The sequence below is a fragment of the Papaver somniferum genome, chromosome 4 (assembly GCF_003573695.1).
Source record: "Papaver somniferum cultivar HN1 chromosome 4, ASM357369v1, whole genome shotgun sequence".
Classification (NCBI taxonomy): Eukaryota; Viridiplantae; Streptophyta; class Magnoliopsida; order Ranunculales; family Papaveraceae; genus Papaver; species Papaver somniferum.
Genome location: NC_039361.1, coordinates 35,617,634 through 35,689,722, shown reverse-complemented (window position 1 = coordinate 35,689,722; position 72,089 = coordinate 35,617,634). Strand labels below are relative to the sequence as shown.

Here is a 72,089-nt window from a genome sequence, read left to right as displayed (position 1 = left end):
CTCTCTAGATCCGAGGCAACAGCGAAAGAAGCTTTTCCAGCCTGCGAGAAAATATAAAAAATATTAATATAGAAAGAAGTTTTGAGTTATGACAATGAAGAAATAAAAGGATAAAATTATGCCAAACTATTGAGGGAATGCAAGAAGTCGGGAGTCACTGATCTAGAAACTCCACGAAGAGAACTATCACCATCCAGCAAAGGGATATCGTAAATTGTAGCGAGAGCCTTGCAGGTGTTAGAAAATTGGCTATCTCCCATTCCTTGCAGAGAATCAGAAAAGAGGCCAGAGAGCTTAGCCATAGAAGATTCAGGTGGAAAATCTTCACTTGCGGCAAGATCATCATTGTCCTCATCATCCTTGTCACTTTCGAAATTTTCTTGAGGAGGAATATTTGAAGGGGAAGAAGAACGGACTTTCCTTTTCTTTGAAGGAGGAGCAGTTGATTTTTCTCTGCGAAGAGCACCTTTACCTTTATCATCAGTCTTCGCAACATCAGCAGGTTCTTCTGTTTCAGCAATAATCTTTACACACAGATAGAAATAAGAAATGGAAGCAACAGTATACAGTTTAAAATCATAAGAGAAAATTTCTTACCTCATCTGTGTATGAGCAAAAAGCTAACATAGTACTAGCTTTCCCAGTCATGTTATAACTATCTTTCAGTTTTTGGATCTGCAGAATGTCGCAAGAGTTAGCGAACAAAATAATAAAAACAAATAAAGAAATATAAAGTGAGCTAAATGGGAAGAAACATACCTCTTTCTCCTTCTCGGGACAAGAGAAAATTCAAGGTTGATAAGCAGCGAGATTCGCAGGAAAAACATTTGACCCAGCAATGTAAGGTCCTTTTAACATTAAAGGAAAAACACACCATTTATCATCTTTGGATTGGCGAGGAGTTGTGTTTTTACCAGAATGCCAGTCAATATCTTGAATGAGAATTTTAGCTTCATCAATGTTATCTTTCCTTTTTAAGCGAATACCCCAGCGAGTATTCTCTTTCTTCATGGAGATAAGTTCATAGTTCTCAAAGAAACTCGCTACTGTGTATTTCTCAGCAATTATCTCTAGGTCTGCGAATTTAGGATCCCTAAGTTCTTTGGAGTACAAAGATCCTTTACCAGCACCACGGTTAGTGAACTCAAGCATCAGACGGATGCAGTCCCCACTCAGTTGGAAGATAGCTCGCGAAAATCCCGAGTGAGCGAGAATTTCATAGAATCAAGGAAGATCTGGGTCATAAAGAGGAATAGGGAGACCTGCGAGAATCTGACCTAGCGAAATTATGATTGATTGATCATCACAGTACTGATCAGAGAAAAGTTTGACAGAAAGAATTGATTTGGCATTTTCACCAAGTATGGTAGAGAGTGTGAAACCTTTATCAGCAAGATCTTTTTGGACATCTTTTAAATTATTCTCATGTCTATGACCACTTGGAGCCATATTTGAATATAGAGTATGGGAATGAATAAAAAGTAAGAGGATTGAAGGGGAAAAAATTATAGCAGCAGAACTTGCAGAAGAATAACAGAGTTGCAGAGATGAGAGAATAAAAATAGAAGAGAAAGTAAAAAGAAAGTGGAAATAAGAGTATATAAAGGAGATTTTTTTTACTCTAAGAAATAAACACCATTAAGACGAAAAGACGTGAGCGGTTGAAAAGCAGCGGTTACAGAAGACGTGTCAAGAAACAAATGGAAGAAAAAATACGTGTGATAAATGCAGAATATGAAGAGATGAACAGCTGCGGCATTTCTCACATCATTCTCTACTTTGCAGAGAAGATATGAGAAGAGGCAAGATGTAGGATCAGAATCTCGCAACGATAATGTCTCAGCAAAATTATCAACAACACAACAGCGTCGCAGAACAATTTCAGAAATGATACGATAAACGACGTCAGCTACGATCACGAGAAAGATGTGATAGTCCTGCGAAAATTAGAGAGCTTGCGAAATTAACATTTGTAAGGTTGCGAGAATGTCGCAGACCATACCCGAAAATAAAGGACAGATTAGCTGTCATCCACTATGTATTTCCCTATAAATAGTCGTTCAAGTTGTAAAGAATGGGGAGAGATCTTTTTGAGTAAGAAAAAAGTAAATAGGAGGGAGAAAGTCTAGAGCAGAGGTCATTCTTGATTCCTTTATCTTTTCTTGTAAGAACATTCAAAGATTGATCAATAAAATTAAGAGTGTAAATCTAAAAATGAGTTGAATAATAATAAAATCATATGAGGGGTGTAGTGTAGGATTTTCTGCAACTACAGACTGTGTATTCATGTTCATAATCACTATCCTCTTGACTATCTTCCGATAATTCAACGGGTCCACGGTTGCCTTCCGGGTTCTCCAAAAGGGCTTCCGTACGTTTACGTTTCTCTAGCTTATCCAACCATAGCAACATGTTGTCAACTATAACTCTAATCTCTTTAAGTTCTGCTTGATAATTTTGATTACCTTTCCACCACGACTTCTAATTCTTCCTGCCATTATAGACGGCTAGGGTTTGTGGGGTTTGTTTCTAGCACCAAATAATGAAGTTTTTAGGATCGATTTTGGCTCTGATACCAATTGATGCATACCGGCTAGTAACACACAGGCATAAACTAATAATAGACAGAAAATAGAAGAATAGAACGATATAAATCAACAAGACATTGATAAATTGAGTATAGGGCTAGCAGCCAAATTACTCATTGATAATCTAACGATTATTTTCATAAAGTCAATAATAAAGTATACCTTCTAAGAACGACCTAATAACCTATTTATACTAGCAAAGATAAATCTAAATAAAGAAACCCTAAAGTAAATATAGAAAAAACTATCAAAACGTTCTTATCTTGTAGGACTTAAAATGACCATGCAACGTTATCCCCACAATACCTGCCAAAACTCACACAAACATATCAACAATATTTTTATTTTGATAGAACATCTCTCATTCGGCATCACTAAAATCATCATTCGTGCTTGTTCATGGATGTTAATGGGTCCCAATATGCTCAGGGGTTCCGAATTCCATAAAAGAAAAAATATCATTCAGAACTAGATTGGTACCTCAAAGAAAATTAGTACCCCTATTAACAATGTTGAAATTTTTTTTATCTTCATTTTGTTTGTATTACCAGTCATAGGTTCATTAACTGTATTTTTCATTATCATTGATATTTTTAAATTGAACCGGGCAATGTATTCCGGGTTCTCTTTTAGAAGTTTTTTTACACCATCCTGCCCACTTTTCACCTGTTGATCTATATAGACTTCAAATCAAGTGTGATTTCTTATTGTTGTCACAAATATTCTAAAACAACCCAGAGATTTTAGAAGATTAGGATTACTTTGAGTAGTACTTTCATCAAAATCTACTTTTGGAAGCCCAACTACTCTATGACCTTTTTCTACCATGTGATTAGAAGTCCTTATATCTCCGGAAACATGTATAGAAACCTTTTTCTTCCCACACTCATGAGAATTTAAGTTTTTTTGTGCAAGTTCTCTCTCTTAGCTGACATAGTTTGGAAGAAACATTATCATTATCAGCTTGATGCTGGGTAGCAATACCGACATCCTCATTCGGCACCTCATGACCTAATTCATTATTCTCATTCCCTTTTTACCTCTATATGAAATTATTTACTTGTAACTCTATCACGAATAATACCTTCCCGTTTCCTCTTTCACTTTTTTCAAAAGTGAGCTTTAGATGCCAAAAATGAAACAAACAACCAAATACCAACAAATACCCAAACTAAAATCCAATCCAAAGACAGTGAACGTTTGAAAGTACCTTTTTTCAAATTCATCAACATATTCTTGTACATTCTCAACAGGTTCCCATGTATTTGATCTCTCGGGCCGATCACGCCATTTTATCAGGCTTATTAATAGTACCTCATGTTTGTTTAAGTATGTCATATCTTTTCATGTTGCACGTTATCTTTGCATCATGATCAAATGAGAGCATCCCTTTTGTGATTTTTTTTCGAGCTTTTTCCCAAACAACCAAAATGAATATATGGATGGATACAAAGATACATTCAAAATCAAGTTAACTGACTCATCATTAGCGTCCTGGATGTTTCACAAATAAATGATAAGTGTGGTTGTTGTGTTGTTTATAATTCGAAAAACTAGGAAGCATAAAATATTATTTTAAAATTCAGCTAACCTAAAAAATTTTACTCTATGAACTATAATCCCAAGGATAAACCTTTTTACACTCAAGTAATCCAACCGTGGAAAAAAGGATATGCTTGCTTGTTGTAACTGTAGGGGCTTACCTTTACTTTAAGGGAGGATTAGATATATCTTATCTTCTTGTTGTTGGGATCGTTGATGGAATCTGCTGATCAATATTACTTGTTGATTCCATTTGAGTTTTGTTGGTTGTTGTAGGAAGATATTGTTAATCATTTGTCGTGATAGATAATTATGCACTTTCACATGTCTTCGTGATAAAACTATATCTCTTTTGACTGAAAATTATGCACTTTCACATGTGTTCGTGATAATACTATATTTCTTTTTGCGTAGGGATTCAGATGAACCATTTAAAGCAAGATGAAAAAGAACAAAAAGAAACCCTTAACTCTAAAAATAAGATTTAAAATACAAACAATATTTCTTGCTAATGGTACTTAACAAATTGAACTTATGAATTCTATTCTTCTTCAACCTTCTTGCACCATTTATATAATTTAAGGTAAAGAGAAAAAAAATCTAAATAATAAATTCAATATGAATGGAGTATCGTATTTTGTTTTAATTAGGTAATTCCCCTTGATCACGCAATGAATTAATTTTATTTCATTAATGGAAAGATTTTTGAGAGAAATAAAGTAGTAGGTACGATAATAAGTAACAAATCATAGATATCTGCCATTTTTGAAGCCCCAAAAGTCCACTCCAAGTGGGCCCCAAAACCAGCCTCCTGCAAACCAGTCCATTGCAACACTTTTCAAGCAAATAATTTTCACGAGTCGCATCGCTACACAATTGATAAGTTTTGCTTAGTGATTTTTCCAGAAAAATTCATTTTTTCTTCGTTGATGAAAATGTTTATAGAAAAATTCCACCGTACTTCGTTCATAAAGTGCTAAAAGTTACGTTGCAAAGCAAAACATGCGATTAATTAATCGTGCAAGGCGTTTAAATTTGGGTACATAGAGGGGCATTTATGCTTCAAAAATTTAAAATCGTTGATGACTCACTATCTAAGACAAGTTCATGGTTTAACTAAGATGGATAAAATCACGATTGCTAAAGGCAGTACCAGTTTTGCAAGGGTTTTTACCAATCTACGTAAAACAACACAGTCCTGATCACTGAATCCGTGGATTAGTAAGGACTTGTGATTTAGAGCTTGAGTATTGGAGGTCGCAAACATTATTTGACATTTCAAGTACAGTTGATGATCCCATGCATGTTGATAATGTAACTCTTTTTCGTAAGTTTGGTCATTATGCTCGAGTACTTGTTGAAGTTGATCTATCAAAACCTTTGAGGAAAAAACTGTTAGTTGAGCGTAAAGGGTATGCTTTTTTTTTTTTGCTCGAGTGATTATAAGAAAAGTTATCATGCATTTTGCACACATTGCAATGCCATCGGAGAATGTAAGAGAAAGAAGAGTAATGAGGTTATTTCTACTGGAGATGGAGACAAGCATATTGAAAAACTTGTCAAAGTTGGAGAGAAACCGAAGAAATAAGGAGTTCCTATAGCGAGTAAAAGTGGAACTTTATCTGCCTCAGATACCACAAGTGAAAAAGAAGGAGGTTCCGGTGTTCCGGAGGAGATCAAAATTTGCTTGTACCTAGTGAACTGGTTGATAATGTGATTTCTCCAATTCTTTCTCCCAAATCTGTAGATAAAGATGAATTACAGTCAGAATGGGTATACTCAATTTCGCATTTGTCGAACAAATAACGCTTCAAGCAGCTGATCAAGCCATATAAGAATTAGTAACAAAGCTTGCTAACGAAAGATCTCCATTTACTACTAGTCCTGATAGAAATATTGTTTATGTTAAGACTCCTACGTCTTTGAAAGGAACTTGCGGGGCAGATTTATCTGAAGAGGAAGGTGAAATTTAATCACAAAGAGCAAGAAACAAAGAATGGATCTCCACTCGGAAATTAAACGCGGTTGTTAATGTTGATATTAATAGATATAATATGCTAGCCTTGTATACAGATGATAATGAATATGATAACCATCCAATATTTTCGTCGCTGCCGGTATTGGAGAACATGGTGATATAATATGCTCCTTTTCCTCCATCAAATGGTTTCCAACCTATTTTGCGGCAGAAAAAATCAATACAGGGAATTTACTTTGAAAAGAAATTTTGGATGAAACATTTTGCACGAGCTTACTGATGTAATTTTCCACTTTACTGTTTTTCTTTTATCTCTTTTCTGCTTCTTTTTCCGAGAGATTCTTGATTTATGTCCCCCTTTTATTTCTGTTTTTATTATCTTTTATTCTTTTACCTAAAAAACAAAACAAAAAGAAAAACTATCTCAACTGGTTCTATCCCTAGCAAAACTCAGAACACCGTTAATAATCATTGATAAAGTTACTATCAAACATTTTTCACACACCGAAACATTTAGCGGCATAACCTAAGAGCATGTTTGGATACCAGAAACAGAAGTCAGAAACATAGTATTTCTGCTTCACAAAAGGTCAATTTTTTACTTCCAGAAACCATCTTGAAATTAAGTACCCAAACTAACTTCTGCAGTTCATAAAGACATTGAGATAAGATTGAAATCAGAAGCTTTTTTATATAAAATCTATTCCTGTTCTGCCCCTTGCATCTTCACAGAGAAGATCCACCAATTTTCCATGCACATGTAACTTGTTCGCCTTGATCATCCCTGCACCTCTTCCATGTCTAGCTAGATAGCGGGCAGATATATTGCGAAAGTTTCCACCGTACGTGATAAAGAAAGTAGTGAACTGACCACAAATTTCTCTAATCAAGTTCAACATTGTTATTGTGTTAACCCTTTTAACCCCTTTAACCACTTCTTCAGATAAACTCCATTCAACTTTCTCGGAAACTCGTTCTCTTGTGCAGTACATCGTAATGTTGTTGAATTTAAACTGTTGTGCTATCTCCAAACCTTTAAGTACTCCATCAATCTCAAGCGATGACGCTGAAATGTTATCATCATCAGAAGCACTACTGTAGGCCAGAATAGGTATACCGGTGTAGTCTCGAATGATAAAAGCAAACCCTGCACCTGAGACTCTACTTATCCCCTTATAACCACTCACATGAATAAAGAAAGGAAGATTTTTATCATTAGCTTCTTTAATTAGTCTTGTCGGATATGATTTACCATTCCATTTCCGTGACTCGATCCACTTAGCCTTTTTAGTCTTGACGGTCAAAGACGCAGCAACTATGTTTATTACATGCTTAGAAGAAAAAAACCCTAAGAAGCTTTCCATCCTTGAAGACCAAAAGAACCATAACAAATTCGTCTTGCTTTGATTCTTCTTGATGTTATACATATATGTAAGGTTATAAGGCTAGAAAAGGCGAATTATAATTAAAAATTGAATAATGGCTTTAACATATTATTCTTCTTCTTATCCTTTAAATTAAATAATGGTTAAAAATTTAATAACAGGGGTTTTTATGCAATACCTTCTTATTATCCTTTAAATAGGGTATGATGAGATACAACAGATTAATGACTTTAACTAAATCCTTATCTCCCCTATAATAATCATCATTAAGCCAGAGGCCCTGTTTCTGCAAAATAAATTTCACAGATAATGTTAATATAATCAAAAAATTCAGCAAAATAAATTTCACAGATGATGTTAATAAAATAAAAATAAAAATGATTTGGCATATCAAAAAGCCTCCTTACAGCAGGAGAAGGACCCAGAGTAGCGTAATAACTATCTTCAATTTCGGATTCATCTGCAGACTCAGGATCGATGTATTGAATCACCTCAGTTTGTGAATAATTAAATAAATCAGTGGTATCCATAGCTGTATCCATGACATCTGAAGAATCAGGAACCTTGAGTTCTTCAACCTCTTCAATTCATGAATATTTAAACTTAGCTAATTCCATGAGCTTAGCAATGAGAGCTGCAGAAAGTTTTGATTCATCAACCTCCTCAAAATCCATGGTATGCATCGCCTGAAAAAAGAGAAAAACCCTAACAAAAGAGAAAAGGGAGACGGGGAGAATAAATCCCTACCAAAAGAGAGAAAAATCCTAACAAAAGAGAAAAGGGAGACAGGGATAATAAATCCCTAACAAAAGAGAAAATAGGAGAATAAAATGTGGAAAATGTTGTAGGGCCTGCAGCCCATAGATGTGCGGCCCAACTAGCTATATCTAGGGTTTCCATTACATGTATATAAGGATATTATAGATATGTAATGTGGCTGATGAATGAATAATAAACTCTCAATCTCTTTGTGTCTTTCTGTGATTTCCACTACAAAACGTTATCATGCACGATGCCATACCGGAGAGCTAGATTGGATCGGCTGATATTATTTTTATTTTTATTTTTTTCGCTGGAATCAAATCAATCAGCTAAGAAATTTTTGTTGGAATCAAATTAATCAGATAAGTTGAATATACTTTCTCCTATATTTTTTTTTCTCACTCCCCTGTTTTTGATTTCGGCATATCAATATAATTGTGATTATATATGTACATACTAACAATTAAATTAAATTTGTGGCAGAGATTGGTTAGATCGTAGTGTTTATGTACTGATGATTTGTCATATATACAAGTTGTATGTAATTGTATGGATGATCAATTGGGTGATTATATTTAATAATATAATATATTCATTATATTCTATTTGCTGTGATTGCATATGACTGGAGGAGGAAGGGAATTTAGGTGAGTTTAGATTAGAAGAAAATCTGTTCGTCTTCTGTTCTCTGGGACACCTCGTCCGTGGGAAAGATGGGAGGGGGGAAAGCTGCTCCAAACCCGGACCCGTCAGCTGCTCCAAACCCGGACCCATCAGCTGCCCAAACCCGTTTCGGTCCAGCTGTTTTGGCCCAGTCAACTCGGTACAGTTGGGTCCACCGAGTCGAGTCGAGTCGATCCGAGTCGAGCCGATCCAGCAGAGTCGAGTCTGTTCCAGCGTGGTCTTGGTTTTCTGGTTGTGCGCGATCAAGGGTGTTCTGGTTCTGTCTATGTACGATGGGAACCAAAGCTTGAGGATATAACTAATGGAACATCTATTGGGCTTTATTTGTTTTTGGAACATTCTTTTGTCTTAAATAAGTCCATATTATATAAAGGGTCAATTTCAATCCCGAATATGATATTGGTCATAGTTGAATGGTGTTTTTTTTTGTTCAATTGGTTATACCAACTCGATCTTAATGTATTTATTTGGGGTTTAAAAGTACTTGGACCGTTATTGCGTAATTGATATTGTCTCCCGAAATTTGAATGTTTCGTGGAATGTAATCCACGTGCTCGACTATTAAAGAGTTAGTAGTTTCAAAAGAGTTGCAAATAAAACCACATGTGTTCCAATTTTTGTGGAAGAACTCACAAAAGATGATATGAGTCAGAAAAATTTCATTTCTCTACTTCATCAATGATATTAATGAACCAGTATATGCTGAAGTATGACAACAAGAGAACTATTTTTAGTAATCTATTCAACCTAAAGTAATTGGTTGACATGTATAGTGAGATTCTCTTGGCTTGTTGAGAAAAAAAAATCTCAAATTAAGTAATGAGGGTTAGACGTACCGACTCATATAAAACATTTGAAAAGGGACATATGTATCATGAGACAAAGATGTACTTTTGTCTTCGGTAGTAATAACACAAATACACAAGTATCAACCGAGTATGGGATCAACTAAAATGTAATTGTAGCTCCCATCATAAGTAAAAGAGTTGGAAATGCACCTAGTCATAGGTGTTGGTATATAAAATGTAATGTGTGTATCATAGTAGCAACCAATTTTCACATCAACTTTAATGACAAAAAGAACTTTGCCTGGTCAATTGATTATTTAATTGAACTAGATCCAATGTCTACGCTGATGGAATGAAAAGTACATCATTCCCACGAGACATAAATTTTCTAATGCACTTGAGATATATTTGGATGCAAAAATATATCAACCCCCCTGAAACGTAACATATATTCACTCTAAAGTACTTGAGTTGAATCCCAGTATCCCACTTTTGTTACGAATAAGGCCACACCACTTATTAATTATCTCAAGATTCAATGTCTAACTGATAGTGATTTTTCTCCCACTAATTTAAGGAATATACACTATTTATTGAACTATTTCCTTATAATGTGACTATGGGGATTGGATCATCGAGCACAACACTGCTCAAAATTTGTTTTCTAGATAGAACAAAGACGTCAGAAAATATCTACATGTACCGAGAGATAATCACACCTAGTTAAATTCCAAAGAAACACATGCAAATGGATATCATGTGGAACCTGACTGTGATGAGAATGTAATTGATTGCATCTTTTATAGTATCTAATGTATTTGAAAGGAAACATACTTTAGAGAAACTAATATGTCAATTTAGTGAAATGTAAATCACTATAGTACTAATTTGGATTATTGAATCCATATTGACTCCGACGATGAAATGTTGGAAATTGACTCATACAGACTTTGACATAACCATAAATGAACTTTAGTTGTGACATGATATTTCGTTTTGAAAGGACTAGTACGTACATCACTGTGTTTGAGTGGTCGAGACAACGGGAAAAAGATTGACAGAATGCGAAGTAACGACATATCTCTCAATAAGTGTTTTCTAAATTACTAGATGCAGAAGTCCCTCCCCATCCCATTATGCTTTTAAGTAAGAAAGCATATCACTCATTTCACAAAGTCTTCAGTAAAATAGGATTGAGACCATCCTAAGATGCAAATGGTGAACAATCCATATTACAAAGAAAACAAGGTGAAATTTAAAAAAATATTCATGCAGAATGCGGACCATTGAAGTGATTTGTGGATCTGGTGAATGTTTTGATATTTTGGACTAGTTATAGTTCCCAAGAAATTTGCGTTTAAAAACTCCTAGCACATATTACACAATACAAAGTGCAAAGGCTCACCACCCTTATTAATGCTAGAGAATTTACATCAAAAGGACTTGATGAATATTGCATGTTTAATAGGATCAATATAGAGAATCTTATACCCAATGGTTATGCGTACCAACCTATCTTTTATTGCTTTTGAGGTATGCAATATTACACGCATCTTACTTAATTCGTTTTTAGAACCCAATATTAGTCAACCTTTTCTGCGTACCAGTTGGTAACTGGGTTTAAGCCTGACATCCGTGTTCTTACGCATTTTTGGTTGCACTATACATGTGCCATAACGATTCCACATCGTACTATGATGGGTCTTCAAAACTGTTAAGTAGTTATGTTGGAAATGAGTTCCCAACAATTATCCGCTTTTTTAAAACTTTTGGCAGGAGATTTCTTACCGCTAGATTTGCGGGTTGTCATTTTAATGAGACAGTCTTCCCGTCGTTAGGGGGGAGTTAAGAAAACGTATTTTCTAAGGGAACGACAGGAATTGTCTTGGTGTGTTCCCACTGTGTCTCATATTGATTCTTATACTCCACAAATTTAAATGTGAAGTGACAAAGAATAATCGATTTTCAGAATGTACACTGATGTCGCTAAAGTGACAAGATTACACATACCAGCTGCAAATATTCCTGCAAGGTTAGAAATCCTCAGTATGGGGTACACCATAGACTAAGGTGTCGCAACTACACTTGGTGGAAGTGTAGTTGAGGCCGTGGCTCCATAAAGGAAGATGGAGAGACCACCAGGTTCGATCAATGCTTACCTAGAAAGGAAGTAGATGCGCAAGGCACAACCTAATTTGTATCATTAATGAAATCATCTCATTTTATTGTCTCTGACTATGTCCATGAATCAATACTTGAGGACGCTTCGAAGTTTTAAATGATTCTAGAGAACAATGAAATCCTGACGGATTATGAGAATGCACATGAGTCAATGGAAGGATCATGCGTGCACAATGATGATATAATCCATAAATAGTTTCTCAAGAAGTAGCACAATGAGATCGAACCATGATTTATTTTGATTAATTTCAAATAAATAGCATATTTGGCCTATACAATCCAGGAGAACTTGGTTCTTTGACAAATATACAGGTATTTGGTATGATAGTGCTAACCAACCAAGTGTAAAGCCTATTGGACATACATGATTAATTTGTCACAAAGCATAATGAGAAGAAATCCGTATTAAAGTATAAAGAATCGCCTTGTGGCGCGAGGTTTCTCACAAATCCCTGGAATTGTTCTCTTGTAATGAAATTTATAGTGTTCCGCTACTTAGTTAGCTTGGTAATTTCAAAAGGACTTGAAATGCAGCATATGTATGTGGTTGTTACGTATCTCTAAAAGAATCAAGAGATAAAAGATATTTACAAAAGTACTTGATATCCTTTTGTTTCCCAAATCAAGTGACTTAAAACCACAGAGTGCGTTTACAGTTAGATAAAACGCTTACTTTTATATTGAAGCAATCAGGCGGATGCGGTATACCCATCTAAGTGGCTATTTGATTTGGAGGGGATAGACAAGTAAGTTATTTTTCCTTGCGTATTCACAAGAAAGTTGCTGATTTGGAATTGTGGCTATCTATGTCGATGGTAAAGATATAATGGGTACTCTTGATGTAATAAGAAACCTTAAAAGCTATTTGAAATCCAAATTTGAGATGAAATTTCTAGGGAAAGCTTGACCGAATACTGAGCTTGTGGTATATTATTCCACAAGTTTGCATATGTCTAAAGTTTTTAGGCAATTTAATAAAGAATTGCATCCTGATAGCACTCCCACGATTAGTCGAGGTTCAAATGTAAGTAAGTGACCATTTCGTCTAAAGGAAGATGACGAAGATGTATTGGGAGATGAAATTCCCATATCTAAGTGTTTATGGGTGAAAACTGTTTTTGCTGGTTTTGGTAAATTTAGGTGTGTGTGGATGAGAAACGAATCTAAACCCTAAAAAAAATGCACTGCACGGGGGTACTTTAGATTCGAGAGATTAATATGTACAATTCAGGCCTAAACCAAGAAATGGCCGTTCCAGACTTGCTTCGGTCACAAAGTGAAGGAGATGGGGTTGATCTGACGGAGGGAAGCGAAGAAGGTGTTGAGATTGTAAAGGTGTTGGTCGTTTATGACTTGTATCCGAATGTTGAACTGGCTTACACAATGTAAGCTATCAGTTCTGAGTGTTTTCTGGATACTATGAAAATACTTGGTTTTTCTGTGTTGTTTGAAAATAGGTTGAAGAACCTATTTATCCAAGTCATTTGAGAGCAACCTTCATCTCTTAGGCAGTGGAGGAAGTTGAGTGATGGAGTAGTGGGGTCGTGTAGGTGATTGTCACATGATCACGCATTTGCCCACTTCCCTCATCATCATTAACCGTGCATGCCTCCTGACACGTTCTCGTAATGGGAGCGTTTGCACGCCGCATGCTGTAAACCGCCAGACCAATACCCCGGTTAGTATCCCCCAGTTTGTGACATGTTTGATATCTCGAATGAGTGGGTCAGGTCGTGGGACCCGCCGCAGGATATAACATACGGTGCTATTAAGTTAAATAACTGAGTTATTTATGGAATTGATATTTATGAAATATCGTGTATGTTCGATGCATGTAATACATCGTTTTAAAGAAAGCATCTCAAAACAATCGATATGCATAAAGCATCGCTGTTTTAATGCTTGATTGAATAAGTCGCGGATTAAGCTTCTTAAAATGGCAGCACGTCCAACCATTTTCGAGTGATCGCTTGGAAGCCGCATGGGAGGGCCATATCTGGTCGATCACTCTCTGTGACAGAGTGGCGGACAGTGATCATTGAGGCGCTTCATTGATCGCCTAATATTTAATCCAAGTCGTCTGACCAAGCTGGCAAAGTTGGACGGACGCGATGATTTACAGCACATATTTGTTGTCATTAATGGATTTAGAGGTGCGCACTATCCCCTCTTTGACTTGACCGAATCTAAGCATGGGCGCTAATTTTGGTGGGACCGACCAGGCATGCATGGAGACGGTCCGCCGGCGTGCATTCCTATACCTCTCGGTCCCACAAAGATTCGATCTAGGCCACTCAATTTGACTGGCAAAGATGAGTGGTCGTGATCGATTTGGATAGAAATACATTGCCGTAAAGGTTTAAAACCTGTGTGGCATGCCACCTTTTGGGCGTGTGTTTCGAGGTGCCGGGCCCTAATCTGCATAGGCCGACCGGTCACACGCAAAGGTGGGCCTACGGTGATCACGTTGACATCCTTGGGACCTATTGAGTCTATATCTACACCCTCCGTTTAGGCTGGAGAAGATGGATGGTCATGATCGAACTACGACAGATGTGCATTGCAGCAAACCCTAATTAGGGTTTTGAATCAGTCACGCACACATGACTTTGGCCAAACGGTTTGGCAAGCCGTGACCTCCTTTGGGGAGATCGATCACGTGGGGCCTATGTTGGGTCGACGGTGAACTTGCGTGCACCTTGCTGATGGTCCTAAATGCGATCTAAGCCATCCAAATATGTTGGCTAAGTTGGATGGTTGTGATCGATTTAAGACACTAGTGGAATTCCGCGACCCTTAGAAGCATCACACCTGCCATGGTTTGAGCAATCGTTTCATTGCTCCATGGCCTCGCCGTGAGAAAACCGATCGGGTGAAGGAGAAGTGGGCCGCCAACATGTGTGTTAGCGCTTCCCGGATCATTCATGGGATGATCTAATTCGTCCAACCAGGCTGGCGAAGTTGGACGGTTGTGATGGTTTTAAGACTTCCCTGAACAGTCTATGCTCGTCGAGCTTCCCCCAAACCAAGGCGGTCACTCAACTTTGGGTTGGCGTTTGATGGCGCTGGGGGGAGTATGGTGATTGTTCGACCTTCTAGGGCATAAGTGGGCCCGTTAATGGTCATCAAGATAATTGCCTATTTTTTTCAGGGTTTGGCTAGGCTTGTTAAATTGTGCGTCCAACTAGCGTGGCCACGATCTTTTGTGAGACTGATATGGACAGTCCAGATTTTCCTTAAGGGAATTGAATATGTTCGATCGAGCTGTCTTTAATCAAAAGCGCGTCGATTCAAAATTCCCTTTGTCAGAGAGTGATGCAGCCTGTGTGGGTATTTCATGCATGTCTCAATATTGGCACGGAGGTTAATGCTACTCTGTTGAGGGTGAACACTTAGTCGTCATGTCATGTCAATAAAGAGAGTTCGGCTGAGAACATAGTACGGGAAATACTAGGAAAATTATGCATTAATTAATAATGCTAATAAAATTCACAGTGGGATTGCTGTTGCACGCACCATTCTGGGTGAATTTTGTGTATTTATTGAATTGCTTCGAATAAACAAAATGAAGAGGTTTTCTGCACTCATCACTTATCAAACGTATTAACCCTTTGCAGGATGTCAGCGCATTAAATTTGGTTTTACAATTTTAGCCCTGAACTAAAATCCACCATCAACATTAAGTCCCATGCCTAGCACGCAATGGTTGCACTATTATAGGGTAGGCATTAGATGGTGAGAAATAAAGATAAAACCTATGAGACAAAGTTAGATGTTACCAGGAGAGATGGGTCATCCTGTCCTTGGAGCATGTCACGTTCAAGAGGCGTCCAGGTGAGCGTTCCCCTAGAATGATGTCGGTTGTCCCCAGGAAGATTAGGCATATGGTTGGTCGGATTCTCAAACTATTTATGACGAGGTCGTAATTCTCGACTCTGATGAGGACGAGCCCTATCATGAGTAATATCCTTAAAAGGATGATGAAGCAATTTCTGAAAAAGATGTTGAAGCATCTCCCAAAGAGAACGTTGATGTAGCTTCTGGAACGAACGTCGAGGATCCTGGAGAGAGCGTTGAAGAAGCTTCTGGATTGAATGTCGAGGCGGCTCCTGGAGAGAGTGTTGAAGCAGCTTCTGGAGCGAACGTCGAAGCGGGTCCCGGAGAGAGCGTTGAAGCAGCTTCTTATGGCGAGAGAGTTGAAGAGCCTTCTTCTAGAGAGAGTTGAAGCGCCTTCTTCTGGGGACAGAGCTGAAACGCCTTCTTCTGGAGAGAGTGTTGAAGTGCCTTCTTCCTGAGAGACCGTTGAAGGGGCTTCTGCTGGAGGGAGCGTTGAAGCGGCTTCTTCTGGAGAGAGTATTGAAGTGACTTCTTCTTTAGTTTGAATTACCCTTGCGAATTACATGCTTCTTGATTGACCACCTCTCTTGTGTTGAAGAAGTCCTTGACTGACGGCGCAGGAATTTCATGCTAAGCCTCAGTCCCCAAGCGTGATTTATATGGTTCGATGGGTTTACCATAATAAAGATATCGCCATCCCGCCTCCGTGACTCTATTACTTCTCCATGGGAAAATAAAATATGCATAAGTTCAAATTACCTCTGTCCGTAGTGGTTGTTGCTATGGTGAAGCTCGGGATTGGCAGTCTTCATATAGTAGTAGAGCTTGTATCGTTATTAGAGGGAAAAGTTAATGATGGAACCGATAGATTCCTTGATATTTCCTCATGGAATGAAAAAAATAGGGAGACAGTCCCTGTCCACGAGTATTTATTGGTCCTTCGACTTGATAGACGTTGTCACGCTGGGTTCATGAGGCCGTCTTTACGTCTGCATTGCGTTTCATAGACATCCAGGAACATCACTGCTCTTTGACAATACGTCTTCTCTCTTGAGTATATCCTCGTCTTTGGACATCTTGGAATCATAATGATATCGTGCTTTCATCTCTCTAAATTCACCATCTTTGAGATGGGCAGTGCTAAGCAGTCCCCAGTCACACTCATTTGCCATTATCATCTTTGGATCGTGTCTTTGAGGAGTAGGGAAGTTCCTTCATGCGAATGACTTAACTAATAGGTTCTGCAGATATGATGAAGCTCTTTTCATGAAGAATATGTATGTACCTCTTAAGTCCCAGGTGCAATCTCCTTTGGTAACGCAACTACTTCTTCTACGGGAGACGAAATTATGAAAGCGTCTCTCATTGATGTTTCTGCCGTCGATACAGATATGGAATATCTTGGACATTGTTTCATCATTGTGGCATTCGTGCATGTGGTACTGGAGTTGGAGTTGGCGATTTTGGACGCTCGGGATGTAGTATCTCGGTGGTTTTCCTCTTGCTGCTTCAACGAAACTTCTTACAGAAGACTGAAGGTTGTATTGAATGTTGGTGAGATGTATGCTTCAACCAACATCATGAGGCTATTCATTACTGGAAGGCTTGTTCTTTCTAGCAGGGAAGGTGATGTCGCAACTGAGCGTTTAGCAGCTTCACGGAGTTCATAGAATGTCTGAAAGCGCAAGTTCTTAGATAAAGCACGATAGACATGTACCATCCTATTGATGCATAATTAGAACACTTATTGTTCAGTCACATTTGGATCGTGACCCTCTAGTGCCTGAATTCGAGACCTCTTGACATAATCATTTGGATGTTCGTTGTTTCGCTGAAGCATTCCTCTCAAGTCCGACAGAGTGATTCGCCCAAGATGCGGATTCTTTCTCGACATGATGATACGAACATCGCTATCTTCTTGAGTCTTCTCCCTTGAGGTGTCGGCTCCAGTATATTTGAAGATGTCCCGGGATCGCTCTCGTCCGGGCTAACATAATAGAATGACCCTTTATGATGATTTGGAGATGACAATATTCTTTGAATCTTCTGAAACACTTCTTGTTGTAGTGCGGTCCAGACGAAACTTGCTCCTTTCTTCAGCAAGGGGATGAATGAAGAAACAAGCTGGGCTAAACCAGGTATAAACTGTAGTTCACCTTGCCCATGAAGCTTTGGAGTTCCTTCACAGTTCGCGGAGGCAGCATTGTGAGGATAGCTTTGGTATTGGATGGGTCCACTTTGATTCCCTCACCAGTCACCTTTCGAACACTTGTCGTAAGACTCTTATGTGGGCCACCCGAGCTTTTGATTTGACTACTATATCATCCACGTAGTCTTCAACCATGTCGTGGAAGATTGTCGTCATAGCACGTTGAGACGTTGCACCAGCGTTAACCAAATGGCATTATAGTATAATAAAAATTTCCGAGAGGAGTTCGAAAAGTTGTCTTACTCGCGTCATGCTCATACATCCTTATATGGTTGTAGCCGCTATATCCACGAAGGAGAACACGCCGTGTCCGCTGGTGGCATCCACTAACATGTCGATGTTAGGTAGAGGAAAATCATCTTTGGGGCAGCATCTGTTCAAGTCTATGAAATCCACGCAACACCTGATCTGTCCATTTTTCTTTTTTACCAGAACCACATTAGCCAACCATGTTGGATGATGAATGGGTTTGATGAAGCCAGCAGCTAGCAACTTCTGAATCTCAGTCTTGATTTGCTCTTCCACCTCAGAGACTGTTTAACCGTCTTGGATCTAGGTATGACATGTAGATGATGGGTGACCAATTTTTCATCTAAACCGGGCATTTCTTCATACGTCCAAGAGAATATGTTCTGGTACCCTTTGAGAAGTTCCACGAGCTTCGTGCGTTCATTGTACACAAGGTTGAGCTGATGGAGATAGGCCTAGGAGAGTCCTCATTCCTGATGTTAATGATTTCGGGCTCATCAGTTGTGGAGTTGGTGCCATCTTGTAGCTGTCGTGGAGCATCTAGCACTTCTTCTTGTGGCTCGTCGTTGCAGCATTCCATTGGGGGGAGAGACTGGGTAACAGTCTCCCCTGCTAATTGCTAACAGCGGCGTCGGTACACGGTTTTCCCTTTCTGATCATGGCTCTCAACAAAAGTTCGCTCCTTCTTAGTGTGAGCGGGGGTCGTGGCTTCACATGATGAAGAAGAATTGGTACGTCTTGTCAGCAAAGATGCATCGTGGGACCTAGCCTTCAATGATGCAAGTCGGTCCTCTTCCTGGATTGACGCTCACGTGGGGAGTGGGGTGCAATGAACTTTGTCTGATTCTTCCCGCAGAGCTTCTATTGGTTCAAACAATTCCGCTCCACATATTGGTGCGTAAGGAGACAATGATGCAGGAATACGAACGACTTTTTTATTCAGCATAGTCTTCAGGCATTCGTGATACGTCGATGGGACGATCCTATTGTCATGAAGCCATGGTCTCCCAGTATCCTATGGTAGTCCGTCTCCTTTTCTATGACTTCGAATTTCACCTTTGATTGGATGGGCCCTACAGATAAATTCAGATTGACATACCCGTACGTGTTGGTTTGGTTTTATTCAAAATCTGTCATCGTGGTAGGTTGTCACACGATCTTTCTTGGGAGAACCTTCGCCGTCCTGAGTGTCTTGAGAGTAATCACATTCGAAGATGCTCCCGTGTCGATGAGATCCCTTTTGAAATCTGAATCCTTGATGCGTGCAGTAACGTGTAGGGCCCGGTTGTGACCTTCTTCCGCCATCATGTTTTCTTCTGTAAATGTGACATTATTCACAGACATCTCTGGTGTTTTCGAGGCTTCCGGACGCAAAGGAGATAAATGCACATCTAGGGCTATCTGGTTGATCGCAGCAAACGTCTTCGCCCGCTGATTCTTCGAGAGGTGTAAAAGTTCGCATAAACTTTCCACTAGAGAAGCTGCTTCCTGGTTCACCGGCCTCTTGTTCATAGTGAAACTATTGACTTGAGGAGGATCGTTGCGAGGATCAGTCCCCAGTGTAGATATCTATGTGATAGGAGAACCGCTCATATATGATGTCATCTTGATGAGGAGATCGAGTATGCCGTTTATTGTTTCTTTGATCAGGTCCAAGTTCTTCGTGTGAATCTCCTGCACCCGTGCTAACTCGATCAATGTTGGGATTCTTCTGGTTACACCACCAGATATACCGTTGAGAAAAGTGGCATCTTCATTGGAGGAACTTCGACCGGGATCTGAAGTTGTTGGAGCAGTCCTAAGACCAACCATTTTGAAAATCAGCCAAATGGGATTGGGTATTGAATAAATTGACTTCACAACCGAGAGATTAATCTCCCACTGTGGTCGCCAATTTTTTATGGGTGAAAATTGTTTCTGCTGGTTTTGGTAAAGTTGGGTGTGTGTGGATGAGAAACGAATCTAAACCCTAAACAAATGCACTGCACGAGAATACTTTAGATTCGAGAGATCAATCTGTACAATTATGGCCTAAACCAAGAAATGGCCGTTCCAGACTTGCTTTGGTCACAAAGTGAAGGAGATGGGGTTGATCTTAGGGAGGGAAGCGAAGAAGGTGTTGAGATTGTGAAGGTGTTGGTTGTTTATGACTTGTATCCGAATATTGAACTGGCTTGCACAATGTAAGCTATCAGTTCTGGGTGTTTTCTGGATACTGTGACAAAACTTGGTTTCTCTGTTTTGTATGAAAATAGGTTGAAGAACCTATTTATACAAGTCATTTGAGCGCAACCCTCATCTCGTATGAAGTGGAGGAAGTTGAGTGACGGAGTAGTGGGGTCGTATAGGTGATTGTCACATGATCACGCCTTTGCCCACTTCCGTCATCATCGTTAATCGTCCATGCCTCCTTACACGTTCTCGTAATGGGCGCGTTTGCACGCCGCACGCTGTAAACCGCCAGACCAATACCCCAGTAAGTATCCCCAGTTTGTGACATGTTTAATGTCTCGAATGAGTGGTTCAGGTCGTGGGACCCGCCACAGGTACGATGCTATTAAGTTAAATAACTGAGTTATTTATGGAATTGATATTCATGAAATATCGTGTATGTTCGATGCATGTAATGCATCGTTTTAAAGCAAGGAGCTCAAAACAATCGGTATGCATAAAGCATCGATGTTTTAATGCTTGATAGAATAAGTCGCGGATTAAGCGTCTTAAAATGGAAGCACGTCCAACCGTCCAACCATCTTCGAGTGATCGTCTGGAAGTCGCATGGGCGGGCCACATCTGGTCGATCACTCCCTGTGACAGAGTGGTGGACGGTGATCATTGAGGCGCTTCATTGATCCCTTAATTTTTAATCCAAGTCGTCCGACCAAGCTGGCAAAGTTGGACGGAAGAGATGATTTACGGCACATATTTGCTGCCGTTGATGGATTTAGAGGTGCGGAACATCCCCTATTTGGCTTGACCAAATCTAAGCATGGGCGCTAATTTTAGTGGGACCGACCAGGCATGCGTGGAGACGGTCCGCCGGAGTGCATGCCTATACCTCTCGGTCCCACAAAGATTCGATCTAGGCCACTCAATTTGATCGGAAAAGATGAGTGGTCGTGATCGATTTGCGATAGAAATACATTTCCGCAAAGGTTTAAAAGTCGTGTGGCATGCCACCTTTTGGGCGTGCGTTTCGAGGTGTCGGGCCCTAATCTGCATAGGCCGACCGGTCACACGCAAAAGTGGGCCTACGGTGATCACGTTGACATCCTTGTGACCACTTGAGTCTATATCTACACCCTCCGTTTAGGATGGCGAAGATGGATGGTCATGATCGAACTACGACAAATGTGCATTGCCGCAAACCCTAATCAGGGTTTTGAATAGTCACGCACACGTGACTTTGGCCAAACGGTTTGGAAATCCGTGACCTCCTTTAGGGAGATAGATCACGTGGGGACCATGTTGGGTCGACGGTGAACTTGCGTGCACCTTTCTGATGGTCCTAAATGCGATTTAAGCCATCCAAATAGGTTGGCTAAGTTGGATGGTTGTGATCGATTTAAGACACTAGTGGAATTCCGCGATCCTTAGAAGCATCACACCTGCCATGGTTTGAGCAATCATTTCATTGATCCATGGCCTCGCCGTGAGGAAACCGATCGGGTTAAGGAGAAGTGGGCCTGCCAACGTGTGCGTTAGCGCTTCCTTGATCATTCATGGGATGATCTAATCCGTCCAACCAGGCTGGCGAAGTTGGACGGTTGTGATGGTTTTAAGACTACCCTGAACAATCTATGCTCGTCGAGCTTCTCCCAAAACAACGCGGTCACTCAACTTTGAGTTGGCGTTTGATAACGCTGGGGGAGTATGATGATTGTTCGACCGGCTAGGGCATAAGTGGGCCCGTCGGTGGTCATCACAACAATTGCCTATTTTTGCCAGGATTTGGCTAGGCTTTTTAAATTGTGCGACCAACTTGCGTGGTCACGATCGTTTCTGAGACTGATGTGGACAGTCCAGATTTTCCTTAAGGGAATTAAATATGTTAGATCGAGCTGTCTTTAATCAAAAGCGCGTCGATTCAAAATTCCCTTTGTCGGAGAGTGATGCAGCATGTGTGGGTATTTCATGCATGTCTCAATATTGACACGGAGATTCATGCTACTCTGCTGGGAGTGAACACTCAGTCGTCATGTCATGTCAATAAAGAGAGTTCGGTTGAGAACATAGCACGGGAAATACTAGGCAAATTATGCACTAATTAATAATGCTAATAAAATTCACAGAATATTTGGGATTGTTGTTGCATGCACCATTCTCGGTGAGTTTTGTGTATTTATTGAATTGCTTCGAATAAATGAAGTGAAGAGGTTTTCTGGACTCATCACTTATCAAACGGCTTTACCCTTTGCAGGATGTCAGCGCATTAAATTTGGTTTTACAATTTTAGCCCTGAACTAAAATCCACCATCAACACTAAGTAAAATATACGCATTGTTGTACTTAGTATAGTAATATACTCGATTAAATTTTACATCCTCAGGAAACTTTTTATCTAGATATAGCTCAGCGCCAACGCGACGTCATTGGAATGGTACAATGAATGTAATCATGTCCTTAAATGCAACCATTGACATGATTTTGTTTTATCCCTGCAAAGACATAAAAAGGAATGCTAAAGGAACTGCAATCCAAAAGTTGTTGATTATGAAGGAACAATAATATCTTCTCCAACGAAAGTAATCAGGGGGAGATATGGTAGAATATTTTCTAAGTCATTACTGATATTCAGTTTCGAAAAGTACATGCCTAAAGGAACTGTATGGAACAACTCTGAAAGTAATCAGGGGGAGATGCCGACATCAGGGGGAGATGTCGACATCAGGGGGAGATGCCGACATCAGGGGGAGGATCCATGGACATGATGTCGACATATTTTACTTCGAAATTGAAGTTGTGTTGTACTCTTTTTCCCTTCGATCGAGAATAGTTTTTCCCAAAGGGTTTTGTTACTTGACAAGGTTTTTAGCGAGACAACACTAAAAATATCAAGTATGTTGAAAGTTGAGGACATAAAGATCACGTTGATATTACTGAAAATATCTGAATCAAAGAAATGAAACACGATAGTCTGTTAAGCAACGTAACATCCAGAATCAACAACGTGGTCTTATAAACATTCAAGTCACCAAAGTAAAGTGTGATAAACTCTTTTTAACTGCATTAGACTAATGAAAATTGTATGACATTAGGGGGATCATCTAATTGTGTGTTGAACTATTTTGCTTCACCGATGTTGCTCTTTCCCACAGGTTTTGTTACTCGTCAAGGTTTTTAATGAGACAACAACAAACACCGGGAAGTAATTTCCAAACTAAGGCTATTGTCTTACTCACAAGGATTTTCCGCCTTAGGAGTTGTGAAGCAACTAATCAACTTGAACAGAGAAATGTGATCATCTGCAACAGTTCACCTTTACTTGCATCTGTCACATTGTACTCTTTTCCCTTCGTCAAGGTTTTGTCCCACTGGGTTTTCATTGTCAAGTTTTAATGAGGCAACATATTTGAGTCCATCTATGTTATATGTTTTCTTAATATTGTACTCTTTTTATTTAGTTCAAGTTTTGTCCCTCTGGGTTTTCCTGACGAAGTTTTAACGAGGCAATTAACATAGACTCGTCGGTCTTTGAAGATCGTATCGCATATGATGAACTACATGTAAATACGAGATAACATGTGAAGAGTTGTACCAAGGTTTTTTCCCACTGGTTTTTATTTGTCAAAGTTTTAATGAGGTAATTGATTTTGGCACAAGTCATCGAGGAGAGAACGGCATTTGAAATACTATATGTGAAGCACTGCATATGAAGTTCCATTACATGTATATAAGGATATTATAGACATGTAATGTGGATGATGAATGAATAATAAACTCTCTATCTCTTCGTGTATTTCTGTGATTTCCACTACAAAAGAATATTATTTCTAGTGGACAATTATTTATAATATAATTTGATTACAAAAATAGCCTTTTAAATACTTGCATTTTTAGGGGCAACCCCGAAAAAATTAGGGGCGACTTTTTTATTCCTAACCCATAGCCAAGGTTAAGGGATGTCCAAAAGATATAAGAATACGTTAATGCCCTTTCGTAATCGGAAATTATTTTGTGTCCGATTGTTAATATTAAATCAGTAGTTAAGTAACACAAAGACACTACCTATTGATATAAATTTGTGCTAAATGCGCATTTGGGGCTACTATTAATCGGAAGTTAACGATAAATTCATTTACTACCGATTATAGGCTCGATCAAAATTCAAAAAAAAATAATAGGATTTTTGTAAAATCTGATTTTGGGGATACTCTGTATTCGATAGTTATATAAACTATTTTGACTACCGGATATGGTTGAATGTTTGCAAAGAGAGCCATGTACAATCGGAAGTCAGGATTTTACCTCATCTACTATCGATTATAGGCTCAACCAAAATGCAAAATCACATTTTCGGGCAACTATATATTCGGTAGTTATATGAACTACCTTGCCTACCCATTATGGTAGGATATTTGCAAAGAGAGTCACTGTATAATCGAAAGTCAGGATAACTTCATTTACTACCGATTATAGGCTCAACCAAAATTCAAAAAATTGAGGATTTTTGCAAAATCACATTTTGGGTCAACTCTAAATTCGATAGTTATATGAACTATCTTGACTGCCGATTATGGTACGATTTCGGTAAAGAGATCTACTGTATAATCGGAGGTCAAGATAACTTCATTTACTACAGATTATAGGCTCAACCAAAATTCAAAAAATTGAGGATTTTTGCAAAATCACATTTTGGGGCAACTCTATATTCGGTAGTTATATGAACTATCTTGACTGCCGATTATGTTAGGATTTCGGTAAAGAGATCTACTGTATAATCGGAGGTCAGGATAACTTCATTTACTATCGATTATAGGCTCAACCAAAATTCAAAAAATTGAGAATTTTTGCAAAATCTTATTTTGGGGCTGCTCTATATTCGGGAGTTAAATAAACTAAATTCACTACCGATTATGGTAGCATTTTAGCCAAAGGTCTACTTTAATCGGGAGTCAAGATAAATTTTTAAAAGAGAGAAAGCATTAGGACAGAGTGCACAAAACTAATATTTCTTAACATCGTGGAACAACAAAAAAATTTAAATACAACTGAAATGATTAATATATGAACAATTTTTTTTCCCATTTCATCATTATAAGACGAAAGTTAAGCCTATGATGCCAGCTTAAATTCTCCTCGGCCTTGTCTAATTCATAATCACGTTTAGGAATCACATTTGCAACCATTAATAATTATGAAGGGTGTGGAAGGGATCCGTGGTCGTTGTGAAGGTTGGATCAGAAGCTGCACAATATCGAGTAATAAATACTTGTCATAATCCTCTTTAGAAAAAGCAGATGTAAGCATAACCAAGAAAACATAAGATCCACAACCATAATGGTCATTGAGCAACTTAAAGCAGATGCAAATGAATTATAAACTTATTGGGAATTCATTTTCAGAAATAGAAGTGGTCATTGAACAACTTAAAGCTAAATTTCTACCTGATATTTTTCTAAAAAAAAAAAAAGGTAAACCAAAACTGGGATTCGGACAATCTGAGAGTTATGAGAAACATTCCATGTGTCTGTTAAAGAACAACAGAAGTTTGTAGAGGCATTAACATTTTCAAGTGACAGAACAACAGAAGTTACACCATAGAGTATCGGGTGGCATTTCAAAAATTTATAGAGAACAATTTTAGAGGCATCATTTTAGATTCGTGAAGCATCACTCCTACAGCAATCTACTCATATGTTTAACTACACAGTTAAAATTTTTATGAACTATCATCATAACAACACATCAAAATTATTTGTTGCCACAAACAGCAACTTATTAATCATATGAATAAAATAAATGGAAATGGAAAAGAATGAAACGTTAAAGGTGATGTGAACTATTAACTCCCTCTTCATTGCCATTAACTTAACCTTTCAATACACTGCGATGGTATTACTGTATCGGTTCATCTGTGAAGTATCAAGTTTTGCAAATGGGAAGCACTTCTACTTTTTTCTTAAATATAAATAGGATCTAAGCTTAAGTGTTATTATTGCTTAAAGGTATGCAATAATCATAGAGACTAAAGAACGCAATGGGGTTTGAGTCAGGAGACCAATACTTGCAGATTTACGGTTTACCTTCCCCACGTTTCAGAAAATGGAGCGATCCACAACTGACTGGTCATAAAAAATGCCCACGTAAAGTTGTTACTCAGTAAAATGATGACTGCATATAATCCAAACGCCCCCTCCTCCGAAACTTGGATATCAAGATCACCTGCAACGAACCATTGCAATACTGGGTTTGATTAAATTTAGAATAACAAAGAACACGAAACTAATAATTTGATTATACCATATGCGTTTGTCATATACATTACCCATCTATAATTTACTGTGAGACATCACCTTATAACCGGTACTTGGTTAAGACACCATCTTGTGTAAGAAGAGACTACCTTTTAGCTTGAACAACATCTACTATAGGTTTTTCAAGCTTCCAACTGCTCTTGTGCCCGAGTTTGAGTATTCAACTGATCAAGGCGCCACTGCAGATAGTATAATGAAAATAAAGATCTAATCTAAGAAATATCAATTGATATGCACATGCTTGAATTTGACATAAAATGCATTCCGTGGAACATCTAATCTTGATTAGGAAAGAAATAAATCGTTTGAGTGTCATCTGGCTGGTGTGTTATTTGTATCATCAGTGACTTAATGACACTGTTAAGTTTGAGTATTCACTCTTTGGACCATCCACTCGTATGGCTGTCTAGTCGACTGGTGGAGGCGTTCTTAGCTACAATATTTCATTTGCTTCAAAAAATAAAAATAAAGATCTAATCTAAGAATCAAAAGTACAGGTCATTAAATTTGACTCAAGAAATTACCATTGTCTAAGTAATAAGCATATGTTTAGAACTTTGACATGGCCATGCACCAATTACAGTAATAAAAGTAGTTATTGTCCGTATATCAAATAAGTTGAGTGGAGTAAGTCAAATTCAAACTCCTCGCACATTAGAATCAGCAATTATAGTAGTCAAAGTAGTTATCTTGCCCAAGTCAATCACAACCGCTATCAGAGATGGATACTGAGAGGTTATTACATCCATACCTAAGAAACTAAGCTACGAAACCCCAAATTCAATAAACTAAAAATAACCTAAGAGAATAAGAAAGCCTTACTTGTATAACAATGATTAAGAATTGGGCCAGTTTGACGCACAAAAAGATGTAGCTTGTGCAGCTTTGTGTTGCCTCATCAGATCATGAAACCAATTCTAGCGCGGAAATATTGTTGCCTCATCAGATCATAAGACACCTACGCACATAACAAATGAAAGAGTTGAAATTTCTTTAATTTTGTGCAAGTGCTATTTGGTTAATGGTTGGATGTAACTATCAAGTTGTGATCAAATTCCAAAAATATTGCAGGAAATTGTACTAAGACTAAAGTTTAAATATAACTGGGCGAATATTAGAGGACTCTTCTATATAAGAATGCATTAAATTTCAGACATTCATTTTTCGTTTTCTTATTGTGGCTGGTGCATCTAATTTATATACATATTTAGTTGATCCCCACCTTCTTCGTAACCCTAATGCTTCACCAACTCCTCCATCTCTCTAATTATACTTAATACGGCACATGTATAACTGCTAAAGTGTTAAATTTTTTAGTTAGCTTGGTTAAATATGTTTCCAAAATATCACAACGCATGTTGTTATATATTGGTGATATTTATGTCTTCTCATTGAGCTGACTTTAATGTCAAATTCTAAAATTTAGTTGGTTATTAGGGAGCTTTGAGATATCATGCACATTCCTTACCTTGACTGTATGCTCTTAGCATGGTAGATATTAAAATGATGATATCACCAAGAAGCTGAGGAAAGAAAAACAACATTTACCTTTGCACAAACCTGCTCATATCCTTTATTAGGGGATTAAATACTTAGTGTTCAATCCAAGGTTCATTATTTCGTCAATACACACGTTCTTGAGCGAAGATTTTCCTCGTAGCTAAAGTCAAGTGATTGTGGTGAGTTTGCATGAAAGTGAAAAAGCTAAGTTTTGCAAGACTAAGAAAGGTAGATGCAGCTGAAATATGAAGGGTATAGGTGTGGTACTTCCTTCTAAGCTGCCAGCAAATTCTATCCTCATGTAGTAATGCTAAGCTCCATAAATGAAATGAGCTGACGAAAACTCAAAGCTTGCGAAATTACCATTAGTTAATGAATCTTATAGAAGACTAAAATGCTGTAAAGCACAGATAGATAAAGCATAATACAGTTAGTGAGTTTATCAATACCTTTAGGATAATTGGTCCGCGACAATCTGCACCTCCTTTGATTTACTTCAAGCATTTCCATTGTCACGTTCTGCTACCGTTGCTCTTAAAAAATGAAAAATACTGTGTTGGTCGAAGCACCATCTCCTGCAAATATCCATTAATGTATTTAATAACCTTTAATGGAAAAGATAATGACCCGTACAAATAGCTTAATATTGTCGAGCACAAACGATAGTTAAAGAATCACATAGTCTCCAGAAATGCACCATTGCGGTTAATCTATCCTTCAAACAATGTTACTAGAATTTGAAGTTGATTTCCATACATTATTTACATGAGTAAATTCCCCATCTATTTTTTTGTCGTGATAACTTAGGAGCAGAATTCTCCTTTGCTCAATGTTCAAATAAAACAGTCCTCCAGCATAAAACTTAAGAGAACCTAATGTTGGTGAAAATGTATGTTCCACATTAAAAAGAACGCTTTGGCAAAGTATCAAGAGCGCATGGTACAATGCATGAATCTTTAAAGTTCAAGGATGATTTGATTTGATTTTACATCGAAATATGAGTTACAAACTTTCTTCTGATAAGTCTACAGTAGTCGCTCGACTCTTTTGCTATGAAGGGAGAGCTGTAGATCACATATTACGTCTACCCTTCAATCAAGCAAGGAGAGAAGCGAACCCAAACACAGACAGGCAGATTAAATCCATTGACTCCATCGTAACAGGTTACCTACCTATCCAACACTTAACATCAAATATCCCAGACTTGTGTCATGTCTTCATTTTGCTTACTTTATTTTTGTATTATACCTCTGAAACGATTTATGTCGTACAAAAACAAATGGTTTTGTCACCATCTAACGGTTCTGGATGGTTATTTTTAACCGATCTCATATTCCTTCCAAACTACCTCTCAGTGCCAGAGATAAATCTCGGCTCAGAATTAACCCACCTTCAAAGCCCCCATCCGACGTATGTGAGTAGTTCAAAACGGCTCGAGGCGCATATCAGGGTTTTTCAGTGGGAATCAATGAAAAACGCATCATGGGAATCAATGTCTCCCTAATTGTCATTTATAGATCAAAAAGAAAACGGATCAAAGGAACTCAATGTTGTTCCTTCAAAGACGAATCTAAATTATAAAACCACACACATACAATCTCAATCCTAGAACCAGGTATGACTTTCTCTCTTTCTCATTTGGGTATCTGAAATTAGGTCTCTTATGTCCCATTGATTTGATTGCTACGATTTTTATTCTGAATATGGATTTAATTTGAAATTTTTTTATGAATTAATGGATGAATAATCTGGGAATCTGTTGACAACCAATTTGTTGACAATCTGGGAACCCATTTCTAAAAAGTGATGGGGTATGGACTGCCAAAAATTGTAACCAATTTACTTGTCAAAACCAACTCCAATGAATTGAAATTAAAAAAAAAATAGATGGGGATTATCAGAGTTATGGGTACAGATTTCATAATCTAGACATGAAGATGTTAGAAAAAACGGCTTTGTTATACCAAATTTGCATGGACTATGTTTTGATCTCTAGACCTATTGCCCACTACTTGTTTTTTCATTTGAATAGATAAAACAATAGTCCCACATAGACTAAAATCTAAAGAGTTAAATACCATAGAATTGGCTAAAAGGGCATGGCCCTTGGGTCATTAGACTTTTGTGTGAGGGGGGAAGGCCTAGACTAGGGCAAGGTTGCCTTTCCCGTACGCGCGGTGCTTCGCACAGAAGCACGCACGCCGCCGCCGTCCGTCGGGTCGGCTCGGGTTCGGGTTCGGGTGTGGGTGTGGGTTCATTAGATCCTATCTTTTTGCTAAAACTTTTGGTACGTGTTTTACACACATGTAGAAGAATCTTCTTCTTTGTCTGCACATGTTTTGTCCTGGCTTTCTTGTCTGTACATATTTGTTTTGGCTTTCTTGTCTGACAAAGGCAACACTGTTTTCAACCAAACATTACCAGTATTTCTGTCATACGCATGAAGCCAACACACTGCTCTAAGCCTGACAAAGGCAACACTGTTTTCAACCAAACATTACCAGTATTTCTGTCATACGCATGGTTTTGTTGCATGCATTTTTCCTCTCGTTTGTAACGTCTTAAACACTATATAAGGGAGGAGTCTTGATCTCATTGAACATACAACAGAGAAACATCTCTTCTTTTGCTCCCTCTGCTTTCAGAAAATAAGTTTTTATTTCTAGTTTCTCTGTTTTTAGCTTTTGCTAACACTGCCAAGTTATAAGGGTACTCTCTTTGTATGCTACATTGAGGGGTACTATCAGTAGTTGTATCCTGGAGGTGACTCGCCAACTGCTATAGCATCTCAGCGGAGTAGCAGGCGATATTGCCTTTAGGACAGCGTATCGTATACGTGCCTCTACATTTTCTGTGCATCTCCAGCAACATCGGTTTGAGCTAAGTATCTTCTTCTCAGTTACATTTTTAGTTCTATGTCCAACAATCTAAAGGCAATATCCTCTTTACTATATTTTTTGTAACAACATGGGAAAAAGTACTGTAGACAAACCCCCAAAGTTTACTGGCAAAGACTTTAAACGATGGAAGTCCAAAATGTTATTCTTCTTAAAAGACCAAAGGCTAGATGAAGTTGCCTTAGAAAGACCCTCAAGAAGGCTTCATGACCGTGGATATGAAGATAGACTGGATAGGTGGACTAGGAAGAATTACATGTGCAAAAACCACATTCTTAACTGTCTGGATGACTCCTTGTACGACTTTTATAATGCAAAAGAGAATTTTACTGCTTTTGATTTATGGGAAGCCCTAGAAGAAAAATATCTTGCAGAGGCTGCTGGAAGCAAGAAGTTCCTGGTAGCTAGGTTCCTGGAATATAAGATGACTGATGAAAAGCCTGTTGTAGAACAATTCGTCGAACTCCAGCTAGTCATCAACGAAATTCTTGCTGAAGGAATGCATATTGATGAATCTCTACAAGTATCTGCAGTAATTGAAAAGCTACCACCCTCATGGAACGAGTACAAGAGGAGGCTACGACACAAAAATCGTGAAATCACCATGGTGGAGCTGGGAAAAAAGATCCAGGTGGAGGAACTTCTGTGCTGCAAGGACAAAAGCCTGATGCTGAGAAAAGACATGTCCAACAAAGCTCATGTCCTGGACGACAATGCTGCGTCAAAGAAAAGTCACGGAGAATCCAGCAAAAATGGTAAACGTAATAAACAACGTAACTCCAAAGGTAACCATCTTAAGCCAAAGGGTGGTGTCTCCAAAAACACCATCAAAGGCGACTGCTATAACTGTGGGAAAACTGGTCATATGGCCAAAGACTGTAGGGCACCTAAAAAGACCAAAAATGATCCTAAACAGAAAAATAAAGCAAACGTAGTAGATGATTCTGGATATTTTACTGGCATGGTGTCTGAAGTCAACCTTGTCTCTAATGTGACCAATGTGAGAGACTGGTGGCTTGATTCTGGAGCCACCAGGCATGTCTGTAAGTTCAGAAATGCTTTCTACTCCTATAACAAAGTAGGAGACGATGAGAAATTGTTTATGGGAAACTCTTCTACCTCTAAAGTGGTAGGAAAATGCAAGGTTGAATTGAATCTCACTTCAGGAAAAACTCTCGCATTGAATGACGTGTATCACGTCCCGGACATATGCAATAATCTTATCTCAGAAACCATCTTACTTGGGAAAGGTTTTAAATTTGTAGCTGAGTCTAACAAAGTTGTAATCTCTAAGGGTGGTGACTTCGTAGGAAAAGGATATGTCATTGAAAACATGATTAAGCTTAGTGTACTTTCTTTGAACTTGAATGACAATGCATCTTCTTCTGCTTATGTTTGTGACTCCTCACATGTTTGGCATGATAGACTAGGACATGTTAATTTCAAATCCATTGAAAGAGTTGCTAAATTAGGATGCATTCCTAAAATAAACAATGATATAGGTTATAAATGTGAAATTTGTGTTGAATCTAAATATGAAAGAAAACCCTTCAACAAAAGGGTTGAACGTAGTACAACTCCCCTAGAATTAATCCACTCGGATTTGGGAGATTTGAAATCAACGCCAACTAGAGGAGGTAAAAAATGGTACATCACTTTTATAGATGATCACTCAAGATACTGCCAGGTTTATCTTCTTAGAAGTAAAGATGAAGCCTTAGACGCTTTCAAATTATATAAACTTGAAGTAGAAAACCAAAGAGGTGTTACTAATAAAACTCTTAGGTCAGACCGAGGCGGTGAGTATGTGATACCTATAGGAGAATTCTGCAAACTTAATGGCATCATTCATGAAACTACTGCACCTTCTTCACCTGAGTCGAATGGAGTAGCTGAAAGGAAAAACCGAACACTCATAGATATGGTGAACGCTATGTTAGCTAGTTCAGGGCTACCTTCGAACCTGTGGGGGGAAGCAATTCTCTATGCATGATATATCTTGAACCGAGTTCCATTTAAGATATCCGACAAAACTCCATATGAGTTATGGAAAGGAAGACAACCGTCCTATGCATACTTTAAAGTGTGGGGGTGTTTGGCCAAGGTGGTCACTCCTCGTTCCAAGAAAACCAAAATAAGACCTAAAACTATAAATTGTGTTTTCCTAGGATATCCTGAGCACTCTAGTGCTTATAGGTTCATGGTAATTGGTGAGAACACCATAATGGAATCCAGAGATGCAGTGTTTTTCGAACACATTTTCCCTTTAGGGTCTGGACCTCATAAAAGGGTCCGCGATGATCTCTCAGATGTTCCTTCGACTAGTCAACCCCCGTCTCTAGATGCTGAAATCGAACCTAGAAGAAGTAAAAGGGTCAGAACCGAGAAAAGTTATGGTCCAGATTTTGTGATTCTTACAGTAGAGACTGAACCCCAAACTTATAAGGAATCTTTGACCTCTCCGGAAGCTCCCTTCTGGGAAGAAGCTTCAATTAATGAGTGGGATTCCATTCAACAAAATGAAACTTGGGACCTTGTAGACTTACCTCCTGGTAGTAAAACCATAGGTTGCAAGTGGGACTTCAAAAGGAAACTTAGAACAGATGGAACTATAGAAAAACACAAAGCTAGGTTGGTAGCTAAGGGGTACAGACAACAGGAAGGATTAGATTTCTTTGATACCTATTCACCGGTCACTAGAATCACTTCTATCCGGATGCTGATTGCTATTGCTTCTATTTATGATTTGAATATACATCAGATGGATGTTAAAACTGTTTTTTTATATGGTGAATTGAATGAAGAAATTTATATGGACCAACCTGAAGGTTTTTTTGTGAAAGGTTATGAAGACAAAGTATGCAAACTGAAAAAATCTTTGTATGGTTTAAAACAAGCACCTAAACAGTGGCATGAAAAATTTAATCATGTAATGATATCTAATGGCTTCAAGGTTAATAAATCTGATAAATGTGTTTATATTAAATCTGTGGATGATTCTCATGTTATTGTGTGCCTATATGTTGATGATATGCTCATATTAGGTAGTAACCTTCATAGTATTAATACCACTAAAAGCATGCTTAACGAAAACTTTGACATGAAAGACTTAGGCCCTGCTGATGTAATCTTAGGGATGAAAATCAGAAAGATGTCTGATGGATATAGTCTTACTCAATCTCATTATGTTGAAACTGTTCTTAAGAGATTTAATCATGAAAATGCTAAACCTGCAACTACTCCTTATGATCCCAATTGTAAATTGAAAAAGAACAAGGGTGAGGATATTTATCAACTTGAGTATTCTCGTGTTATTGGAAGTCTTATGTATTTAATGAACTGTACAAGACCTGATATTGCCTACACTGTGAGTAGATTAAGAAGGTACACTTGCAACCCTGGGCAGGATCACTGGAATGCTCTCTACAGAGTTCTAAGGTACCTGAGAGGAACTTCAAACTATTGCTTAAGTTTTGGGAAGTATCCTGCTGTGCTAGAAAGGTTCTGTGATGCTAACTGGATATCAGACTCAGATGAGTGCAAATCCACTAGTCGGTACATCTTCACACTTGGTGGTGCGTCTGTGTCATGGAAGTCTTCCAAACATACATGTATTGCTCGATCCACCATGGAGTCTGAGTTTATAGACTTGGAGAAAGCTGGGGAGGAAGCTGAATGGATACGAGGTTTCTTGGGAGGAATTCCAATCTGGCCCAAGCCTGTGTCTTCGATCGCAATCCACTGTGACAGTCAAGCTGCTATTGGATGCGCAAAGAATAGTGTATACAACGCAAAATCTATACATCTTCAAAGAAGACACAAGACAGTGAAACAACTACTCTCTACTGGTATCATCTCTATAGACTTTGTGAGGTCTAAAGAGAATATTGAAGATCCTTTGACGAAAGGGTTATCTAGAGAGGTAGTTAGATCCACATCGAAGGGGATGGGACTCAAGCTCATAGAATAAATCGCCATGAAGGACACTCAACCTTGTGAATGGAGCTCCAAGAATAAGGTTCAATGAGATAACTAATTTTTGGTGATGTCAAGAGAGCACTATCTTTGTCCCTCCCTATGATGTAACCTTATGATAGTGCTGCCTGCATGTTTTAGGATGATCTGTCAAGATCTTAATGAGTTCCATGACTTTGCTTAAAGCGGAGTGTGGCAGGACACTCTTAATGGACTCACCTATGTGGATGTTGGAAGTGGGTCCGCTTCCTATGAGAATTTGAGCTTTTTCTCTAGAGACATTCATTAAGTCCGGGATTTAGCCCACGGCCAAAACGGGCACAACGGCAAGAGCTTGGCAGCTTTCTTTTTCTTTGAGACATCAAAGTGTGGTTGTTATTTCTGAATTGCACTCAATGTTGGCGGTTCAAGACATTGTGTTCACCGTAACAACAAGCAGTTCCGGTAACCTCTCACTAAGTTAAGGTTCAATCTCTGGGACACCTTAGCCTAATATTGATGTATTATGTTTTCTCGGATTTCGTCGATATGTTTTATCATTCATGTGGTGGATTGTTAGAAAAAACGGCTTTGTTATACCAAATTTGCATGGACTATGTTTTGATCTCTAGACCTATTGCCCACTACTTGTTTTTTCATTTGAATAGATAAAACAATAGTCCCACATAGACTAAAATCTAAAGAGTTTTAGATTTAAATACCATAGAATTGTCTAAAAGGGCATGGCTCTTGGGTCATTAGACTTTTGTGTGAGGGGGGAAGGCCTAGACTAGGGCAAGGTTTCCTTTCGCGTACGCGCGGTGCTTCGCACAGAAGCACGCACGCCGCCGCCGTCCGGTCGGTCGGGTCGGCTCGGGCTCGGGTTCGGGTGTGGGTGTGGGTTCATTAGATCCTATCTTTTTGCTAAAACTTTTGGTACGTGTTTTACACACATGTAGAAGAATCTTCTTCTTTGTCTGCACATGTTTTGTCCTGGCTTTCTTGTCTGTACATATTTTTTTTGGCTTTCTTGTCCGTACGTGTTTGGCTTGGCTTCTTAACAACACACTTCTCTAAGCCTGACAAAGGAAACATTGTTTTCAACCAAACATTACCAGTATTTCTGTCATACGCATGAAGCCAACATACTGCTCTAAGCCTGACAAAGCCAACACTGTTTTCAACCAAACATTACCAGTATTTCTGTCATACGCATGGTTTTGTTGCATGCATTTTTCCTCTCGTTTGTAACGTCTTAAACACTATATAAGGGAGGAGTCATACAACATTGAACATACAACAGAGAAACATCTCTTCTTCTGCTCCCTCTGCTTTCAGAAAATAAGTTTTTATTTCTAGTTTCTCTGTTTTTAGCTTTTGCTAACACTGCCAAGTTCTAAGGGTACTCTCTTTGTATGCTACATTGAGGGGTACTATCAGTAGTTGTATCCTGGAGGTGACTCTCCAACTTCTATAGCATCTCAGCGGAGTAGCAGGCGATATTGCCTTTAGGACAGCGTATCGTATACGTGCCTCTACATTTTCTGTGCATCTCCAGCAACATCGGTTTGAGCTAAGTATCTTCTTCTCAGTTACATTTTTAGTTCTATGTGCAACAGAAGATTGATGCCAGAAACCCAAAAATAAATAATTGAATGAACAAAGTCCAGAAAGATTTTCTCCTCATGAACAATCAATTGAATATAACAATCAAAAGCGTCCATTGGGTCTCTTCATGAACAATCAAAAAAAAAAAATCAATCGAAACTAAAAGTTCATAAACCATTGAATTACCTAAGATCTTTGGAACTCCGATGATTTACATGAGTACACAAAATTAGAAAAATGGTAAATGCCTATTTGAATAGGTAACTAAATTACATCCTTATCTCTTACTTATTTGATCATCATATTAAAATCAACACTGTCTTTTGATGAAATGTTTAATTCTTAAACCTTCTGATTGATCTACAAATCAATCCCTAACTTAAAACATACCAAAACAAATCAAATCAAGTGAAATTCTATTAACATGTACCACCGGAGATGGATGCTGGCTCTTTTCTCAATATCTACCAACAAAATATGCTAACAATTTCAGAGAAATTATATCTGCAAAAATTATAGAATCGAGTTGAACAACTAAATCAAAGAAACATTTCAGAAAAATTAACAAAAAAAAAACGTAAAAAATCAAACTCACATGTAATATTGGCAGAGTATGGTTTAGAAACAAACTGAGAACCTTGGGAAGATGACATCGTGTGAGGTTTACATAGTGGAACATCTCAGGGATTAATTATAAGAAATTAGTGAGTTGTTACCGAGCTGTTACTGGGGATCTTTTTTTTCTTTCATAAGGTATGAATCGTTTATGGAGAATAGGTTTAATAAGAACCCTATTTTTGGCAGCTGGAATCAATAGGATTTGAATAGCGGATACTATAGTGAGTAATGAGGATCTTTGTTGTTAATTAGTAACGTACGAAACTGGAGGAGGAAGTAGAAGAAAACCCATAAATATGTGTAACTAGAATTAGGGTCGTTGGATTAGGGCGTAAAATAGGGAAAAAATTTCAGTCGCGATTTATGTCCTCAATTTTCCTGTGTTTTTAGAGCAGTGAGAGCCGTTGATGGCTTACAAAGGCTTATTTACAGCCGTCAGATAGTTCCAAAACCATTTGTTTTTGTAAAATAGATATTTAGAAGTTATATAAACTAAATTGACTCCCGATTATGGATTAACTTCCCGATTGTGAAGTTATCAACCGATTGTAAATGGTAGTTTGGCCATTAAAAAAACGAAAAATAAGGAATGACTGCGTTTTACGTTTGGGTGACATTTTTTATCTTTTTGTGTCAGCTCTTAATTCTTTTTGGGTCACCCTAAAAATGACACGTTTTAATTAAAGGAAATAAATATATTTATTTTCAAAGAAGACAAAATTCTTGTGAACGACCAAAAAATCTACAAGATCTTACCATTTAAAGTAACTTTTGGAAGGGTTTAAGACGGGAACAGCTGTAAACTTCTTCTACGGTATAAACTGATATTATATTCTACTTTACTCTTTCAAATAGTTTTGTTCTGTAGCAGAAGTTAATGGCTTTTTGGGGTTAGTTTTCTGATCTCCGAATGTTTTACTCTCTTATTTCAGAATTCTCGTTTCCTTAATTTTCTAGTAAAATTTTGTAAACTCTTGAAATAAATTTTTGGATTATTATTTTTTCTTTAATAATCTTTTGTTTGTTCTTTTATCAGGAATTGAATTAGTGCCAGAAAAACCTTACACCCTTGTCTATGATAAATCGCGAGGAAGATGACGCATTTCTAAGGTTCGTCTTTAAAATCCTTGTAATATCCAATTCACATGGAAACCGTAATAAGATTGGATTGATTAATTCGATTCTAATTTCTGTTTAACTGTTGCAGGCAACATTAGGTATTGATGATCATTCAGAAGAGAGGAGTGTTGTTAAATGTAAAGTAGGAGATAAATACCCAATACTTTTGTGCTCGCTGCGGCCTCGTGTTAAAGATTCGTGTTCGATTGATGTTGAATTTATTGAGAATGAGGATGTTGTTTTTGAAGTTATTGGTCCTGCCACGACCAGTGTGCATCTTGTTGGCTTTTATGTTGGCAATAGTCATTATGGGGACAATGGAGAAAGGTAAGAAATTTCCAGATTCTGCAGTTGCATTTCGTATAACCTAAATTAGATGAGTTTCAAAGCAACTGAAAAACAACTAAAGGTCAACTTATTTCAATTGTGTATTTATTGTGCAAGCTAATCCCTACGAATGGTGGTTAGTTCTTCCACAGTTTAGACACTCGTTGTTTGTATATATCTTGCATACTTGGTACTTGAATTGAATTGGTTTTGGTTCAGAGTATATATGTTGTTTCCTGAGGTCCATTAGTAACCCACGGTGTCTGCAGATGCATAATTGGGACTTGGGAGGTGGAACCCCATAAGTACTAAGTACTTGGTAATTCCTCTCACTTAAGAATTATGTGGCCTCGGAAACAAGTCACCTCTTGACCCCCCCTAAGACTTTGATATCTCAGCACAAATTCATATCAGGAGATATTTAGGGGACTCAACTACGGTAGAATTGTTGTTTCGCAAAAAGAAAATGTCATTACCATTTGATTGTTTAATTTTGTTTCTCGTTGCTAATTATGTATCGCTGAAAAGTGATCATTGTGAGTTAAACAATATGAAAAAGACTGTAGACAATGGAGCTGCAGTTAATGGACGTGTACGAAAATTTTCTAATGGTTTGGTTATTGAAGACTTGGTAATGAATCCAGAACGTGTCAGCATACTGGCTACTCCTGGATCTACGGTACATCTCTCTCTCCATGTGTATATGTAACCTTAATAACTTTTTTCGTTTGAATTTGTAGTCCACTTGTGTGAAAATGGAATGCTTGAACTCTTAAGGATCAATGGACTTTAATAACTTTATCCGCCTGCAGGTGTTGATATCTTATGTTGGACAATTGAAGTCCAATGGCTTAGTTTTTGATTCAAGTTTCTCCAAACCACCATTTTTGTTCAAATTAGGTATTCATCTATTGCACCCAATTCAAACTTCACATATGATGCTATATGCTCTTTGTTTTAACTCCTAATCGATCCATATTTCGGGTTTCAGGGGCAGGAGAAGTTATCAAGGGTTGGGATATTGGGATAAATGGTATATCCATCGGCTGAACAAATTTTCTTACTTCAATTGATTGAGAAAGTAAAGTAAAAACAATTGTTTCTGTTAACCATCAGGTATGCGCATTGGGGACAAAAGAAGGCTCACAATTCCACCATCTTTGGCGTATGTATTGCTATATTCAACTGTTATATTTCACAATCACAAACTAACACTGTGGATAACATTATTTTTTAACGGAAAGCAGAACATATCCCTTTTTGTTTTCCTCATATATGTTTATGTTCATGTTCCCTATTTCAGGTATGGGTCTAAAGGACGTGAAAATGTACCACTCGGAGTTTATATTTGAGATTGAGATGCTTAAAATTCTACGGTAATGCTAGATTGGTTTAAGGCCTACTGTTTACTGTGCAAGTAATATAACTATTACGGAAGTTATTTTGGTTAACTGTGTCCTGGCCCCTGGGCTTGAATTTGAAGTAGCAACATTGTTAATACTTGTTTGCAAATAACAGCTTGTGCAATCTTTGCTGCAGTTTGATAGAAACCGTATTTAGTTTTGCGAGCTCTACTTGTTATGATCGTAATAGAAACCGTATTTAGTTTTGCGAGCTCTACTTGTTATGATCGTAAAAGGTTATACTAACTATGTTCGGCTATGGAATGATTAAGCCCATTAAAGCTTTCCAATTTGTTGTGGTTAACAGCTATTTAGGTGATAGTGATGCATCTTTGGATTATGCAGCTGGGGAAACAAATCTACTGTAGGTTTTTCTTTTTCTTGTCGCTGGCAAGCAAATTACCTGCATATTGAACAATTACCATTTACCAATAGTTGCCAGCAGAAGCAGACATGGACATATAAGGTACAATAATTGCTGAGCTGACTATTTTAGAATAAAATGGTAGAGATTATAAAGGTTGGCTTAAAGTTTAGTGGTCTGTTGGCCAAGTTTGATCCTCAAAAAGAACAAAGAAAGAAAACAAAAAAAAAAGTTCAATAGTAAAAAAATAGTAGAGAGAACCCGGAGGATCCAAGACGAAAATCTTCTTTACTTATATTGTGATCTTCAAAATGAGTGTATTAATAATTGAAACCTTAGGATACCAGAGATTCGCAAGCTCAACTTCTCATGTTGTTTATCAGATTCAAAATGAGGAAAATGGACGTGCACATCGAAAAGTGTACTCCGATAAAAGTTGTGTGCATCTTAATCATACATTATAGAGCCTTTTGAGTATAGACACTGGCAACCTGTGTTTGAATGAGCCCATTGGAGCATCTCCATGAGGAAATTGAAGACCGGTGAAGTAACCAGGTGCTGGTATCTGGGATCTGAAGTCAAATGTCCTATCGCACATTAGCTTATGCATGACAAATTTTTATAAGAACATTTTGTAGCGAGGAAGCCCATATCGTTTGCGGTGCCATACAGTGGTAACAATTTACATGCAACCCAAATTTACCACAATTTCACTTTTGAGATGGCAGCCCAAATTTACCACAATTTCACTTTTGAGATGGTGGTAATGGGCAACAGTTATTTAGATGGTAAAAGTGATAAAAAGGAGAGTGATTACTGTCTAGAATCAATCAACTCTTGAAAGGAAGAGATCCCACCGCTGCACAGTTTATGCAGCTGGAAAAATAAATCTGCTGTAGGTTTTTCTTGTCGTTGGCTAGCAAACGTGCATATGAATAAGGATCATCAATAGTTGCTTTTCGTCGACAAGTAGACGTGGACATATAAGGCACTCTAGCTGGCTGCTGAACTGGAAATTTTAATATAAAATAGGCTAGCCAGTAGCCATAAAATAACACAGGTCATAAAGATTGGACTTGACATGTTGTCCTTGGGAAAATTTGATCCTTCCAAGGGAAAAAGAAAGGCGAAATAATCAAGTTCAAGAATAAAAAGAATAACAAAAAATTCCAAGGACCCAAAAAGAAAATCTTCTTTTCTTCTCAATTATTATTTTGTGATCTTCAATAGTCGCACCAGCAACCTTTTAATTGCACCTACCAACATTATTGCTATTTGGATTATCTATCGGCACCTTAAAACGAGTCTATAAACACACTCTTCTATGTAATGAAGCATTCTCTGGCTCTACTCACCCTACATTCTTCTTCTACGTACGGTCTAACATCGAAGAAATGGCTTTCTGGGGTTAGTTTTATCATCCTAAACTCTGACTTTTTAACATATCAAAATTCCGTTTCTTGATTTTGGTTTTTGTTATTACTCTCAGGAACTGAATTACTTGCTGGAGAACCTGTTACCCACGTCTTCAAAAAATCGCAAGGAAGGTTACGCATATGCAAGGTTTGCTTCTAATTCGTACTATGTTGCTGTGGTTTGTTTTCTTTTGTAATGTATATATACTGAGTCTCCATTTGATTGTTGCAGGCAACACTAGGTGTAGGTCTTGCCGAAGGGAGGAGTGTAGTTCAGTGTAAAATAGGAGACAAGAGTCCGATTCTTTTGTGCTCATTGAGGCCTTACAACAACGAAACATGTTCTGTTGATATTGAATTCAAGGAGGAAGAGAAAGTTATTTTTGAAGCTATAGGTCCTACAACAACCAGTGTGCATCTTGCCGGTTTTTATCTTACCAATAATGCTGATGGACAAAGGTAAGAAGTTTTTAGTAACTAAAGCTATTCCGGTGCACGAGTGTTGAAAACTTTTCTTGTTTCTAAGTATATGCTCCTGGACAATGATCACAGTGATTCGAACGAAGTGAAGAAGGCTGAAGATGATGAAGCCGGAGTAAATGGACGTGTAAAAACATTTCCCAGCGGTTTAATCATTGAGGATTTAGAAAAAAGCCAACATTCTAGCACCATGATTGCTAGTCCTGGATCTATGGTACAACTGAACAGACAATCTTTAACTCTGCTGGTTTCTGTTTTTTTTTTTTTTTTTTTTGATGAAAATGGAATTATTGTTTGAACTTTGACTGATTAGAGTCAATTTTATGTTGCAGGTGTCGGTATCGTACGTTGGAAAATTGAAGTTCACCGGCTATATATTTGAGTCAAGAAACTCCAGCTCACCTTTCTATTTCAGATTAGGTATTAATTTAGTTCAGCAAATTAAAGTTTCACATGTATAGTTTTAAATGCTGTCTATTTCAACATCTAATGGGATCATATCGGGGGTTTCAGGCACAGATGCAGTTATTGCAGGATTGGAAATCGGCATTACTGGTATGCGTGTTGGTGATAAAAGAAAGATCACAATTCCACCATCTATGGCGTATGTATTCCGATCACGTTTATTCTAAATCATAACAACATTCTAAGGGCAATGTGTATACTTTGCATGTATTCTGATCCTCTTGTTTTTATTTCAGGTATGGTCCTCAAGGACGCAAAAATGTACCACCGGAGTCATGGGTTGAATATACTATTAAGTTGCTTTCTATGAGTAACAGTGTACCCCCACTGTTCAGCGACGAGCAAGGATCCAATGTTGAAGTGGACTAAAATTATTCTTGTGCTATTGCTCATATTATTCACATCCACTGTTAAAATTTTCATACGGATTTGAATCCAAAATAGGGTACAAAATCTTCCTTTAAAAGTGATATCCATAAAGCCACCCCAAGTTCCATCTCTGTCTGTAAAGTAATTTCTAGGAATGTTGTTTTTGAATGGAAGAGAAAGATTGTATTGCAGAAAATATAATTTCTAAAAATGTTGTCAATAGTTTGTGTGGAAAAATGATTATGCATTTTACAAACAGTTTGTAACAGAACTTATACAAAGCATTTAGTTGGTTTTTACAAACCAAAAACAAAATGCATGTCTGATCCCAGGTTCGAACTGGGGACCTTTAGTGTGTGAGACTAACGTGATAACCAACTACACCAACCAGACCTTGTTCATTGTTTCGTCGGTTCAACGACGAGTGCCAAACAACATCAAGAAACAATATACACCGACTGTACGAACTAAAAGACAATTCTTCGAAAATGTTAATGGGATTCCCACAACCCTCCTCCTAAGGTAAAGGGTCGGAGGTGGTGGCCAAAAAAAAACAACACACTAGACAAGTGACAGAGACACTGACATGGATCATGATAATTGGAGAGGCCAACTCAATATAAGGTGTAAACTGTAAAGTCTAAACTAAGTGCAACAAGGCACAAATGTTAATATTAACTCATCTCTGTTACGATGGTAAAATCATAAACAGTTTGATAGTATATGTATGTCCATTGAAAGTAAAGGTGTCCGTAGGAATGTATGACCGGAATTGCACGTTGACATCAAAGTCTATCAAGAGCACGTTGAGAAAACCATGGCAGCTTAATTATTACCACAGCTTGTACGTACCACAGCTCCACAGTAAGCAGTGAGCCTAACTGTCGCATTGAAATTATGAAGCCGTACGTCCATTCATGTTAAATTGCTGTATAAAGTAGCATTCTGTACGGGCATGTATGACTCTGATTCCGGATATGATCATACGAGTACACTCATGTTTGTTGTCAGTATACATGGTACTTGATGAATTGGCGGTACTCCAATCTATAGATTCTGTTGGCAGATTTCTTACTGTTCATGACGAAAAGAGCTACGCAACAAACTGTAGGCAGATCTTGTTGATCGATAATGAGTGAGGATCATGACAAAAGAGCTACAGTAAGTTGTTTTTTTCCTATTTTTGTTTTTTCTGGTTTACTGTCTCGGGCCCTTGCTGATCTTTGTCAGAAAACAAAAAGGAGAAAGGAAAGCAAATTATTGACGAATATTAAATGAAAAAGCATGCAGTAGGATTTTTAGAGTGATGTGGTTCATTGGCCAGATTCGAGCTTAGGGATTGAGTAGTCGGCAAGATTAAAATAAGAAGAAGAACAATCATGCAGTATGGAAGAAAAAAAAAATTAAGTGGAAATATAAAATGCGCCAGAAAAAGAAGTGGCAGCAGCATCCAAAACTATCTAAAAAAGAGTAAATTAAGAAAAATGCAAGATCTTTTTTCTTCTCAATTAGTATATGTTTCATCGAACAGTCTCCCCAGGGCCCAGCAGCTTTCTAATTGCACCTAAATTATGTCATTGTATATAGAAACCTGCAAAATGTATGCTTCAAGACAAAACAAAACAAAAAAAACCTGGAAATGGTCTATAAGCACATTTGGATCGCTGTATGTGTTGCTCAAGCTGCCTCCCAACATCTTTCTGCATTCTAGCAAAAATTTTAGAATAGAGTTGTTGCTAGGTGAACAAATGGCTTTCTGGGGTTAGTTTCATTGTTCTAGAGTTTTGTATTTGAGAATTTTTCCTTTCTGGGTGATTTTTAAATTTTTTGAAAGTATTAATGACAATATGGTTTTTTGTTTGCTGTTATCTCAGGAATTGAATTAGTTGCTGGAGAACCCATCACCTACGTCTATGAAAAATCGCGAGGAAGGTTGCGCATTTCTAAGGTTTGTTTCCCGTTCATATATAGAATATATACTTGAATAAGATTGTTCGGAGAAGCTATGCCTCCATTATTGGTTAATTAATCTCAGTGTCTCACTTGGATTGTCGTAGGCAACATTAGGTATAGGTCTTTCCGAAGGGAGGAGTGTTGTTCAATGTAAAGTAGGAAACATGAGTCCAATTCTTTTGTGCTCGTTGAGACCTCGTACAAAAGAATCTTGCTCCATGGATGTTGAATTCAAGGAGGACGAGGATGTTGTTTTTGAAGTCATCGGTCCTACAACAACCAATGTGCATCTCTCTGGTTTCTATCTTGCCAGGAGTACTCATGGAGAAATTAGGATTAATGATCAGAGTGAGTTTGATGAAGCTGAAATAAATGGCAACATACGAACTCTGGCCAGCGGTTTAATCATTGCGGATTTAGAAAAGGGCCAACATCCTAGCACCATGATAGCTATTCCGGGATCTAAGGTGCAGCTCACTTTATGTCCCTTCCTGTACATATCTATAAAGTCTAAAAATTCAATTGATCGGAATAACTTTGTTTCAGGTGTCAGTATCCTGCATTGGACAATTGAAGTCCAATGGCTATATATTTGAATCAATAATTTCGAACGCACCTTTTTATTTCAGATTAGGTACTTAATATTAATTTATTGCATCTAATCTTAACTTCACATGTATGATGCTAAATGTTCTCTATTTAATCTTCCAACGGATCCATGTTTGGGTTTCAGGAGCTGGTGAAGTTATCGCCGGATGGGAAATTGGGATTAATGGTATCTTTATTGGCAGTGCTTAGCAGAATATCTTCATTTCAACGGTTAAACAACTTTTATTTCGACTGATAGGCAAAAAAGCTTAAGATATTCTTATTTTCGTTCCTTGGTTCTCAGGTATGCGCGTTGGTGATAAAAGAAGGATCACGATTCCACCATTATTGGCGTATGCATTTTCATTTTTCTTAAATCATATCCGACATTCCAAGGCTAGTTATCGTCATTATCTGCTCACAAAAATTTGAAATCTTATGGTTATCTATGTTGATGTTTTTATCTCAGGTATGGTTCTAAAGGACGTCAACATGTACCACCCAATTCATGGGTTATATATGAGATTAAGATGCTTAGTATTAGTTACAGCGTACCCGTGTAATAATCTAGCAGTGTTGCTTAAAAAACATAAAAAATGATCCAGTAGGGTTGTTAATTTCGGCAACAAGGATAAGATTGTTTCATTGTTCTTAAAGTTTCAAAGATCTCTGTGAAGAATATATTCAGAATAGATATTTTTTTGTTCTTTACATGTGATATATATAGAGAGTTATGAATACAGAATATCTAAAAGATATGTTTCCTAATCTAAACAAACTCTGACTAGAATACAGGGAAGTTTTAACAACAACATAAGACTCGGACTGTGAGTTGAAGACTTGTTCTGGTGGTTGTGTTGCCACTGCTGTGGCACACAATGTGTACACGTCCAATACCCCCCCTCAAGTTGGAGCGGGAGGGTCGTGAGGCCGAACGCCCAACTTGCTGACAAGATGTCTAAAATGATCCACACCAAGCGGTTTAGTAAAGAGATCGGCTAATTGGGCTGCAGAAGGAATGTGAGTTGGTTTGATAAGTCCAGAGATGACTTTTTCGCGAACAAAATAACAATCGATTTCAATATGTTTAGTCCGTTCATGAAATACCGGATTTTCAGAGATGTGAATAGCAGCCTGATTGTCACAATAGACTGGAATTGGCTTCGGAATATTGACACGAAGATCAGTGAATAAATAATTTAACCATTGTAACTCAGAAGTTACCCTAGCTAGAGCTCTATATTATGCCTCAGCAGAAGAAAGGGAAATAGTGGGTTGTTTCTTGGATTTCCAAGAAAGAGGACTAGTACCCAACATAATGAAATAACCCTCTGTAGAGCGACGAGTGATTGGACAACCTGCCCAATCCGAATCAGTGTAACCAGCAAGAGAAAGTGAGCTAGTAGCAGAAAGAAAAATGCCGTGAGCAACCGTACCTTTTAGGTAACGAACAACGCGATAAGCAGCATCCAGGTGACCAGAACAAGGATGTTGCAAGAACTGACTTAAATAATTCACAGAATAAGTAATATCAGGACGAGTAACCTGAAGATATAGAAGACGACCAATTAAGCGACGATAGATACTTGGATCAGAGAGAGGATCACCTGAGTTTGGTAATAATTTTAGGTGTTGCTCCATAGGAGAGGCTGCAGGTTTAGCACCTAAAAGACCAGAATCCTGAATAATGTCTAGAATATATTTACGTTGTCCAAAAAAAATGCTATTTGGAGAACGAGAAACTTCAATGCCCAGAAAATATTGCAAACGCCCTAGATTTTTGAGTGAAAATTTGGCTTCGAGTTTTTGTATGAGCTGCTGGATAGCCAAATGATTATTTCCTGTAATAATGATATCGTCGACATAAACCAAAAGATAAATAGAGATGGCGTCGGAATGAAAAATAAAAAGTGAATAATCAGCACGAGACTGGATAAATCCTTCCTCCCGTAAAGCATTAGAAAATTTAGCAAACCATTGACGAGACGCTTGCTTAAGACCGTATAGAGATTTATTTAGTTTATAAACACGAGTATCACCCTTTGTTTGAAAACCATGGGAAGTTTCATATATATTTCCTCATGAAGATCCCCTTGTAAAAAAGCATTATTGACATAGAGTTGAGGGAGAGGCCAATTGAAAATGGAAGCAACAGATAATAAAACACGAACAGTAACTAATTTAGCAACAGGAGCAAAAGTGTCATGATAGTCGATACCTTCCTGTTGTGTGTATCCTTTGGCAACGAGACGCGCCTTACGACGATCAATATCACCATTCGACTTATATTTAATCTTGAATACCCATTTACAGCCAATAGCATATTTTCCAGGTGGAAGAGTGGTCATAGTAAAGGTATCATTATTAAGTAAAGCAGTATGCTCTTTGACGATGGCATCACGCCATTCTGGATGTTTAATGGCTTCCGTAAAAGAGCGTGGTTCATCATTAGAAATAACCGAAGATAGAAAGGCACGATGTTGCGGAGTAAATTTATCAAAAGAAATGTAATTTGTGAGAGGATACAGAGAATTAGACATACCTTTAGAAACAGAACAAACATAATCTTTCAGGTGAGATGGACGAGTATGTGTTCTAGTTGACCTGCGTAAATTAGTATCGATGGTAGAAGTCACTTCAGGAGAAGAGATGTCCGAAGAAGTAGATTCAAGAGGAGGTCCAGTTGTATGAGAAGTATGATCATCCAGAATGTGTGTGAGAGAAGTCGAGTCAGCAACTTGCAAAGAAGGTAAATTAGGTGAATGAATATCAATGACAGAATTTGAAGGAGAAACAGACATGGAGTCTTCATAGAAAAAATCAGTATCTGTAGAGAGTGGAAACACAGTGTCAGAAGTGAATTTAGCATCTTTGAAGGGAAACAAATGCTCATGAAAAACAGCATCTCTAGATACAAAAGTTGTTTTTGTGGAAATATCCAAAATGATGTAACCCTTGTGGTTATGAGGATATCCTAAAAAAACACCAGTCTTAGCCCGCGGGTCAAATTTAGAATGAATCTTTGTGTTTCTAGCATAACAGAGACAACCAAAAACACGGAGATGACGATAATTAGGGACAGTACCAAGAAGAACTTCATGTGGAGTTTTATGTTTCAAAATAGGAGTTGGCATTTTATTAATAAGATAACATGCCGTGAGTAAACATTCTCCCCAATAAGTAAGTGGTAAATGAGATTGAAAACGAAGAGCACAACCTACGCTGAGAAGATGACGATGTTTGCGTTCCACAACACCATTTTGTTGAGGGGTGGAAACACAACTTCGTTGGTGATGGATTCCATGGGATTTGAACCAGGATTGCATGTCTTGAGATAAAAACTCAGAACCATTATCAGATTGTACTCTTTGCAATATGGAAAGAAATGGAATGGAATTACCAGTTGATATTGTATCTATTTTGTGAGAATATTGGGTGATAACAAAATTAAAAAAATATTTGAGAAATTTAAAAGTTTCACTCTTGATGTGCATGAGATAAACCCACGTACAACGGGAATAGTCATCGACTATTGTTAAAAAAATACTTTGTACCAGTGAGTGAAGGTGTCATAAATGGACCCCAGATATCACAATGAATAAGTTCAAAACAGCGTTTTGAAGACACTGAATTTTTATTAAAAGACAAACGGCTTTGTTTAGCCAATGGACAGACATCACAAAAGGGAGTAGAACTAGATTTAATGTAATCAAAAGTACGACAAAGAAATTTAAAACGATTAAAACTAGGATGACCTAGTCTGCAGTGCCAAACGTCGGCAGTTGTTTTATTACATAAGACTCTATTGAATGACTTGTGCGGATGGGCTTGAAGATGATACAAGCCAGAGATAAAATCAGCCCGACCAATCACTGCTTTCGTTACACGGTCCTGAAAGAAACAAACATGTTCGAAGAAATAATTAATGCAATTAGTTTGGCGAGTTAATTGACTCACAGAGATGAGATTGAACTTAAAATTAGGAATGTGATGTACATTCGACAGTTTTAGTGTAGGCGAAAAAACAACCTCGCCAATATGCTTAACCACGGAGAATGAGCCATCCGGGAGTTGCATGAGAATGGATGATTGAACAGGTATGTAAGATGTAAAGTAATGAAGTGAGTTGCAGATGTAGTGCGTTGCACCACTGTCCACAAACCATGGGTCAACAATGGAGGTGGATAGAATGTTACCTGCAAAATTGGCACGAGCATCAGGTTGTGCAGAGTCTGGTGCAAGGTTGATCAAGGCCAAAAGGCGAGCATACTGATCAGAAGACAGGGAGGGAAAAGCGTGTGGTGCAGCAGATGTGTCAGTTGACAGAGCTGCAGCAGCAGCAGTCATGTGCAGATTTGCATTAGCCAAAGGCTGCTGTGGAGAACTGTTGGCAGGGGGAAAACCATGGAGCCTGTAGCACTTGTCTCGAACATGGCCTAGTCTGTTACAATAGTCACAAAAGGGACGCTGACGCTTGTTCTGATTGGATGGCGGACGAGAGCTGGACTGAAATTTCGAGTCGAAGCAAGAGCAACAACATCAACAGTTGGCAGAGGATTATGAGTTATATGCTGTTGTTCCTCCTCCTGTTGAACAAGATTGAAGATACGAAGTGCACTTGGGAAGGGATCCATAGTGAGTATCTGACTACGAAGGTTGGAAAACCTGTCGTGTAATCCTTGCAGAAACTCCATGGCACGTTCTCTTTCGAGTCTTTCAAGCATGTGCTTGCCAGCACCACAGATACATGCTTCCGTAGAAGCAACCAGGGAGTCATATTGATCCCAAAGAGTTTTTATTTTGGTATATTAAAGAGACACAGGCATTGATTCCTGTTTGATTGAAGCAATTGAAGATTTTAAACGAAACAGAATAGGGGCATTGGAGACACAAAACCTGATTTGCAGATCTTTCCAGATAGCATGAGAGTTGGCAGCATACAGGCAGCTAGCCCTGATATCTGGTTGACAAGAGTTTAGAAGCCAACTTCCCACGAGATCATCATATCTCTTCCAGCATTGAAACTGCAACGGATCTGTTGGAGGAGGAAGGGAGCCATCAACGAAACCAAGCTTGCCCTTGGCATTCAGAGACTTGGTGATTCCCCTAACCCATGAATCGTAGTTGTCTCCTTGTAAAAGATGAGAGGATAGCACAGTTGCAGGGTTATCACTAGGATGAATGATATAAGGGTCTAGAGTTCTAGGAAGAGATGAAGAATTGAGCAGAGGTTCAGTGTTTTGGGAAGAGTTGTTTTCATGCACTGGAGAGTTGGGAGAAGATGGATTAGAGCCAGACATGATGAAAAAAAATGAAGGATAAAAGGAGACGGCGGCAGAGATGAAGCGGAAGGGAAGATATGTTTCCTAGGATCTACAAGGATACCATCTTAAAGTTTCAAAGATCTTTGTGAAGAATATATTCAGAATAGATATCTTTTTGTTCTTTACATGTGATATATATAGAGAGTTATGAATACATAATATCTAAAAGATATGTTTCCTAATCTAAACAAACTCTGACTAGAATACAGGGAAGTTTTAACAACAACATAAGACTCGGACTGTGAGTTGAAGACTTTTTCTGGTGGTTGTGTTTCCACTGCCGTGGCACACAATGTGTACACGTCCAATAATTGTATTAGAAACCTTATGATATCAGCTTCGCGATGTGCTAGCTTCTAGAAGTTTGGCCTGTCATTGTGTTGTATAAGAACACTTCCTAATCTTAAGAAGTTGGACGGATTGTAGGTCATCTAAACATATTGTTTCTCGGAGGGCTAAGAGTTGAAATGCCCCAACTCGGCTTGTGTCTGCATTCCATCATCCGCTTCGTTAATAGATGCAAGTCTCTATACTCCTGTGGTGCCATTGAAACTGAAGAAGGCATATGCCAAAGACTCAATTTCTTGTTCCACCTTAAAATGGAAGTTCAATGACACTTCTTGAATTCTTGTCATATACACTCGCGTGAATTAGCCGTAAAAACAAACTAGGGAAAAATGTCGTTTGGTCCTTTTTTAGGTGGTCCAATGTCTGTTTAGTCCTTTGGGAAAACTCCTTTACTATTTGGTCCATAATAATTTAAAAATATAAAACTGATAAAATTACCCTTCCGTGTTAATTTTTTACTTATTTTCTTGCAGCAGTTCATTCGTCAAAATAAACTCTTGTTAATTTCTACTTATTTTTCAGAAAACATATAAACCAGAGTTCATTCCAGAAATGAACTCCATATAAAAACCTAAAAAAACAGAATTCATTCCAGAAATGAACTCCATATAAAAACCTAAAAAAACAGAGTTCATTTCTGGAATGAACTCCATATAAAAATCCAAAAAAAACAGAGTTCATTTCTGGAATGAACTCCATATAAAAATCCAAAAAAAAAAACAGAATTCATTTCTGAAATGAACTCCATATAAAAATCCAAAAAAAAACATAGTTCATTTCTGGATTGAACTCCATATAAAAATCCAAAAAAAACAGAGTTCATTTCTGGAATGAACTCCATATAAAACCTAAAAAAAACAGAGTTCATTCCAGAAATGAACTCCATATAAAAACCTAAAAAAACGACGAAAAAACACACAAATCTTCATCATCTTCATCGTCTTCATCTTGATCTTCAACACAAGCATTATCTTCATCATCTTCGTCGTCTTCAACAACAGCAGTACCAAACAAACCCTAAAGATTCCGTCGTTCATCATCTACTTTCATCGTCTTCACATCTTCAACAACAACAATCACGAGGTCATCTTCAAAACAAAAGATCAACATCTCCATCTTCAACACCAACAGAAAACATCAAAAACAGTAGCAAAAAAATCAAAAAACATCTTCATCTTCGTCGTTTTCATAATTTTTATATGATTCATCGTCTTCATCATCTCTGCAAATCGTCTTCGTCATCTCTGCTAATCAAAACCATAGAAAAAAACCCAAATCTTCATCGTCTCTTGCAGCGGCAGAAAAAGAAAAAAGAATGGAGAGGAAAAAAACTAGATCTGGAAATGGAGAAGAGAGAGAAAGTAAATATGAGAATGAGATATTTTATAGTGATTTTTTCTATATATGTGGTCCCAAAAGGGTATTTCTGCCACTACCTAGTGACAATTACATCATCAATGACGTCACCCTAGGACCAAACCATAATTTCTAAGACCAAAATATAATATATTTTATCAAAAAGGACCAAACATACAGTGGACTCAGTCAACTGGACTAGACTCTCCCTAATATATTATTCCTAGGACCATATCGTATTATCTACAACAAATTAACCCTTTCATTATCCATCACCTAGTAAATTCAATGTCAAGGGATATGCTAAATTAGTGAATTCCCATTATGCTTGAACGAGACCAATTTCAGGATTGTGTACGAAAGAAAGAATCGTAGTCAGGTTCAGGTTGGAAGTCAGCATTATCAACAGAACTTATGGACTATGAATCATTGAATGAAGTCCAGACCTTGATGAGAGGATCAATTGAATTATCAAGGATATAAATTATGATTCGGTCAGACGGCCATGTCTGCTGACAGATTGTAAATGTGCAAGCATCCCTATAAATCGATTAGTGCGCAGTTGTCTTGGACGCCAAAAGGCTGTCCTCTGGTATAAGGTCCCGAGTTTAATTCTTTCCCGTTTCGGATTGCCCCCAATTTTAATATTTTTCATCGCCGAAAGAAAATAACGGAGGAAACCGTCAATACCGTTGGATTTCCCCAGTATTTTTACCGACCAAGAAAAGAAAAGAGAACTAATTTTCATTTTTCTCACCGATCGAGAGAAAAAAAAGGAGAAAATCGGCAATACCATTGGGAAAAAGAAAAAAAAAGGAAAAAAACTAGCAATACCACTGGAATCTATTTGCTTCAAAATAAAATTTTAGGAAATAAAATTTACTACTGAAATCAGAAGTTTACGTAAAGCTTATCTGGTATTAGATATTGTAACTAGTTTGGTAGACTTTGACTAGAATACACAGTTTTGACTAAATTTTAGCATATTTTGCTAATATATCCGCAACTACATTTGTTTTTCTGGCACAATCTGGAGTACTCAATTATCAAAAGATTTAAGTAACTCTAACCAGTAAATAATTATGATATTAGTAGTCTAACTAAATAATAGAATGCATATTATCTTGTTTACCTTATTTAGAATAAGGAGAATCATCTCTGATTTAACTCATGTATTCTCCAGAGATATTATTGATATGATATAATATTGTTTCCTAGAGAACTTTATTCTCTAAGAGAAATTATCCCCAATCCAAGATGGTATCAGCCAACCATCGATTCCTCTTCTAAAAACCTTAAACAATGGCAGGAGAAAAGAAATCTCTTCACCCGGCTTTTGCCGTCACGAACATCAAAAACCTAATCCCTGTTATCCTTGATATCAAACAAGATGAATATTCGTCTTGGGTTTTTCTCTTTGAGCTCCATCTTCAAGCACACGGATTGTTTTTTCTCATTGATGGTTCAACAAAACCTGCGGATATTGATGTCGTAACCGAAAAACAACTAGATGCTCTTTGTCATCAATGGATGTTTGCCACCATGACCAAGGATTTGATGCTTACCGTACTCAAGAAAGGAAAAACGGCAAAGGAGATTTGGGATCACCCGAAGACTCTTTTTCAAGACAACAAAGGCAGCCGTGCTGCACATCTCGAAAGTAAGTTTGTCAATATTAAATTTTCTGATTGTGCTGGTGTTGATGATTATTGTGACAAGCTAAATCACTGTCTGATCGTTTGAGTGATCTTGACTTTCCAATGAACGACAAACGACTTGTTATTCAATTGGTTAAAGGTCTTCCGGAGGAGTACAACACCGTAGCATCGTTTATACAGCAGTCCATGCCTTCGTTTGATGCTGCAAGATCACAGCTTCGCACTGAAGAGATCCGACGAGCATGGAATTCAATCACCGCAGCTCCAACTGCCCTAGGTGCTGCTTCTTCTCTAACGAACAGAACCAGCTCTCGTTCTCATCCGCACAGCAGCTCCAACTCCAGCAAACGTGGTCACAAAGCCCAGTATGGTGATAGGCGTTATGGACCAAGCCCAAGTACGTCTTCAACTGCAAGCCCACCTCTGTTGCCGACTCCAACTAGCCCACGTCCCTCCATGTCAGGATACCCACCGTACTGGCCACCATTTTGGGTCGTACCACCCTGCCCCTCCCAGTCAGTCATCCTAGCAACCATTTGAGCATCAAGGAATGCCGCCTAATACCAACTTCCGCAACAACCAACGTGGTCGTTCCCCTGGAAGTGGTCGTGCACAAGCATACATTGCTCCTACAACTGAATCATTGCAACCAGCGGATATTGTTGAGGCGTATAGATCCATGCATCTCCAACAACCTGATGATGCATTCTACATGGACACCGGTGTTACTTCGCATCTTACCGCTGATTCAGGTACTTTACATAACGTTTTCAATTCTAGCAATGTACGATCCATCTTAGTTGGCAATGGCAATAGCATTCCAGTTACGGCTAGTGGTACCAAGCTTATAACCCTTCCCTCTCGCACTCTTCAACTCAAAAATACTCTTGTTGTTCCTGATATCATTAAAAACTTAGTTTCCGTTCGTAAGTTCACCACTAATAATCATGTTTCTGTTGAGTTTGATCCTTCTGGTTTTTCTATGAAGGATCTGAGTTCGAGGAAGATTATCCTTCGATGTGATAGTTCTGGGGAGCTCTTCCCTATCACCAACTCTGTCGTGCCACCTACAAAATCGTCTCAGTCACCCCCCATTTCTCTTGCTGCTTTTTCACCAGATATTTGGCATAGTCGCCTCGGCTACCCTAGCAAGGACATTTTAGATGTCTTACGTTCAAATAAATTTATTCATTGTAATAAGCATAATTCTTCTAAACTTTGTCATTCTTATCAAGTTAGTAAACATGTTCGATTTCCATTTTATGAATCTAATTCCACTATTTTTGCACCTTTTGATATCATTCATAACGATTTATGGACCTCTCCATTACATATCGATACCGGTTTTCGCTACTATGTTATATTGCTTGATGATTTCACCAACTATCTATGGGTCTACCCTTTAAAATTCAAGTCCCAAGTTTATAGCAAATTTTTGGAATTCCGTTCTTTCGTTCAAACTAAATTTGAATATAAAATAAAATGCTTTCAATGTGACATGGGCCATGAATTTGACATCTCTTCCTTCCATACCTTTGCTCGTGACAATGGTCTTGTTTTTCGTTTCTCTTGCCCCCAAACTTCCTCCCAAAATGGCAAGGCCGAACGCATGATACGCCGTGTCAATGATATCACTCGTACCCTTATGTCTCACGCTTCCGTTCCCCCAAAATATTGGGTCTACTCTCTTCATATGGCAGCCTATCTACATAATCTTCTACCCACCAAAGTCCTCAATTTTCACTCACCAGTGTCTATCCTTTATCAACGACAACCAACTTATGAACATCTCTGTACTTTTGGTTGCCTTTGTTATCCAAATATCTCATCCACAACTCCTCACAAACTTGCCCCTTGTTCCACTAGGCGTGTCTTTCTTGGTTTTCCTCCCAACCACCGTGGATACCGATGCCTTGATCTTGCCACAAACAAGATTATTATCTCTCGTCATGTAACCTTTGATGGAAATGTCTTCCCCTTCACAAATATCCCTACAAATACTCCTTCTAATGTCGAGTCTCCCCCTTCTCTCATTCATTCTTCCTATAATCTCACATACCCATCTACTGAGACTCCCCCTGCTGTCACCCAAACTTCCACAGTACAGCCCATTGTCACCATCCCTGGACTCTACACACCTCCTCACCGTCGGTCCAACTTCCCTTCTGACAATACAGCTCAGAATCTCCAACAACCTTATCAGTCCCACCTTCCCTCCACGTCAGTGCTACCAGAATCTCCACGTCGCTCCAACTTCCCTTGTATGCGTCAGTCCAGCTTCTCTTCTCTGCGTCAGTCCCACCTTCCCTCCACGTCAGTCCAAAATCATTATCCACGTCGCTTCAACTTCTCTTCTGTACGTCAGTCAAAATCCCTTTCTATGCGTCAGTCCATCTCCACACCTGTCCTCACTCCAACCACTTCTCCCACTCTGCCTCCTGTTCATAACTGCATTCTCTCCACAGCTGCAGAAACTACTCCACATTCTTTAGTCTATCCAGCATCACCACCTTCCTCTCCACCCACTACTGCCCTTCCACCCACTACAAACTCTCCATCCTCAACTGCCCCTCCACCCACTACAGACTTTCCACCATCACCAACTGCTCCTTCACGCCCTGTGACTAGAGCTTCTCGCGGCATCTATAAACTAATCCACCGGCTCAATCTTCATGTCCAGAATTTACAACATATTTCCCCAATTCCTCGCTCTCACTTGTATGATCTTAGGGATATAAATTGGAATGCCGCCATGAAAGATGAGTACAATGTTATGTTGAAAACTAATATGTGGGAACGTGTACCACGACCACGTGATGTTCATATTATTCGTTCCATGTGGCTATTTCGTCACAAATATCATGCCGATGGTTCTTTGCAGCGATACAAGGCTCGTCTTGGTTGCTAATGGTAAATCTCAGCAGGTTGGGGTTGATTGTTTTGAAACGTTTAGTCCGGTTGTCAAACCTGCTACTATTCGTACTGTTCTTACTATTGCTACTTCGCGTTCTTGGCCAATTCATCAACTAGATGTCAAGAATGCTTTTCTTCATGGTGATCTGACCGAGACAGTTTATATGCATCAGCCTCCAGGATTTGTTGATTCTGCTCACCCTGATTATGTATGTCGATTACGTATATCCCTATATGGTCTCAAGCAGGCTCCTCGGGCGTGGTTTCAGAGGTTTGCCCAGTTTATTACTAATTGTGGTTTTCGTGGTAGTGTGTGTGATCCATCACTCTTTATTTATCAATCTGGCTCAGATACGGCATATTTACTGCTATATGTAGATGATATTGTTTTGACTGCATCTAACAATACGCTCCTACACCGCTTCATTGATTTAATGAAACGGGAATTTGCCATGTCTGACCTTGGACCGCTACATCATTTTCTATGTATTACTACCACTCGGTCATCTTCAGGATTATATTTTTCTCAGTCATTATATGCTCAGGACATCATTGCTCGTGCCTCCATGACACAATGTAAACCAGTGGCTACTCCGGTCTACACCAACTCCAAGCTCAGTGCTACTTCTGGTCCTGCATTACAGTACCCACTACGGGAAAAATCATCATTGACGACACAAGATAAGAGTTGCAGTACCCCTACGACAACTCCATTTCATGCATTGTGGAACGGGGGTATTGTAGAAAGTCCAAGTTTTTCTACAATGGTTGACAAGTGTTGTAAAGGGTGATGTGATTCATGGTTCGACAATAGTTTGCCAATGTTGTGATTCTCTTTCGATTTTTTTTGATAACCTAACACAACTCTTGCTTGTATTGTAGAACAATCGTGGACAACATAAGTAGCATATCGTAGAAACATATGCAACAACAATTACCAGTATTATGAATAATATTTGCACATCACTTATATGAATTGTCGAACTATCTTGGACAACACAAACTTATGTTGTAAAGTAACTGTTTCGTAGTCGAAAACTGGAAGACAACATCGATTAGTATTGTGAATACTACTATCATTACACTTCCTAGAGTTGTACAACTATACTGAACAACTCCTTCTTATGTTGCAAGATTTGTTTTTACAATACCCTTAACAGTTGTAATATTTGAAGTAACAACTTCTGTTTTCTGTAAATGAATGTGTAACTACAACTTTTATTAGAAGTTGTGTGCATAAAACTATATTGAAAAAAAAAATATAGCTGAAACTGGATTGCCGAAAGTATTTCACATTCACATTAACCTGCCAGTGCAATACACTTACATTCATTCAAGTTAACCTACTAGTGTTAACCACATACATTCAAAAAAATGGCACTGATACAAAAGTTAAGTTTTCTAAACACACTCCAAAAATATTGTGAAGATGTTTATGGGAACACTAATCGATCCTTGGGCCATGTAATAAAACTTCCGACAGCATTACTAATATACTTGAACTCTGAAGTTGGCATGTAGACATAAGAATCATCCACATGAGCAGTAATCACACACTGTATGCCAGATCATAATGAATCTGGAAACCGCATCCCATTCAAGTTACTATCATTTGTGGGGGAACTGCAATTTCTATTTCGGTAGGAGCCATCATTGAAGGCCTGACGAAGTCTTCTTCAACCTTAGGTTGGTGGATGGTAACATCAGGCAATGGAGTCATTGGACCATTCTTTCCTTTAGGATCCTAATCTAACATGTTCTTGACCTTGATTCCAATAACACCTTGCTCAACAAAACAAACAACAATGAACTTTAAGTTAGAAGATGAACGGAATTTCCAGAAATAAAGAAAATATAACTCGGCACACAACAAAAGAAGTAAAACAGAAAAAAAAGGCGCTCTTTAGTAGGACTGGAGAGAATGATCATATAGACGGAATACATTTATGTCACCGTTTCGACAATCAAACCAATAGGGAAATTATCTAATCATCACCTCATACTCTCCACTGTCTCACTCTAAACAAAAATGAAACAAACAAAAGTAAACCAAACAACAATTAATATACTAATGAAAGATACAGTTTAAGTTAGTAACAATAAATGGTGTAGAAACTGACCAGTCTAAGAAGGACGTGTCTAACGGCTGAATCAATGTACTCGTAAATTAGCTGACCAGAAGAAATCATGTATCCATCCTTGAACTTCATTGACTTTGCACGAGCTTTCCTAAGCTTTTCACTCACAATAACTTGTAACAATTACAAACTTGAAATTTATATCATATCAAGCAGAACAAAGGGTTAAGACTGGAATATACGAAAGAATAGTAGCAGATTGTACCTCACAACCTTAGGCACCACTTTCCATAATAAATCTCAAAACACCATAGCAAGCCCTGAGCACAGAAATTGCATTAGTGATATATAATGAGATTTGATGATTCATAAATCAAAAGTCAGGACCCTTCAATAGATTTAAAAAATACAAAAATATAATCAAAAAGGAAAAAGCCAGGCTCTGCCAACAAGAAACTGACATTACTGCACAAATGGCCGTAGAACATTCTAATAGTCGAAAATAATACAAAAAAATGTAAGCAGATATATGAGGGAATATGGATACCCTAGCTGATAAACATGAAACTAAGGCATCATGAGCTAAATAGCTTGGAAAAGCATAATTCATGTAGTCATCTTCCAACACAAAGTTGGTAACAAAGTATACCTATTTGCTTTATAGATGACATACAGATGTTCGTAGTATTTAACAAACGGCAGGGTAGAAAAGAGCAACTGCAATTCAATTAAAAAACAGACAGTGCCTTTCACTCTCTCCATTATTGTTGAAACCACGCATATCCATACAAAATACAAGTTTAACATGATTCACAAATAGCCGCAGAACAAGATGGTAAGTAAATCCCTTCTAAATGTTGGATAAAATCTTCAACAAAGCACAGTAACTTGACTAAAACATCAGACAACTTGTAATAATCTCAAGATTTCCAACATATATTTGGAAGTACTATAAGCATACTTCCTAGTGTTCCCACACTTTCACACTTGCCCTATTAAGAAAAATTCAGGGAATGGAAAATTTCACAATTCAATTCATTCCACAATGTAAAATCTGAAGTGACATTATATTTATAACTGGTATCGTTTACCATCTACCAAATTCAAACAGTTTTATCTCATTCATATTGATGAGATACTCACCATAACCTTCTCAGTTTCTGCGTTAAAGTCGCGCAATTATAGGCTGGATATCAAACACCCTTGGTCATCACTTCTAAAAACCACACAAGCACATACTTCATATCTTCAGCTTATTTGATTTGGTCTCATTTATAAATCCCCTGTGAAAATTGGTGCCTCAGAAGGTAGAAACCCCTGTGAAAATTGAAGTAGTAGAAATCCAATTATCAATCAGTTCATCTAAAATCAATAATAAAATTTAAAAAGAAAAGAAAAAAAATCAAACTTACATCAAGGGATAACTGAGAGCACAATTACTATTGTGATGAACCCTAGCATTGCAATTGAATCATGAGAAGATGGGGTATCAGTGTATTCGAATCCATCTCATCTTCTTAAGCAACTGCAGCAACGATTTACATCTCGTCTTGATTTCAATCCGTAGTTTTGAAATCCGATAGATTTAAGGTGCAACTTGGGTTAGGGCTGAATTTCTCTATGGTTAGAGATGGTGAGCTAATAGGTACCGATATTCCATTCTCAGTACCACCATTTCAGCATATAACCAGTACCACTGCCATCAACATTACATTCTTCCATGTCTTCTTGTTCATATCCTGCTGCTATAAACACTACATTACATCATCTTTCACAGCTTTAACCTTAATATCAACCTCTCTAGAGATTCTTGAACATAACCAAGCCCCTACTGCCTATTTCATATCCATCTCATTCTCTGCATCAAGTTAATATCCTGTAACAGCAAAATTCCATTCCTGCACATATTTGACCATGGCTAGCACTCAGCTCAAGTCCAGCACCAGACTCAGCTAACTCCATTATTTGTTTCAAACAACAACAACATGCCCTCAACATGTTCAAGTCGAACACCAGACTCAGCTAACTCCATTCACTTCTTCATTTCTTCATCACCAATCTGTCATTTACATCCTGAATCTCCAAAACTTGTTGTTTTTGTTCTCAACTGATGGCAACAGTTAACACCACCAGTTACATTCATCTATAGCAGCAGCAGTCTTCAAAACTACAATATTAAACCGAAACCATGAATATCAATATTATACTTCTTCATCTGAACCCTAACAACAAGCACACAACCACACAATTACCACAAAACCCATCTTCTTATGATTGAAATCGAGATCAGCTTCCCCTTTAATCAATTCAAATCTTCAAATATATCACAGAATCATACATCCAACACAAACCCTAGCTCTTATTTTATCAATCCTCCAACACAATAGAACCCTAGTTCTTCATAAATCTTCTCATGTATTCTATCTATCTGAGGGAATCAATCGAACCCATTTCTGTTTTCAGTTGAAGCTTAGAAACCCTCATTTCGATTTCCATCTCCTCCCTGAGTTCTTCATCTGCATCTATGCTTGAATTAACTTCAAAAACTCTTGTCTTCTCTCAAACAGAACCTCACAGACCAATGGTACCATTTACTGCCAGAATTCATCCAAATCACCCATAGAATTTCACTATTTCGGTTGTCAACTCAGACTCTACCCAGCTAAAACATCAACCATTCAACAACAAACTCATCGTCCCCAATTGAGCTCAGAGATTTTGATTTTGATTTTGAAATCTAGGGTTTGTTTTTTTCATCTCAACATTGAGATTCGGGGGGGTTTTATTTTTGTTTTGAAATCTAGGGTTCGGTTATGGGAATTGGGATGAGGTTCTAGATTGAGAAGAAGATTTTGATGAATCGAGAACTTCTAGAGATGGAAGAATTGAGTTATGTGATGAAGATTTGAAGGAAACTTGAGTTAGGGCCGCCGTTGATTTTTACCGAGAAGAAATTTGGTTTTGTGTAACTTGAATCAGTGATGGGGTTGATTAGAATTTGGTTCAGATCTGGATTTGATAAGCTGCTACTATTGACTATTGCGGATGAGAGAAATTGGGAGTTAAAGAGAGAGATTGAGAGAAGATGATGAAGAAGAGGGGTCGAGAGAAGAGCAGCGGTAGTGATGGAGCGTCGCCGTCATCTGTGGAGTAGAGGTGTTCTTCAGCGGTGGTGATTGAGAGAAAAACAGATAGGAATTGGGTTCGAGTGGTTGAAGGAGGGTTATGCTTCAGAAAAAAAAAAAAAAGAGTGAATCAGAATGAAAATGATGGACGGTTGAGATTGTATTTGAGATGCTCATACGGATTAAGAAAAGATCTTGACGGTTGAGATTGTATTTAGGATGCTCATGCGGATTGGGAAGTATGTGTTTCATTTTGTGCTAATACGAGCTCATGTATTCGGTTTGATTATCAACCTTCGACACGAAAAAAATCCAAAAAAAAAAATGAATAAATGTAGCACATTCTTATCGACATTTTGATATAAAAAAATCCAAAAAATGTATAAGAATAAAGTTGAAAAATAAGAAATCAATCCGATAATTGGTGTGTTTCTTTGTGCTTTTGTGCTTTCTCTTTGTGCTTCCGGTTTGAATTTCGACTAGTTACATAGGTCATGAAGTAATTTTGACTAGTCATACATGTCATGAAGTAGATTTAGTTCACATTAATAGCATGATATATCATCGAAATCGATAAATATGAAGCTCAATGTCGATTCAAACTTCAAATGTGGTATAACGACATACAAACTATGAACCAAGAAGCTCTGAGAGGATTCTGACTTCAAACTTAGCATGATACATCATCAAAATCGATAAATATGAAGCTCAATGTCGATTCGAACTTCAAAATTGGTATAATGGCCTATAATCTATGAACCACGAAGCTCTGAGAGGGTTCTGACTTCAAAATTAGCATGATACATCATCGAAATTGATGAATATGAAGCTCAGTGTCGATCCAAACTTCAAGTTCGGTATAACGACTTACAAACTATGAACAAGAAGTCTGAAAGTCCACAAAAACGATGAATCCAACCATTTACTGGTAAGATTCCTTGGAAATATTCTACGAAACCTTAAACACACACAAAACTTGGTAAGAACGATGAATCCATCCATTTAAAGGTAAGATTCCTACGGAATATTCTACGAAACCTTAAACAAACCCTATTTCTGCACATTGGATGCAAACCAGACTCCGAGATCGAAACCTGGCAGCGAGTGGACTAATCTAAGTCAGAAACTTGGTAAGAACGACGAATCCATCGATTTACAGGTAAGATTCCTTCGGAATATTCTACGAAACCTTAAACAAACCCTATTTCTACATATTGTATGCATACAAGGCTCCGAGATCGAAACCTGGCCGTGAGTTGACTACTCTAAGTCAGAAACTTGGTAAGAACGACGAATCCATCCATTTACAGGTAAGATTCCTTCGGAATATTCTAAGAAACCTTAAACAAACCCTATTTCTGCATATTGTATGCATACCAGGCTCCGAGATCGAAACCTGGCCAGGAGTGGACTACTCTAAGTCAGAAACTTGTTACGAACGACGAATCCATCCATTTACAGGTAAGATTCCTTCGGAATATTCTACGAAACCTTATACAAACCCTATTTCTGCATATTAGATGCAAACCAGGCTCCGAGATCGAAACCTGGCCGCGAGGTGGGCTACTCTAAGTCAGAAACTTGGTAAGAACGACGAATCCATCCATTTACAGGTAAGATTCCTTCGGAATATTCTGAGAAACCTTAAACAAACCCTATTTCTGCATATTGTATGCAAACCAGGCTCCGAGATCGAAACCTGGATGGGAGTGGACTACTCTAAGTCAGAAACTTGGTAAGAACGACGAATCCATCCATTTACAGGTAAGATTCCTTCGGAATATTCTAAGAAACCTTATAAAAACCCTATTTCTGCATATTAGATGCAAACCAGGCTCTGAGATCGAAACCTGGCCGCGAGGTGGGCTACTCTAAGTCAAAAACTTGGTAAGAACGACGAATCCATCCATTTACAGGTAAGATTCCTTGGGAGTATTCTACAAAACCTTAAACAAACCCTATTTCTCCATATTGTATGCAAACCAGGCTCCGAGATCGAAATCTGGCCGGGAGTGGACTACTATAAGTCAGAAACTTGGTAAGAACGACTAATCCATCCATTTACAGGTAAGATTCCTTCGGAATATTCTACGAGACCTTAAACAAACCCTATTTATGCATATTGTATGCATACCAGGCTCCGAGATCGAAACCTGGCCAGGAGTGGACTACTCTAAGTCAGAAACTTGTTACGAACGACCAATTCATTTACAGGTAATATTCTTTCGGAATATTCTACGAAACCTTAAAAAAAACCCTATTTATGAATATTGCATGCAAACCAGGCTCGGAGATCGAAACCTGGATGCGAGTTGACTACTCTAAGTCAGAAACTTGGTAAGAACGACGAATCCATCAATTTACAGGTAAGATTCCTTCGGAATATTCTACGAAACCTTAAACAAACCCTATTTCTCCATATTGTATGCAAACCAGGCTCCGAGATCGAAACCTGGCCGTGAGTGGACTACTCTAAGTCGGAAACTTGGTAAGAACGACGAATCCATCCATTTACAAGTAAGATTCCTTCAGAATATTTTGCGGCTTAGTCACCTGAGCATTTTTTTTGGACATTATATTTTGTTTCACAAATCTTATAAAGGGTTGTCTTAAAATTAGTATATTAAAGAACCACAAACTTGACAGAACTTATGATAGTGTAGGAATGGTTAGTGGTGTAGACTTTCATGCAGGATGCTGAGGATCAAATCCCCCCATCCTAATTTCTGCCAACGTTCTATATTTTTACTTCAACAACACTTATAAGTGTTGTTATGCATTTTTATTAAGAAAAAAAAAAAAAAAAACTTGTGAACGGTAAGGATGGTTGATGAGCTAGAATTCCATGCAGTAGATTCATGTTCGAATTTCCCTTTTAATCTCATTTTTTCCAAAATTCTATATTTTTACTTCAACAACACTTATAAGTGTTGTTATACGTTTTTATTAAAAAAAAAAGAAAAAAAAAAACAAAACTTGTGAACCGTAAGGATGGTTGATGAGCCAGACTTCCATGCAGTAGGTTCATGTTCGAATCTCCCCTCGAACACTATTTTTCATCATCATATTTTTGGTGTTCTTCAACAACTATTGTGAAAATTGTGATAGGCTTAGTCACTACCTTTATGGAACAGAGTTGTTATAGCTAAATGTCGTCACAACGTTTTTGCTTAAGGAGTTGTCGTTTGTTTTCTTAGCGCAACCCCTTGTTTCCTAAGGGTTGGCAGTGATGATATACGACAACTCTTCCTTTGAAACCAGTTGTAAAACATATGACTTTCTACGATGTTTAGCGAACAGTTGTAAATCTCCAGTTGTAGATGTATATTTTTCCCATAGTGACCTCACCTTCACCCGGCCAGATATTTCATATGCAGTTCAACAGGTATGTTTATTTATGCACGACCGACGAGAGCCTCACATGAAGGCCCTTAAGTGAATCATTCGCTATCTTCATGGCACAATTCATCACGGTTTATTTATCTCGGTATCCTCTACTTCTGGACTAACAGCATACTCTGATGCTGACTGGGCGGGATGTCCTGATTCTCGTCGATCGACTTCGGGTTTCTGCGTCTTTCTTGGTGACAACCTCATCTCCTGGTCATCCAAACGTCAGGCAACATTTTCTCGATCCAGTGCTGAAGCTGAATACCGAGGGGTAGCAAATGTTGTTGTTGAAACTACATGGCTTCGCAACCTCCTTCTAGAGCTTCATCTTCCTCTACGACGTGCTACTATTGTATACTATGATAATGTGAGTGCGATTTATATGTCTGGAGGCCCTGTTCAACATCAGCGCACCAAGCATGTGGAAATTGATATACACTTTGTAAGTAAAAGCGTTCGTATTGGTGACATTCAAGTTCTACACGTCCCCTCTGAAAACCAGTATGCTGACATCTTCACCAAGGGACTACCTCGTCAGCTATTTGTTCGGTTTCGGTCTAGTCTTAGCGTTTTCTCCTCTCCCACTCAGACTAAGGGGGTGTAATAGAATGCATATTATCATGTTTACCTTATTTAGAATAAGGAGAATTGTCTCCGACTTAACTCCTGTATTCTCCAGAGATATTATTGATTTGATATAACACTGTTTCCTAGAGAACTTTATTCTCTAAGGGAAATTATCCCCAATCCAAGACTAACAAATCCTATGCTGCCATTTTTAGAATTTTTTAACATTTAAGCAATCTATTTATAAGTGCAGGTTATGAACCTGATGCTCCTTATCCCATTCGATACTCTCCAGAGCAGTAGTTGTCTCTACCTTTTTTGCATAATGCGTTATTGCTGGAATGCATCATGTTCCTTTGCAGACACCTGCATCATTAATCATAGTCAAACCAATTCCCATTAGTTTAGTCTCCTTAAAGAAACTTAAATCAAAATTAATCTTAATAAAGGTATTAGGTTGTGGCCTTCAAAGCACCGGAAACCTGGAACTAGAGACATACAGACTACTACCCTATTAACATTACTTGTATTGAACTAGTCCCCTCTTGACCGAGTAATTTTCCCTATCTCATTATCCATATTTACTTATTTGTTATCAAACACAACATCGCACTTCAATTTTCATATATGTCGTATAGTAAATCATACGGTCTAAATTTGTTCATTCTAGGATCCTCCATTATTGCGAACGGTATTATTTTAGGTGTAAAACAAATAAAGTGAGAGTGGAGGTATATATGTGAGTTAGAGAGATCAAAACTTTCCCCGAGAAATACTGATGGTCGTGATATTGTGACTCTTAGTGCACATCCTCGCTGAGATAATGCTGGTCACGTAAGTTCTATAGAGCGTAAAAATGGCTACGACTAACTTATGACCCAGAACATCCATGATTTGAGCATGTCTTCGCTAGAAGCAGCTGGCCATGATGCCATTATTCCTAGTATACATTTTTTAGAGCATAGCTCGGTTGAACCCACCAAGCGCTGGTATGTCAAGTTTGGTTGTCATATTTTAGTGAATCAAAACTCATTTTAAGAGTCTCTTTATTATGTACTAGAGTCAACTTCGTATAGGTTAGCTTGAAAGTATTAGGATATGAGACATTACAAGTATTTCGAAGACTTGAAGAAGTGAAGAAGTAAGAAGCTACAACGACAACATCATCCTTACACTTGTGGTTAGTGATATTTGACTTGAACTGTTTCATTCCCTAACTTATCTTTCAAGTCGTGCATATTGAAAACGAAATTGTGAAGCATGAACACTCTAGATAGACATAGTATTAAGGAATACAATATGAAGTTTATTGCTTAACTATTAAACATTGTAGATAAGACATCGACATAATCTTTTAAATACTATTGTGATTGTGTATGGGTATGAGGTGAGGATTTCATCCTAGGAAACAATGTTTTACATGTGTTTTAAGGAAGTAAGTTCATAAACTTGTTTATGAATCGAAAAGGAAATCTCCATGCGTTATTGGGATTGTTATTCATTGCATATCTTGTGAACATCCAATATGTGTGATTTAGTATAACCGCTCACGACTTGTTTTTGTTCTTGGTAAAACTATTCACAAAGGCCTGACTTATGTCTTGGTATGACTTTTATTAGTGAAATCGATTTTAAGTAATCACCTGAGATGGTATGATCGAGTTTGTGTATGTGTAGGACCGAATCTGGGTAAAGGGGAACCGATCCTAGTAAGAGGTGCAACACATCACAAAGGGGAATCGATCCTTGTATGAGGTGCATCAAGTTTGTAGCAGAAAGGGGAACTGATCCTATGGACATGTGCAACACGTTTTTAGGCAAAGGGGAACCGATCCTATGGACATGTGCAACACATGCATATAAGTTAGATACCATATATATGTGGGGAACCGATCCTTACCTAGTCAACCGAATTTTGTAAAGCTAGTATGACTATGCACAGTACTCACATGGAGGTAGAACCGAAACTTGTTTTGGTAGAACCGTTAAACCCATGATTTGTGATTGAGTGTTCGTGATCAATCACATAGTTCTTGAAAGTCAAATGAACCAATTTTAAACTTGTTTGGAAATGTGGCAAATCGGTTTCAAGGTTGTAAGTATGAAAGAGGACTTACAAAGTAAGGATGTCGACATACTTTGAACACGTACAGTAATATTTATCTTTAATTGTTCAAAGTTATTCCTTAATAGATAATGGAAGAAAATTTCCAGGATCGAAATATAAATAAGTTAAAAATCTTTTATTTAAGGTTGTTAATTTTATTTTAGGAAAATGAGAATTAGTAATACTAGTTGAGATTTTCCAAAGAGATTTTTGGTCATTATTTTGGACAGAGCATTTCCAGGAATTATGGAAACCGAAATTGGAATTATATTGCATATCTTGAGAATATTTTTGGTTTTAGAAATTCCTTGGTGTCCAAACTTCCTTATCTATAAATACTTGAAGTTTGCATTTCTAGCAAACTAATCCTTCGTGACAGCAAACTTCCTCGGTTGTGTTGTTACTGGTGTAGCCGCCTAATCGGAGAGGAGAGCAACCTAATTAGGCGAAATCTCTTACGTCCTCTCAGTTTAAAGTCTTCTTTGGGATTGAGAAGCTCTATTAGTACCGTTGGTGGGAAACTAGATAATTGCGTTTATCTTGTGTTTTCGATTGATTTAATTGACTAACAATGGTTGAACTTTGATTACACCTAGTTTGTTTATGCTTGAGAATCTTCTCTTATGATATAAGATTCACTCAAACTAGATTGAAGTTTCGACAGGGATCTTTAGACTGTTGTTAGTGCTAAAGACGATCTTGTGATAATTCATCGTTAACAGACTCCGTTCTGGGCATGATTGATCACAAGAGATTCAAGTTGTTGTGTGCAGGTGTTTATTGAAGATCTAAGAAGATTTGAAGACAAAGAAGATATTGAAGATTTCTGATTTGGGGTTCATAATCTTTGGTGTGCACAATACTTGTTTCGGTATAAGAGGATCCAGCTATAATCGGTTTATCGTTGTGGTAGATTAGATTGATTAGTTGTATAGATCGGCATCAATACAATTCTTTGTGATTAAAAGTATTGATTGCAAAATCTTAACAATTACCTTTGGTAGTTGAACATAAGATAGATATAAGAACCTGACGAAGGAGTTTATTTGAGATAAACAGAAGAGCCTTTGTCGAACTCACATCACTTGGTTGAAGAGAGTTGATACCAAAAAGATTTGTTGTTCCCTTAATGTTTGGAATACGAACCAAAGGAATTGTTCCAAGTACGTGACTTATTCATAAGTTGGAGGCGTGGGAATACATACGGAACTAGGTGAACTATAGGTTTAGTTGCTTGGTCTCAACTATACGAAGTTGGTTTAATTTTGTGTAGCGGCTTAATCCTGAGAGTATTCAATTCTGGACAAGGTCCCGGGGTTTTTATGCATTTGCGGTTTCCTCGTTAACAAAATATTATTGTGTCATTTACTTTTATTTTCCGTATTACAATTGTTTATTATAATTAAAGTAAATTACACAAACGTTAATTCATATTCACTTGATAAGCAATCCTATTGTGTTTGGTTAAGTCCGAACCTTTTTTATCAAGTAGCATACTTCGTTGTTGTATTCTCTCGATCTCGTATCCATAGACGATCACACGAAGTGTGAACCGATTAGTTGCATTGTCTCGACTCACTCCATAGACAATCACTTTCGGAGAAATGACTTATATGTAGGAAAAGTTTTAGCTTGAGGTATATTTGGGTACCCTCTCCTTTTCAACATTCTCGAATAAGATACTGCTGGCTATGTAGGCTCTGTAGATGCGTAAAAATGCCTACGACTTATGACCTAGAGAGGATATATTAATGTTTCCTGTAAGCACAACTCGACCTTATTTGAGATCAACGACTGATTCCTAGTACATTATCGTGATATACATTGGTCATGTCTATTCTAGGCCCCGACTTGACTTAATGAGGCTTCCAGATAAATCCTAAAACATTTGCGTGTGATATACTTGCTATTCTGCCTCCGGGATCATTTCGACATATTCCTAGAACATTCTTTTGAGATGTAATGGTGATCATGTTGGCCCCACTATACAGACACAATTGACTCCTAGCATATCTCTGCAAAATATTAGGCATACAATCCTCCCTCTTTGTCTCAAACATATCCCAGTTGATCACCAAGAGACTCAATCTCATGAGCTAAGCCTCAACCATCCTGATGTTAATCTGAGCTGAACCAGATCATCTCAAGAGTCTTAAAAGCATAAGACTCAGGCACAAGCCTCACCTAGGGCACATGCCTGTTTCCTAGCGTCTCAAACACTCTCACATCTAGTAAATTGAGCCTCAACTACGCATGTTTGTCCAAAAACTTGGATAAACTCACTTGAGCTCTTCGTGCTCAACAAAGAAACCCATATACAGTAATTTGGCCTCCACATGACATATGTAACCGGGCAGAAAGAGATAGAGCCTAATATCAACTTTTCTCACACTCTACATATGATTTGAGGCATTCCTTGCCTTTTCACGTGAATCATCCTAGTCATTTTAACAAATCAGAAAATATCGCCTTGTCTTGGCCAACGCCGTCTATAGAGATCTCTCAACATATCATCACAAAGGCTGACTCGGCCAAACACAAATGAGAGATATCAACTAGGTTTTTGGTTTGGCGGTGTATTAGACGTGTGAGAAACACCCTGCCCACTTCTCACTGCATAAGAGAGTAATGGCGGTGAATAAGGAGATAAATTCAAATTAGTTTATTTGTATCTATATTCCTGAAGAGACGGGAAAAATGCCTCACACGACAAGTAATCCCTATCTTCACCGACCTGAGATTACAAAATTCATCTTTGAATAGGTCCCCTATTTTTCCAAGCTAACACATCACTTTCTCATAAACTCTCAGGGAAATTAATTTTTCTCTGATCTCTCTTCATCTCTGCTTCCCTCCCTAAGATCGACCCTAACCTCTACTATGAGTGAAGCAACCTTTGAACAACCACAGTGCATGGTTTAGAAAAAGATTGTTCTTGTTCAACCTTCCTTAACTCACTTTCAAAACCCTAGAATCCCATTTTTAGCCTTTCACTGATTTTTTTGGAAGTTATGACTTTTGGCAACCACTTTTCGAATAAGATTCGATACACATGCTCTTTTGAAACTTTGATATCTATAGAAGAGACACTTCTTGACCTAAATATCTCTATCTCATGATAAACTTTATCTTTCCTTCTATATTCTAGGGTTTAAACCAAGAGATTGTATAATTATGAGTAGTTAAGTTTTATTGATTAGGATGAAATATATATTCTGGGCGTCAAGCTTAATTATTATACAAGTTTATTTGAATTTTTTATCATCTTGTCGATTGTCTTTTCTATATCTTGGGTTTATGATTGGTTCTTAGATTATTCAAGTGTAAAATTGAGTTAATCTATTGATCATTCTAGTACTAGTAGAGAGTTGAGCGATCCGTAATTATCGTGCATCTCCCACACAAATAGAATTCACGACACCTTACAGAGGAATTCTATGGACCAATTGCGAGAGAATACAATACTAGTAAGTGGACCTTGCG

The 72,089-nt window shown here is 38.0% G+C and overlaps 3 protein-coding genes and 2 non-coding genes across 8 annotated transcripts; 3 read left to right on the top strand and 2 right to left on the bottom strand.

Moving 5' to 3' along the window:
- The first annotated feature begins 38,055 nt into the window (after window positions 1–38,055).
- On the top strand, window positions 38,056–40,271 carry LOC113275141 (peptidyl-prolyl cis-trans isomerase FKBP53-like). 4 transcript variants are annotated; one of them, XM_026524583.1, is made up of 8 exons: window positions 38,056–38,147; window positions 38,294–38,367; window positions 38,465–38,703; window positions 39,285–39,382; window positions 39,516–39,603; window positions 39,695–39,736; window positions 39,820–39,868; window positions 40,007–40,271. In XM_026524583.1, exons 3-8 carry the CDS (start codon window positions 38,586–38,588, stop codon window positions 40,053–40,055), a joined length of 444 nt encoding a protein of 147 aa, XP_026380368.1. In that variant the 5' UTR covers window positions 38,056–38,147; window positions 38,294–38,367; window positions 38,465–38,585; the 3' UTR covers window positions 40,056–40,271. The 4 variants fall into 4 exon arrangements, with proteins under 4 accessions (XP_026380368.1, XP_026380367.1, XP_026380370.1 ...); XM_026524582.1 differs by having other exon boundaries at window positions 39,270–39,382; XM_026524585.1 differs by having other exon boundaries at window positions 39,232–39,382.
- A 1,359-nt stretch (window positions 40,272–41,630) lies between these two features.
- Window positions 41,631–43,410, top strand: LOC113275140 (peptidyl-prolyl cis-trans isomerase FKBP53-like). The gene is made up of 7 exons (XM_026524581.1): window positions 41,631–41,877; window positions 41,960–42,033; window positions 42,118–42,344; window positions 42,438–42,579; window positions 42,698–42,785; window positions 42,879–42,969; window positions 43,067–43,410. Exons 1-7 carry the CDS (start codon window positions 41,865–41,867, stop codon window positions 43,197–43,199), a joined length of 768 nt encoding a protein of 255 aa, XP_026380366.1. The 5' UTR covers window positions 41,631–41,864; the 3' UTR covers window positions 43,200–43,410.
- Window positions 43,411–43,518: 108 nt separating this feature from the next.
- TRNAV-CAC lies at window positions 43,519–43,592 on the bottom strand. The gene has a single exon. It is a non-coding gene; the product is annotated as a tRNA-Val (tRNA).
- Window positions 43,593–45,316: 1,724 nt separating this feature from the next.
- On the top strand, window positions 45,317–46,303 carry LOC113272332 (peptidyl-prolyl cis-trans isomerase FKBP15-3-like). Its single transcript, XM_026522183.1, has 5 exons — window positions 45,317–45,619; window positions 45,699–45,786; window positions 45,886–45,927; window positions 46,045–46,093; window positions 46,210–46,303. Exons 1-5 carry the CDS (start codon window positions 45,317–45,319, stop codon window positions 46,301–46,303), a joined length of 576 nt encoding a protein of 191 aa, XP_026377968.1.
- Window positions 46,304–59,258: 12,955 nt separating this feature from the next.
- Window positions 59,259–59,342, bottom strand: LOC113276896. The gene has a single exon (XR_003324688.1). It is a non-coding gene; the product is annotated as a small nucleolar RNA Z102/R77 (small nucleolar RNA).
- Between the last annotated feature and the right edge of the window lie 12,747 nt (window positions 59,343–72,089).

Bases quoted from the DNA above. Each gene is read 5' to 3' on its own strand.
- LOC113272332 (XM_026522183.1), top strand. From the start codon at position 45,317: ATGAGTCCAATTCTTTTGTGCTCGTTGAGACCTCGTACAAAAGAATCT. The intron at 45,787-45,885 runs GTACTTAATATT...TTTGGGTTTCAG, and splicing joins ACCTTTTTATTTCAGATTAG to GAGCTGGTGAAGTTATCGCC. The intron at 45,928-46,044 runs GTATCTTTATTG...CTTGGTTCTCAG, and splicing joins ATGGGAAATTGGGATTAATG to GTATGCGCGTTGGTGATAAA.
- LOC113275141 (XM_026524582.1), top strand. From the start codon at position 38,586: ATGTTGAATTTATTGAGAATGAGGATGTTGTTTTTGAAGTTATTGGTC. The intron at 39,604-39,694 runs GTATTCATCTAT...TTCGGGTTTCAG, and splicing joins ACCATTTTTGTTCAAATTAG to GGGCAGGAGAAGTTATCAAG. The intron at 39,869-40,006 runs GTATGTATTGCT...TCCCTATTTCAG, and splicing joins ACAATTCCACCATCTTTGGC to GTATGGGTCTAAAGGACGTG.
- LOC113275140 (XM_026524581.1), top strand. The intron at 42,786-42,878 runs GTATTAATTTAG...CGGGGGTTTCAG, and splicing joins ACCTTTCTATTTCAGATTAG to GCACAGATGCAGTTATTGCA. The intron at 42,970-43,066 runs GTATGTATTCCG...TTTTTATTTCAG, and splicing joins ACAATTCCACCATCTATGGC to GTATGGTCCTCAAGGACGCA.